General features: G+C 42.5%; 3 protein-coding genes across 4 annotated transcripts in view; 1 reads left to right on the top strand and 2 right to left on the bottom strand.

Moving 5' to 3' along the window:
- The window catches only part of LOC110526671 (insulin-degrading enzyme), a 47,099-nt gene extending 35,993 nt beyond the window's left edge, over positions 1-11,106 (bottom strand). The window contains exons 1-5 of one of the 2 annotated variants that reach the window (XM_036982397.2): positions 10,565-11,106; positions 9,497-9,679; positions 8,338-8,545; positions 6,242-6,411; positions 5,045-5,167 (exon numbers count right to left, since the gene is read on the bottom strand). In XM_036982397.2, the coding sequence (XP_036838292.1) occupies positions 5,045-5,167; positions 6,242-6,411; positions 8,338-8,545; positions 9,497-9,656 (661 nt within the window). In that variant the 5' untranslated portion in view covers positions 9,657-9,679; positions 10,565-11,106. Of the gene's footprint in view, positions 1-5,044; positions 5,168-6,241; positions 6,412-8,337; positions 9,226-9,496; positions 9,680-10,564 lie in introns of those variants that run through there. The other variant, XM_090237024.1, reaches the window with a different exon arrangement.
- An 8,594-nt stretch (positions 11,107-19,700) lies between these two features.
- Positions 19,701-40,438, top strand: LOC110532536 (kynurenine 3-monooxygenase). The gene is given in 16 exon segments (XM_090237019.1): positions 19,701-19,836; positions 20,431-20,558; positions 21,120-21,189; positions 21,767-21,864; positions 23,383-23,472; positions 25,216-25,264; positions 28,912-29,006; positions 30,623-30,784; positions 31,219-31,290; positions 34,573-34,694; positions 35,297-35,444; positions 35,734-35,791; positions 36,046-36,128; positions 37,594-37,695; positions 37,854-37,913; positions 40,031-40,438. Coding segments are annotated over 15 exon segments (1,425 nt in total). The 5' UTR covers positions 19,701-19,836; positions 20,431-20,486; the 3' UTR covers positions 40,175-40,438.
- A 6,355-nt stretch (positions 40,439-46,793) lies between these two features.
- LOC110526643 (opsin-3-like) lies at positions 46,794-70,695 on the bottom strand. The gene is made up of 4 exons (XM_021607789.3): positions 70,343-70,695; positions 65,785-66,104; positions 53,393-53,644; positions 46,794-48,234 (listed from the first exon to the last, which is right to left on the bottom strand). Exons 1-4 carry the CDS (start codon positions 70,659-70,661, stop codon positions 47,965-47,967), a joined length of 1,161 nt encoding a protein of 386 aa, XP_021463464.1. The 5' UTR covers positions 70,662-70,695; the 3' UTR covers positions 46,794-47,964.
- Between the last annotated feature and the right edge of the window lie 1,394 nt (positions 70,696-72,089).

Raw genomic sequence — 72,089 nt, 5'->3', positions numbered from 1 at the left:
CGTCACACCCTGACCTGACCAAAATAATACAGAAAACATAGATAACTAAGGTCAGGGCGTGACACCCATGGTGTTTATACTTGCGTACTATTGTTTGTACAGATGAAGGTGGTACCTTCAGGCGTTAGGAAATTGCTCCCAAGGATGAACCAGACTTGTGGAGGCCTAGAGTTGTTTTTCTGAGGTCTTGGGTTGTGTTTCGGAGGACGCATGGCTCTCGACCTTCGTCTCTCCCGAGCCCGTACGGGAGTTGTAGCGATGAGACAAGACAATAACGACTAACAATTGGATACCACGTAATTGGGGAGAAAAAGGGGGTAAAATAAAAAAAATACATCCACAGGTACACCTCCAATTGACTCAAATTGTCAATTAGCCTATCAGAAGTCTATCATTTTCTGGAATTTTCCAAGCTGTTTAAATGCACAGTCAACTTAGTGTATGTAAACTTCTGACCCACTGGAATTGTGATACAGTGAATAAGTGAAATAATCTGTCTGTAAACAATTGTTAGGAAAAATGACTTGTGTCATGCACAAAATAGATGTCCTAACCAACTTGCCAAAACTATAGTTTGTTAACAAGACATTTTTGGATAAGTTGAAAAATGAGTTAATAACTCCAACCTAAGTGCATGTAAACTTCCGACTTCAACTGTATCTGTTATGTAGCATTTAATTGCATGTAGATGAAGCACTGTTTCCATCCTGTAAGTTAGGTTTGGAATCTTGTACAGTAACAAGAGCGGTCAATAATGCTAGCAAAATGTGCCCAGACACTATCAACCGTGTAGCTGTGAAAGCCATTAATGAAGTCATGCCATTGTAAACCCAGCTGCCAAGTGCAAGCCCATTTAATTTCACTATAGAGGACATGGTGTCACTAAATGGACCATTTCAACTGGTAATGGACACACCAGTGACACAGCCTACTGTATCCCCAGTGACTCGTTGGATCATGGCTCGTCTGTGGCTCACAGAATTGGAAAGGTGAACAAGGGTTATTCGGGATTTTTTTACTGGGGCTGGTGGGGACACAGTATTAAAGGGGAAATAACTGCAACTGTGAAAGTAGACGTCTTATATCAATTATTCTCTTTGGTCCTGATCCCTGCTTAGACTGAAATGTACTGTATTACATTCGAAGGCAGGGTTTCCCAAACTCATTTTGTTTTTTGGCCTAGCACTACACAGCTGATTCAAATCACCAAGCTTTGATTATTTGAATCAGATGTGTAGTGCTTGGGGGAAAAAACAAAAAGTACACCCAGGGGAACCAAAGATTTTTGTTTGGAAGAAGTAGGCAGTGGTCTGATGCCGAACAATAAAGGAAATTCACATGAGCTCCACAACGCCTACTCCACCCATGCTCTACCAAGGTTTTCCAGCACACCGCTTTGACCTACTACAGTAGCTATGTTGGTATTGTACTTGAAACAATGTGTAGGCAGGTTGCTTAGGATTTAAACCTTCTCAAACAACATAATTCATATTCTTAGAGGTGTTTCCACAATAATGTGATTTGTACAGCATACAAGTTAAAGTATTGGATTCCTCACGCAAATGCCACACTAGTCCCATTCTACTACCTTTTTCAAGCTGTTTTTAAATTATATAAAAGCAAGCTTTGCTTTTATACTTATAAGACCATCATGATTGATTGAGGCGTTTTGTCTTGTTGTAATGTGGTGCCTGCCTGTACTTAAATATTTTTAGCAATACATGTCATTGAGAAAAAACTATTTCATAACATATTTTTTGGGTCAGTAGGTGCCCAACATAATAACAGGTGGTGGTGTGTTGGACAGTCACACATATATAGGAGGTATATAGAGCCTGTCTCCCTCCATTCCTCATTTCTGTAATCGTTAGCTTACCTGTATAATATTGACATAAGCTCAGAAACACGTTTTGCAAGCATGATCCTGTTTTATAATTGCTGTGCTGATCAATGGGCAGTTCATTACCTCACTCAAATGAATATGTAGCTTAAGTTGTGTGTATTTCTAATTATTTTTGCAATAAAGGTGACGCTACAATACACATTTACAATTGGCCTATATCTAAAAACACATACACTGTTCAAAAAAATAAAGGGAACACTTCTCTGAAAAATGACCTCCAGCAGGCCACAAATGTGCATGTGTCTGCTCAAACGGTCAGAAACAGACTCCATGAGGGTGGTATTAGGGCCCGACGTCCACAGGTGGGGGTTGTGCTTTACAGCCCAACAGCGTGCAGGACGTTGTTCATTTGCCAGAGAATACCAAGATTGGCAAATTCGCCACTGGCCCTGTGCTCTTCACAGATGAAAGCAGGTTCACACTGAGCACGTGACAGACGTGACAGAGTCTGGAGACGCCGTGGAGAACGTTCTGCTGCCTGCAACATCCTCCAGCATGACCGGTTTGGCGGTGGGTCAGTCATGGTGTGGGATGGATCCCTCAGGAGACCATCCGCCACCTCATCAGGAGCATGCCCAGGCGTTGTAGGGAGGTCATACAGGCACGTGGAGGCCACACACACTACTGAGCCTCATTTTGACTTGTTTTAAGGACATTACATCAAAGTTGGATCAGCCTGTAGTGTGGTTTTCCACTTTAATTTTGAGTGTGACTCCAAATCCAGACCTCCATGGGTTGATAAATTTGATTTCCATTGATAATTTGTTTGATTTTGTTGTCAGCACATTCAACTATGTAAAGAAAAAAGTATTTAATCAGAATATTTCATTAATTCAGATCTAGGATGTGTTATTTTAGTGTTCCCTTTATTTTTTTGAGCAGTGTATACACATACATAAACATTATTTTAATAGCAGGACACTGTAAAGTCCATTATTCCTCTAAAGAATATAAATTAGGCTGTTTGAGAAGGTTTGAATGCTTTCCAGTTTCAGACCAATGCCTACCTCTCACCAGAAGATACAACATTTCCACATACAAAAAGTGTCCTACAAATTTAATTTTCACTTAAAAATATGTTTTTTTAAATGGATGTGTTTTGTCACAATTTATTGTCCAGGGCCTGGTTTCCCAAAATCATCTTAAGGCTAAGTTCATCGTTAGAACCTTCATAGGCGCTTCGTTAAATTCCAGAGCCGTTTCCCAAAAACAATTGTTACTAAAGTTGCACTTGAAAAAAAAAAAGGATTTACCGACTGCCTCAGACCACTCGTAGAACAGCTAACTCCGGTCCAGCATATAAGTGGTTCAGATTTGGTCTGGTCCGGAATGAGAAGTGAAACATTCTTCCTGAGTTGTTAATTTTCTTCAAATGTAAAGACACAACCTAGAGTCGAGCCAATGACTTAAGTAGATTAACATGTTATTTCTACATCCTTCTGAAAGAGACATTTTCATTTGACAAAAACAACTTCATATCGAAGGAGTGCTTTTGATTTGACGGCGGCACATGCACAGTTCGCTGCGAGAAGACCGTAAGATCCGATGAGGTATTTCTGCGCATGAGCTTAGCTAGCCAACGTCACCATGACATTGCCTACAAGCATGATCTGGGATTTCCATTGGAGAAGCAGTTTCTGCCCATCAATCACTCCAGTGTTTAATTGGTATATTGTAATTACTTCGCCACCATGGCCTATTTATTGCCTTACCTCCCTTATCTTACCTCATTTGCACACACTGTATATAGATTTGTTCTACTGTATTATTGACTGTTTGTTTATTCCATGTGTAACTCTGTGTTGTGTGTCGAACTGCTTTGCTTTATGTAACCGATGTGAAATGGCTAGCTAGTTAGCGGTGTGCGCGCTAATAGCATTTCAATCGGTGACATCACTCGCACAGACCTTGAAGTAGTTGTTCCCCTTGCTCTGCAAGGGCCGCGGCTTTTGTGGAGCGATGGGCAACGATGCTTCGAGGGTTGCCGTTGTCGATGTGTGCAGAGGGTCCCTGGTTTGAGCCCAGGTAGGGCGAGGAGAGGGACGGAAGCTATACTGTTACATTTATTCTTGGCCAGGTCGCAGTTGTAAATGAGAACAACTAGCCTACCTGGTTAATTAAAGGTGAAATAAAATAAATAATATTCGTACAATACTGCCTTTGCTATAGTCTCATTTTAATCTGACATCTAGAATTTGAGCTAGGTAGGCGCTATAGCCCCCACAATATTAAGTGATATAAGACCCATACTTTTAGTTGGAAGTTTTAGTTCAAACAGCTGAGCAAACAGATAACTGCAGGACTTGGCTGAGTGTTTTAGGGGCTCAGTCCCAGACAGTTACAGGAGAGGAGTGTTTAGAAAAGCACTTCCTAGCCTTTAGTGTGACCTAAGAGAGGATGTGAGAGCTTTTAGCTCTGTATAGCTGACAGGTTATTTCCTCCATATAAACCAGCTTAAGATCTCTGATCCAAGCAGCAACTCTCTGATTGGATACTTTTTCCACCACTGACAATTGTAATACTTGAGTAAAAGTAAAGATACCCTAATAGAAAAGGACTCAAGTAAAAGTGAAAGTCATCCAGTAAAATCCTACTTGAGTAAGTCTAAAAGTATTTGGTTTTAAATATACTTAAGTATCAAAAAGTAAATATAATTTCAAAAATAAACTTAAGTATCGAAAGTAAAAGTGTAAATCATTTCAAATTCCTTATATTAAGCAAACCAGACGGCACCATTTTCTATTTACGGATAGCTAGGTGTACGCCCCAACACGCAAACATAATTTACAAATGAAGCATGTGTTTAGTGAGTCCGCCAGATCAGAGGTAGTAGGGATGACTAGGGATATTCTCTTGATAAATGTGTGAATTGAACAATTTCCCTGTCCTGCTAAGCATTCAAAATGTAACGAGTACTTTTGGGTGTCAGGGGAAAAGTATGGAGTAAAAAGTACATAATTTTCTTTAGGAATGTAGTGAAGTAAAAGTTGTCAAAAATATAAATAGTAAAGTACAGATACCCCCCCAAAAAAACTTAAGTAGTACTTTCAAGTATTTTTACCAAAGTACTTTGTTACATATGTGGACGTTGGCGCGTACACGAACACACCGGCTAACACAATACACACAACACACCCTTACCTCTTCCGAGCACACACAGTCCCATGAGATTGGAGGAGTAGTAGGTGGAATGGAACTTCAGGAGCTCCTGGCGGATGTTGATCCCATCCTTGGATGGCCTGGTCTCCAGAGTCAACTTGTTACCTGAACAATCAACCAGATATAATTCTTAAACAGCTAGTCAATGCATCTATTAATGTTTTTGTAATATATGTACAATGCAGGGAGTGCTTGATCTAACTGGACAAAAGACTAGGGTCTTTATCGTCATATGATGTGTTGAAGAAAAAAAGAAAAAAGTGTCAGTGGCAAAAATGAGGACATCAAAGCATCAACTCAATTTGTAAAATGCCAGAATATCATCAAAGAGGACTTTATGAAACAGTCCACAGTGGGAGGGAGAATACATCCACTTATAAGGAAAACAAGCTTGTTCTAAGAAAACCAATGGGTGAACGAAATGAATCCCAACAGTGATGAAATTTCAATTTTGAGTAAGGCCCTCAGTGACAGACTGACCACTTTTCTGTCCTCTATGGGCTAGCACTTTACTAATTAGCCTACACAACCACAGCCCAAATCTAGCACTTCATCTGTGGCAGGCTAGCTGGTGGGCATTTCCCTATGCTAAAACAAATAACAGAGCCACACAACATCTAGAACATCTGGAGAGATTGAAACTGTGAAAGGGACCCTTCACCACTTCATGGTCAAAATATTAATAATCTCCAGCACCAGTGTATACATGTGAAAATGTATGTGTTGAAGTGTCCCTTTAGGCATTTCTAAGAAATTGATGTTTTTGTGAATGTCATGGCTGTGTTTGTCTCCGACATTCGCTTATTATTGAGTGTTTTGGCCCGAGCTGGTCCATTATAAGCTGAAAATAAAGCTTATATAACTCAACACTGCCACCAGCTGGCTCTTCTTGCCTGGGAGCAACTCTAAGTCTAATCATATGAGAACACAATCAGAGAGAGAAAGAGTCAGAGAGGAATTTAGTTGTTTTAAACAGGACTGCCGGGTCATGTTCATAATGGGAAAACTGTACCTAAATGTTTTGCAACGGAAGAGGAAGTCCTGGTAGTTCCTCCATTTTCAGTCCTGTTTCAGTTTGTTGTATTCCATTTTGTGCCTAACGAACATGACCGTGGGTTGATACTAGCTGGGTTGGGTTGACCCCTGTCTATAGTATGTAAGGTGGCGTGAGGTTTTTACCGGTCCCAAATTTGCTGAACGGGTGGTTGGGGTTGCCAGTGGCCTTCTCCAGCTGGAACAGCCTCCAGGCATCATTCATCAGGTTCTTCTCATGCTCGGAGTCCACAGCGTTCACCTCACGGTCCTTACAGCTCTCGTCAAACAACGGGCACAGGAAGAACTGAGCAAACCTAGATACATACAGGACAAGACATTAATTTAACAAGTTAACATGTATACTAAGCAAAAACAGCAGAATAGGCTATTTAGATTAGAACACTGGGGTCATTGGATTAATTTCTTTTGAAAATGAACTTGATTGTTCTGGTGAAGGCCTTCAGGTGATGACTGTGCAAAAGGTGTATTAGGTGTGTGCGTGCGCTATTTATGGTTCCAGACCAGAAGTGTATGACTACAGTAAAATGTGGAAAATCCCACTGTCTGAATTCAGATGTATACTTTTCGTCTGCAGACTCAATAGACAGCAGTGACATTTGGCAGACCTGTATGCAAAGCTATTTGAATGCCACTGAGCAAGATCAACTGCCATGCAGAGCAGAATGACTGCAATTAAGTGAATTGGCCAAAGTAAATGCCATCCACAGCTAGGCTTTGCACAGCCTGCAGCTACAGATCGTCAACATACGTAGCTGGATGAAGCAGAAATCTGAGATGTCACACAAGCAAGTTGTCCAATTATATATTCAAATGGCATTCTCTACCTGTAAAAACTATTATGGTAGCCCCATACACCCATTTTCAACAACCATCCTTCATTTGTAGCACTATTCTCTGAAGGTTCATGATATGGATTGAAAAATGGCTTCCAAAACCCAGATCACAGACTCCAGTGTTCCATTACGTTCATGAGCGTTTGAAAAGAGAAAGCCTAATAAATAATGAAATGAATTGCTGTCCAGATGGTTTTCATGCATTACCAGCAGCACTATGGCACTATTAGGATGAGAAACTGAGGCTTGAACAGGTGCTTCCTAGGCAATATTATTACAAAGTGGGTAAGCTTAACCCAAATCTACAGCTAGAGGATACACTAGTACTCTATCCAAAACACATAATTTAGGTAACACAGTTGTCTTTATGGACTGAGGAAAGGCGCGTGTTCTAAAAAGGGCCTCATCATTCAAGACGGGGACCTGAAGCTTCCCCATCCAATGGTTTGTATTCTAAAAGTAACCCTTCAACTTACCCACGCCTAGTTAAGATGAGAGCTAAAGAAACCAATTCCACCCTTGAGGTCTCAGGTACAGGTAGGGGTGAAATTGACACAAACTGGTAACTGGAGACTCGTGTCCTGGTGGCTCTCTGGGATTAACGCCTGAGCTGTGTTCAGTACGTTTATTTTACGTTCTGGAACGTTCAATTGAACAGAAACGGTGCTGCACTGAACAACCAATTGAAAAACTGGGAGGGGGTTGGGTTGTAGAACGCTGACAGCATTACCTCGGCCATTTAAATACGTTGTCACTCGTTGCTACAGCCACACCACACCCACCAAACACTTGCAAACATACCTCAAAGTCGGTTCAAGAACATACAAGAACGTTATTGGGGAAACGTGTTGTTCGGTACAAACCGTTGCGTAACATTGCACAAGTTCAGGCAAACTGAACGCACCTCAGGTAGACCCAGGGGATGGATCCCATATTAATATTTAGAGAACACCCACTTAGTCTACACACATCATGTGGCTCTATAGAACCTGAGTAGTTCATTATTCAACATCGAAAAACAACAGACGGCTCAGTTGAGTATGTAAAGAAAACTTATTTTATACCACTTCTCTGCCAACTAGAGGCCAGTCCAGTTTGGGAGGGATTTTACAGCAACATAAATTGGATAGTCATAAGGAAAAACATAATATTTCACACAGACAGCCTAATCGGGTTACAGTGGCACATCCAAGCTGTCAAAATGGGAGAGTCATGGGAGAATTTCTATGCCATAACCTGGGTCATATTCAAAAAGCACCTAACGGAAGAAAGGAAACAAAAGGGGAAGGGCTAGCTGAACTTGTCCAATAAGAAATGCTTGTTGTCCAATAAGTAAAGTCCATGTTGCAAAAAGTCCATGTCTACATTGTGCCCTAATGAACCCACCTGTCTAGTGCTCCCTCCAGGTGCTCATGGGATACGTCAAAGTAGTAGTTGGTGTGCTCGCCACTGGTGAAGGCATTGGAGCTGCCAGCATGCTCACTGAGAAACTGGCTGTACTCATTCTCCTTGGGGTACTTCTCTGTGCCCAAGAACAGCATGTGTTCGCAGAAGTGGGCAATGCCTGATATGTTCCCTGGGTCCGACAAAGAACCTGAGGTTGCAGACATGTGTCGAACAGATAATTAGTATGTTTATTTGCTTCCACACACTGCTGCGCATAAAATAAAACAACTTAAATTGATGTTAAGCTGCTGGCAGCCATAACACTGGAGAGATGCTGTTTTTAACCACAAAGACACTAAAGGATTCAAGCTTTCAGGCTGGCATAGTTCAAATCCTGTTAAAGAGATTCTGTGGTACTTTTGTATACTTTTTAACCAGTAGTTCTGAAAGTAGCACACACGAGCCAAAAGTGGTCCGTGAAAATTGTGTACTGTGTCACATATGTGCACATCATTGCACTCTCTCTGCTGTGACCACTTAGCCATTGGGCCCGGCCTGCAACCTCATTGGCTAACGCTGGGCAGGCCTCTTGCTAGCTGTCACTCAAATGCGAAGGGCTGAAGCTCGTTGGCGAGAACTTGAATTGGTAGGGAGCTGGCCCACGTTGCAGGAAATTTAGGGCACAGCTTCAAGAAAAGTCGCTTTCAAACTAGGGATTTCGTGGCTAATTGAGGTAAAACAGTAATTCTGCACGTATGAACTACACATTGACAAATCCAGCTCAAAGCAGGAGGTTTAAAAAAATAGTACCGGAGCATGTTTTTAAATTAAGGGAGAAAAACAGAGGTAGAAAGAGAGTGCTATAAAAGGATACTCTTCAATGTGGACCTGTGGGAAATAAACTAGGAGTGAAAAAGAGAAATGGAAGCATAAGATTTTACACAAATACCAGAGACAATGTTAACAGGGGTTGAAACAAATAAATAAAGACACAGAAAGAGAGAACATTTAAGGAGAGATTGGGTTTGCTATGGGAGCAGTAGAGAGGGGTGGAGACACCAGTAGAAAAATAATGAAAGAGGGAGACCAGGGGTCCTGGTGTTAAGAATATGGCTGGGAGACTGCCTGAAGGCTAGGCTAGAGGTGTGGAATACTGTACCTATGTTAACGTCCAGCCCTGCTGAGGACTTGTCTGTGGTGGGGTCACTGATGAGCACGGCCTTCAGGCCATTGGTGAACTCTAGACCCCTGTAGACCCGTTTGTCCTCTGGAGAGCGGAGGATCTCACTGACCACCCTCTTCATGGCAGGGTCTGTCATTCTGAGGGGCAGAGACGGCAAGCCTGTACAGCACAGCACAGCACATCTTGTTATTATTCTACCCACTATTTAGAATTTGACTAGACAAGCAATCTACAGGCAGGGGGATATTTAGATCCCAAATTGGCAGTGCCTCAATCAAGAATCAAGGTGGAGAATTGACTGCCCTTCATTGGCTGAGCAGGCGCCAGCATTCAGTCAACAGCGGACAGATAGTACTGTGCACACGAGCGCGTCGGAGATTTTTACAAATACATTGAAAATAAACAATGATTTCAACAGGCAGATATGCAGAATTGAATAGGTTGACCTGAAAATAAGTTTTAAATATCTGGGTGTATCAACCAGTCCACTATGAAAACAACAGCAAACACATGGATTAACGTTACTAACCACACTCCTCAATAAATTAACAATTTACCGTTAAACAGCTCTGTACACCAAGTAAACAACTCATATGAGTTATAATAGCTAGCTACTGGTTTACTACAAGCTAAGATACCTTGTTCAAAGCACGAGTGTAATTTTCCTTGGCTGGTTTGAGTTTGCACTGGAATAGCCGGGTGACGCCAGCAGAGATTAATCTCATTAACAGGCTAACATGATTCCTAGGCTAGCTAGCTAGAATTTGTGCGTATCTGGCACACCTAGGCGAGGTAGCTAGACTGGCTGGTTATAAATATATATTTCCTTGGTTAGCTAGCTATTAAAGATAATTTGCTACCTTGTGTTACGGAGCTAGCTATAAATGCTATCCTGCTAATGCTTAGTCAGCCCGCGCTAGCTAGGTAGCAAAGCTAGCTACTGCTGTCATTGTGTGGCTAAGTAACGTTACGTTTAGCTGGTTAATTATTTGCTAATTTCATGAGAGATTTTAAAGTGGATAGTATCTGACATTTAACACTCACTTAAAATGTTGATTAAAGTACAAACTATTCCCCGCAACCAGAAGCTGTCTCGTTAATAACTGGGCCGGTCGACTAAAACATTGCGGCATACATTCTTCAGATAACAAAATCATCGAGAACTTCTTCTTCGATAGGTTTTAACGGAGGTTGGCATCCAATAAATGTTTCATTACTGCCACCTACTAGACTGGAGTACTTTGCTTGAAAAATAACCCATAAATAAACAAATACACTACCATAATCTAACACAACACTCACAAAAAAATAAAAAAAATAACAGCACCCTACTCCACTATTTAAATCTATTTAGTCCTACCTCAGGTCAATAACCTGAAAGGAAGGGACATTGCCACTTAAGACAATGTAACCCTTCTGATGTCAAGTCTCCCACACACAAATACCTCTCTGCAGCTGCCACCACAACCTACATTTTCTGCTACTTACATTACTTCCCTGCAGTACAGTTTATAACCATTGCTATAAATGCTAAAACTCCAATCTTACTAAAACATATATATCTTGTTGGCCTATCCCTCTGTACTGGTACAGATCTGCTACTCACACCACTCCTCTCAGGATCCCTCCCCCTTGACCCATCTTCCTCTACTTTCTTCACTAACTCAACACATGAGAACTTCTGCACTACTCTAACCCTGGAAACCTCAACCTGCCTCTCTCGCACAGGACATTTCTGATCCCCAGCCACTTGGGCACCCCAACAATTAACACATACCACAACTTTCCCCAATGCTACACATTCCTTTGTCTCATGCCCTTCTGCACACTTCTCACATCTAGGAACCTCACTCATACACACTGCTGCAACATGCCTATAAACTTGACACCTGCAACAATGTAATGTATTCGGCACAAAGCTCATACAGGATAACTTATATATCCTAATATCACTTTGTCACGTTTCTACGCATGAGCTTTGCTAGCTAACATCGGTATGATATTGCCTACAGGTGTAATCAGGGATTTCTATTGGAGAAGCAGTTTTAGTGTCTTTCTACCAAAGATTTGTACAACTAAACCAAGATAGACCACAGCCTGTCGTTGCCAATGGGAACAAATGAGTCATAGTGTGCAGAACAAGCAAGGTGTTGGGCAGAGCCAAGCACGAGCTAGCGAGATCCTATTGGCGTGTTCTAGTATGCGTCTGCATATTTCCGTTAGAGAACACCTCCTCTGTGAAGTGCGTGTGTGCAATAACTCAATTCACCTTTGCACTCCTTCTAAGCAATGCAAATTTCAAAACGTTTGCAAAGGGTAAAGTCTACAAAACTTAATCCACTCGGTTCATAACAGATTTTAGTTTTGGGAAGAGAAAACGGTTTTGAGATCAAATGTTTCATTGATGAGAAAAGTTGCAGAATGTTGACCAAAATCCATCTAATTCCATCTTCTCCCACTGCCGGGCAGTGGGCTTCATCGCCAAGTGGATGCTTCACATTTATAAATCTGGTGAAATATCTGTTTCATTGTTCTATCTGTGTTCCTACTGTACTGTCTTTGCCGTCACGGCACCATGTTGTTTTGACAAATGCCATCGACGCCAGAGATTAACGTAATCGGTAATGAATTGTGTCATTTATTTAATATCAGTGGTATTTACTAAAATGCAACACTATTAATTTAAAGGTCAACACATACAACATGTGGACAAGTATGGTTTTCATGGATGTGTCATGTTTAGATCAGAAAGTCGATTAATCAGCCTGTTTGGATGAATCCACTTCTTTCCAAATGTGCCCATCTACCATCACTTCATCGCACATATATGACACTAAAACAAATAATAAATATTACATATACCGGTATACAGTGGTAGTTAGAGTAAAGACTCTCCATTCAGTGGAGCAGTTGTGCTTGTATACAAAGAGACTAGCTAAGTCATTCCCAATGCAGTTATTGATGAATTTTCAATATCCTTAGCACACTGAACTGTCACTTTAGAATTTGGAACATAATGGGGGCGTGCTCGGTCCTACTTTTCCTGTAGTCCACAATAATCTCCTAAATCTTGGTTACGTTAAGGGATAGGTTGTTATTCTGGCACCACCCGGCTAGGTCTCTGACTTCCTCCCTATAGGCTGTCTCATCGTTGTCGGTGATCAGGCCTACCACTGTTGTGTCGTCTGCAAACTTAATGATGGTGCCTGGCCATGCAGTCGTGGGTGAACAGAGAGTACAGGAGGGGACTGAGCACGCACCCCTGGAGGGCTCCAGATGTGTTGCTACCTACCCTCACCATCTGGGGGCGGCCCATCAGAAAGTCCAGGATCCAGTTGCAGATGGAGGTGTTTATATATAAGATGGCAAAATAAAGAGCAAAATTGGTTACTGGTTATATTATGATTTGTGCCCTGGTCCTATAAGAGCTCTTTGTCACTTCCCATGAGCCAGGTTGTGACAAAAACTCATACTCATTATGTTTAATAAATGTATTGTATAGTGTTTGTGTGGCAGGCTTACAATGATGGTAAAAAACAATATTTGAGAGTGCGCTTACCCTGGTGCTAGAGGGGGTACGCAGCTGGAGGTTGAATGTTTGAAAGGGTACGGGACTATAAAAAGTTTGGGAACCACTGTTTGTAAAGATCTGGGCCATTCAGGCCGGGTCTGATTGCCCTCTGGTTCATTGAACTTTTTAGGCCCGAAAAGTTCTGAGAAGAATACAATTTTACAGGGCAGAAGACCTATTTTGAGATGAGCACACCAAATTTAGCATTGAGGTTGATTTAGGTACCCTGAAAAGATTTAGATATAGAGCCCCACAGATTTAAAATATAATAAAATATGATTAATCATATTACGTAGACGCTGGGAGTCGAGAAGCAGGTGCAGGTGGTTTGTTTAATATAACAAATAACATGGAACGACACTGTCATGGAAATTCTTACACGATGACACTCAAAGACAATCTTAAATAAATCATTGTTCATTGTCAGCGCGCTCGAGAGGTTCCTGTAACGGTTCTCTAGTGGTGAAGGAGAGGCGGACCAAAATGCAGCGTGGTTTCTTTGATTCATGTTTAATAACAAAAGATAAACACGAACACTACAAAACAATAAACATGGAAAACCAAAAACAGCCCTATCTGGTGCAAAACACAGAGACAGGAACAATCACCCACCTACACACAGTGAAACCCACCTGCCTCTGATTGAGAACCATTCTAGGCCGAAACACAGAAATACCCAAATCATAGAAAAACAAACATAGACTGCCCACCAACTCACGCCCTGACCATACTAAATAATGACAAAACAAAGGAAATAAAGGTCAGAACGTGACAGTTCCAACCAACTCAATGCACCATAGTACACATGTCAATCAGGAGCTCTGCTTGAGCAGACCCAGTAGTTGCCTTATATATGGCTATACACAGGCAAGTTATATTTGCATGATTTAGCATAATTCATTAATCCTTACTGTTTTGTTTTATTCATGTCACCGACCAATACAGTTTCATAGCATGTGACAGATCAACACCTCGCAGGGCTTCTTCTCTTTGAGCTGAGACCTTGAAACTGAGATATCTTTTGTTCGTTTTCAAAACAAGGTCTGGGCGTACTGCCAAATTGCAGCTACTGATAGTGAGGATTTGTACGGCCAGCCACTTGCACGAACACAGAAATTGGTTTATAGAACAGCAAATGAATAGAACAAAGAAATTAGTCATAAAAAACCACAAATATAAAAATTCAATTTCAATACAACATAGGAGTAGCGTCTAGACATGACAAACAGAAACAATACTGCCTGGGGAAAGAACCTAAGGGAGTGCCAGATAAAGGGGAGGTAATGAGTGAGGTAATGGAGTCCAGGTGTGCTTAATGATGAAGCTCAGGTGCGTGTAATGATGAATGCCAGGTGCACGTAATGATGGTCCCCAGCATTACACACTCCTGCCACCATCATTACGCAGACCTACCTTCCAGCGTCACGCTTATCAGCGATTATTGGACTCAATCACCTGTCATTACCTCCCCTATATCTGTCTGTTCCCCCTACTCTGTTCCCCGCGTCAGCATTGATTGTGTTATGTCTTTGTATACCCGCTGACGCTGTTCCTGTCTTGTTCCATGTCTGTTCCAATTAAATGTTTGACTCCCGTACCTGCTTCTCTTCTCCAGCATCGGTCCTGACAAATAGTCAATGAACAGCATTCTCACATAGGTGTTCCTTTTGTCCAAGTGGGAAAGGGTAGTGTGGAATAATAGGGAATGCGTCATCTGTGGATCTATTGGGGCGGCATGCGAATTGGAGTGGGTCAACTGTGTCTGGGATGATGATGTTGATGTGAGCCATGACCAGCCTTTCAAAGCATTTCATGGCTACAGATGTGAGTGCTACGGGACACTACTCATTTACACAGGTTACCTTGGCTTTCTTGGGCACAGGGACTATGGTGGTCTGCTTGAAGCATGTAGGTATTACAGCTCATGACTGGGTTTCCCTTTGTAATCCTTGATAGTTTGAAAGCCCTGCCACATCCGACAAACGTCAGAGCAGATGTAGTAGGATTCAATCTTAGTCCTGTACTGACGTTTTGCCTGTTTTGTGTTTCGCCTGAGCGCAGAGCGGGATTTATTATAAGTGTCTGGGTTAGTGTACCGCTCTTTGAAAGCGGCAGCTAGATTTGGTCCCTGGGGGCATTGGTAGCCACCTTACTAAATGGCCGCAGACTGTACCACATTAGTAAATAGCTTATCAAAATACTTGAAATAGTCTATTTCAAGTAAGCAATTTTAAGTAAATACAAAAGCTATTTAAAGGATTTGGGGCTATGTGAATATGTACATAAAGATATATGAATGAGTGATGGTACAGAACGGCATAGGCAAGATGGAGTAGATGGTATCGAGTGCAGTATATACATATGAGATGAGTAATGTTGGGTATGTAAACAAAGTGGCATAGTTTAGTGGCTAGTGATACATGTATTACATAAAGATGCAGTATAAAAAAATATATAGAGTACAGTATATACAGTGGGGCAAAAAAGTATTTAGTCAGCCACCAATTGTGCAAGTTCTCCCACTTAAAGATGAGAGAGCCCTGTAATTTTCATCATAGGTACACTTCAACTATGACAGACAAAATGAGAAAAAAAATTCCAGAAAATCACATTGTAGGATTTTTAATGAATTTACTCGCTCCTAATAGATGGTGTAAAATGCATGACTGAATAACATAGCTAACAGAATTGAGGTTGTTAACAACCAGTAGTATCACTGGTTATACTTTTCCTAGTAGGCCATAAGAGAAATATCCTGTACAGAGGAGTAAATCCTACCAGTAATTGACCATTTTGATCTTTCACTCTTGATCTCTTTCTCGGATATCGCTTTGCAGTAACCATATATCTATATATTTTTTGATCCATTTCCATTTTTTAAAATCCATTTGTCTTGGTAGCTATCACACAGCAATCTAAATATACATTTTAGTTACAAAATAAGTTATTACCATTGGCATATGATATATATGACACTGGTTTCACAAGCATTTCCCAGATGCAGACATATTACATTTGGATTGACAAGCAGCTCAACCAGGTCACTATTCACTTTAGCACAATTTATAGTTTATACTGTATATTTTTATTGTGTATGTATTTCCAACATCACTATTTTTATGACTTTTTATGACTTATTTGTGAACATTTTTGATGAAGTGTACTGTACTTTTGAGGAGAGCTTGCGAGTAAGATTTTCACTGTACCATTTACATCCTGTGCACGTGCAAAAAAACTCTGATTAGAAGGTGCTTGTGTATGTTAGATTTGAGTCTCATAATTCTTTAATGTTTGAAATTGCTTTCTATCTATGATCCTGGCCAGATATCCGCCAAGCCAAAATAGTCAAAGGAAGAAGCATCAATCTAGTTCTGTCTCACAGGGGTCTCCAGGCTTTGAAGCACGTGGGAATGGAAGACACAGTATGTTGTCCTGGTTTGTCCGTCGTTGGCTACCACTGTGGGAAATCAAATGTTTTGCCTATGGCTATGGAACCCTGACCTGTTCACCGGATGTGCTACCTTGTCCTGGACCTGCTGTTTTCGTCTCTCAAAGTGATCCAAATCATAACGCTGCTGGTTTGCTTAATGACCAAACACCCTCTTTCATATAAAGGTTATTCTTGTTATACGATACAGGCGCATCACACACCCACTCTGGGGGGATAACGTTTTCTGTAACGTTACGTAGCTGTAGGGGTGGAGTAGAGCGCAGTTCCCTGTCTCTCTCCACTCAGAAATGACATCCAGGTTTGACTCAGGGGCTGTTTGCTTTCATCTTTAAATAAATCGCCACATAGTAACCATGCCCCCCCCCCCCCCCCCTCTCACCCACCAAATCTCTCCAAAGCAGACAGAGGACACACTGTACTGGCAGCTTTTACCCTCGTTAATAAGTCTCTCTCTCTCTCTCTGCTCTCTCTCTCTCTCTCTCTCTCTCTCTCTCTCTCTCTCTCTCTCTCCACTGTACCTGCTGTCTTGACCTCTGAATGCTCAGCTATGAAAAGCCAACTGACATTTACTCCTGAGGTGATGACCTGTTGCACCCTATACAACCACTGTGATTATTATTTGACCCTGCTGGTCATCTATGAACATTTGAACATCTTGAAGCATGTTCTGGCTTAATGACCAGTTACTCTAATAATCTCCATCCGGCCAGAAGAGGACTCAGCCTGGTACCTTCCTCCAGGTTTCTTCCTAGGGTCCTGCCTTTTCCTAGCCACTGTGGGCCCTCCGAGGGCCCTCACCTCCTCCCTGTAGGCCGTCTCGTCGTTGTTGGTAATCAAGCCTACCACTGTGGTGTTGTCCGAAAACTTGATGATTGAGTTGGAGACGTGCATGGCCACACAGTCGTGGGTGATCAGGGAGTACAGGAGAGGGCTCAGAACGCACCCTTGTGGGGCCCCAGTGTTGAGGATCAGCGGGGTGGAGATGTTGTTACCTACCCTCACCACCTGGGGGGCGGCCCGTCAGGAAGTCCAGTACCCAGTTGCACAGGGCGGGGTCGAGACGCAGGGTCTCAAGCTTGATGACGAGTTTGGAGGGTACTAGGTGTTAAATGCTGAGCTGTAGTCGATGAACAGCATTCTCACACAGGTATTCCTCTTGTCCAGATGGGTTAGGGCAGTGTGCAGTGTGGTTGCGATTGCGTCGTTGTGGACCTATTTGGGCAGTAAGCAAATTGGAGTGGGTCTAGGGTGTCAGGTAGGGTGGAGGTGATATGGTCCTTGACTAGTCTCTCAAAGCACTTCCTGATGACGGAAGTGAGTGCTACGGGGCGGTAGTCGTTTAGCTCAGTTACCTTAGCTTTCTTGGGAACAGGAACAATGGTGGCCCTCTTGAAGCATGTGGGAACAGCAGACTAGGATAAGGATTGATTGAATATGTCCGTAAACACACCAGCCAGCTGGTCTGCGCATGCTCTGAGGACACGGCTGGGGATGCCGTCTGGGCCTGCAGCCTTGCGAGGGTTAACACGTTTAAATGTTTTACTCACGTCGGCTGCAGTGAAGGAGAGTCCGCAGGTTTTGATAGCGGGCCGTGTCAGTGGCACTGTATTGTCCCCAAAACGAGCAAAGAAGTTATTTAGTCTGCCTGGGAGCAAGACATCCTGGTCCGCGGCGGAGCTGGTTTTCATTTTGTAATCCATGATTGACTGTAGACCCTGCCACATACCTCTTGTGTCTGAGCCATTGAATTGCGACTCTACTTTGTCTCTATACTGACGCTTAGCTTGTTTGATTGCCTTGCGGAGGGAATAGCTACACTGTTTGTATTCGTCATGTTTCCGGTCACCTTGCCCTGGTTAAAAGCAGTGGTTCGCGCTTTCAGTTTCACGCGAATGCTGCCATCAATCCACTGTTTCTAGTTTGGGAATGTTTTAATCGTTGCTGTGGGTATAACATCATCAATGCACTTTCTAATGAACTCGCTCACCGAATCAGCGTATTCGTCATTGTTGTTGTTGGAACATATCCCAATCCACGTGATCGAAGCAGTCTTGAAGCGTGGAATCAGATTGGTCGGACCAGCGTTGAATAGACCTGAGTGCGGGAGCTTCTTGTTTTAGTCTCTGTCTGTAGGCTGGAAGCAAAAAAATGGAGTCGTGGTCAGCTTTTCCGAAAGGAGGGCGGGGGAGGGCCTTATATGCGTCGCGGAAGTTAGAATAACAATGATCCAGGGTTTTACCAGCCCTGGTTGCGCAATCGATGTGCTGATAGAATTTTCAGATTAGCCTTGTTAAAATCCCCAGCTACAATGAATGCAGCCTCAGGATATGTGGTTTCCAGTTTACATAGAGTCAAATAAAGTTTGTTCAGGGCCATCGATGTGTCTTCTTGGGGGGGAATATAGGTAGCCTAGTGGTTAGAGCGTTGGACAGGTAACCGGAAGGTTGCAAGTTCAAATCCCCGAGCTGACAAGGTAGAAATCTGTCGTTCTGCCCCTGAACAGGCAGTTAACCCACTGTTCCTAGGCCGTCATTGAAAATAAGAATTTGTTCTTAACTGACTTGCCTAGTAAAATAAAGGTTAAGTAAATATACAGCTGTGATTATAATCGAAGAGAATTCCCTTGGTAGATAATGTGGTCGACATTTGATTGTGAGGAATTCTAAGTCAGGTGAACAGAAGGACTTGATTTCCTGTATGTTGTTATGATCACACCACGTCTCGTTAATCATAAGGCATACCCCCCCGCCCCTCTTCTATTTGTCACATACACATGGTCAACATATGTTAATGCGAGTGTAGCGAAATGTTTGTGCTTCTAGTTCAGACAGTGCAGTAATATCTAACAAGTAGTCTAGCAATTTCCCTTACCTAATAGACACAAATCTAAAGGGGTGAATGAGAATATGTACACATAAATATATGGATGAGCGATGGCCGAGCGGCAATAGATGGTATAAAATACAGTAAATACATATGATATGGGTAATGTAAGATATGTATACATTATTAAAGTGGCATTATTTAAAGTGGTATTGTTTAAAGAGACTAGTGATCTATTTATTAAAGTGGTCAGTGATTGGGTCTCAATTTAGGCAGCAGCCTCTCTGAGTTAATGATTGCTGTTTAGCAGTCTTATGGCCTTGAGATAGAAGCTGTTTAGCAGTCTCTCGGTCCCAGCTTTGATGAACCTTGCCTTCTGGATGGTAGTGGTGTGAACAGGCAGGTTGTCCAACATTCAGGCCCCTGAGGACTGGAGTTGCCCATCCCTGCTCTAAGGGTCCCTGAGGAGAGGTTTGAAAACCACTAACCTATTGTAATTTATCTTTTTTTTTTAAATGTTATCCTGAAGTAAAAAAAATATTGTTCTTATGTTTGCTTGAAATGTGTGGGTGGGGGCTTTATGCTTACATGGCCAGTCGAGGGAACAAGAGACCCATGTTGATCGATCCCGGCGGTACAGTATGAGCAATTTAAAGTAAACCAGCATCCAATTGTTGAATTTCAGAGTAAATGTGTAATTTCCTCCAATGTCCGTAGGCATCGGTATGGACCTGTTCTTTTGTTGCACAACTTTGATTAGCGATTCTGGAGCACAGTCATTTTTTTTTTTTAATTAAGTGATTTTATATGACAACATAATCCCCTATCAGATCATTCACACAGCCGTTAGTCAAATGTATGTAATCCGGCAGCTCTTGTTATCTTGCTGTTTCTCTGTTTATGGGAAATTCCTCAACTCTGAACTATCTCTGTGTTTTGTTTGCATCGTGAGGAAAAGAGAAGCCACAACGAGTTCCGGGGTCGCTCCTCCCTCAAAACCCTGACTGTCCCCGATAAAAAAAATAATGTTTTAATTTCATCGGCTAATGCACAAATTAATTTCAGAACACTAAAAGACAAAACGGACTCTGCAAGACTCCAGCACAACGACGTAAACTACAATGGATTATTCAACCAATGACAGCAAATCAACCAGCAAGAAAAAAGTGGTGGCTGTGGTGGGAGGTGGTTTGGTAAGAAGTAAACGTTTAAGTGGATAATGTAAATGTCAATCAAAAGGGTCTGTCAGTCTGCTGATATATGCTGTTATGAAAAGCTTAGCACAACATAAACTATGTATCTATTTCTAAAAAAAAAATATTTATTTATATTTCGTGATACTCATTGAGGACCGTTCATTTCTTGGGGTTATAGGACAACTTTTGGCTTTGTCAATTTGCTACACTGCAGATTCGCTCCTAATAGATGGTGTAAAATGCATGACTGAATAACATAGCTAACAGAATTGAGGTTGTTAACAACCAGTATTATCACTGGTTATACTTTTCCTAGTAGGCCATTAGAGAAACATCCTGTACAGAGGAGTAAATCCTACCAGTAATTGACCATTTTGATCTTTCACTCTTGATCTCTTTCTCGGATATCGCTTTGCAGTAACCATATATCTATATTTTTTTTAAATCCATTTCCATTTTTATCACAAGCGGTAACCATTTAAATAGATGCTGCCTCCACCATGAACTAATGCAAAAATATGTAAGCCTTTAACAGACTCATTCAACTCTTTCTCTCAGGTCGGCAACTTGAATGCCTGCTACTTTGCAAAAAGAGGTTTTCAAGTAGAGGTCTTTGAATCTCGAGAAGGTAAACACTTGATTATGCCACATATTAAGCACTATCTCTGATTTTGAATAGCTACAAAGCAGTCTGCATTTATTTCGGGAAGTATGCACTGCATGCAGTCATTAGTCACTACAATATTCCAAACAACAAAGCACAATGGCTTTGTCTTGGTAGCTATCACACAGCAATCTAAACATACATTTTAGTTACAAAATAAGTTATTACCATTGGCATATGATATATATGACACTGGTTTCACAAGCATTTCCCAGATGCAGACATATTACATTTGGATTGACAAGCAGCTCAACCAGGTCACTATTCACTTTAGCACAATTTATAGTTTATACTGTATATTTTTATTGTGTATGTATTTCCAACATCACTATTTTTATGACTTTTTATGACTTATTTGTGAACATTTTTGATGAAGTGTACTGTACTTTTGAGGAGAGCTTGCGAGTAAGATTTTCACTGTACCATTTACATCCTGTGCACGTGCAAATAAACTCTGATTAGAAGGTGCTTGTGTATGTTAGATTTGAGTCTCATAATTCTTTAATGTTTGAAATTGCTTTCTATCTATGATCCTGACCAGATATCCGCCAAGCCAAAATAGTCAAAGGAAGAAGCATCAATCTAGTTCTGTCTCACAGGGGTCGCCAGGCTTTGAAGCACGTGGGAATGGAAGACACGGTATGTTGTCCTGGTTTGTCCGTCGTTGGCTACCACTGTGGGAAATCAAATGTTTTGCCTATGGAACCCTGACCTGTTCACCGGATGTGCTACCTTGTCCTGGACCTGCTGTTTTCGTCGTCTCTCTCTCTCTCTCTCTCTCTCTCTCTCTCTCTCTCTCTCTCTCTCTCTCTCTCTCTCTCTCTCTCTCTCTCTCTCTCTCTCTCGTTGCAAAAACAAAGTGATCCAAGTATAAAAGTTATTCTTGTTATACGATACAGGTGCATCACACACCCACTCTGGGGGGGATAACGTTTTCTGTAATGTTACGCAGTTCCCTGTCTCTCTCCACTCACAAATGACATCCAGGTTTGACTCAGGGGCTGTTTGCTTTCAGCTTTAAATAAATCGCCACATAGTAACCATGCCCCCCCCCCCCCCCTCCCCACCCTCAAAATCTCTCCAAAGCAGACAGAGGACACACTGTACTGGCAGCTTTTACCCTCGTTAATAAGTCTCTCTCTCGCTCTCTCTCTCTCTCTCCACTGTACCTGCTGTCTTGACCTCTGAATGCTCAGCTATGAAAAGCCAACTGACATTTACTCCTGAGGTGATGACCTGTTGCACCCTATACAACCACTGCGATTATTATTTGACCCTGCTGGTCATCTATGAACATTTGAACATCTTGAAGAATGATCTGGCTTTAATGACCAGTTACTCTAATAATCTCCATCCGGCCAGAAGAGGACTGGCCACCCCTCAGCCTGGTACCTTCCTCCAGGTTTCTTCCTAGGCTCCTGCCTTTTCCTAGCCACCGTGCTTCTACATCTGCATTGGTTGCTGTTTAGAGTTTTAGGCTGCGTTTTAGGCTGTTTCTGTGTAAGCACTTTGTGACATCTGCTGATCTGACCGTATAAGAGATGAAAACGGAAGCAGGCAACCGCTCTTTGATTTTATTTTGATGCGTTCATAATTATGAAATATTTGAAGTGCCTGTACCCAAGCCCCATGGGTACTTACAATTCTCTAAAGTGTTATATTCTGGCAACTGAAGTAAGCTATTATATTATTTTAGTGGGCACGCATTTAGCACACCTAGGGTGTTATGTATGGCTCAGCAGGCACTGCGTCAGAAGGTTGTTTTACACTTCAATTACTTTTCAGCATGACAGGGTCAGGTTTGCTTCGCCAACTTTTTAAATAAAACTTCAAGGCCAGTCATGATGAGGGACAGAATGAACTTAGGTAGCCCATATTTAGAGCAAAGAATATTCACTCTTCTGAACTATGGCCGAACAGATAGATGTGTTTTGAACATTTTGCCAATCGTTGTTAGAGAACTTAGCGATGTATTCCTTTTTCGCTAGGTTTGTCTTCACCACGTTATTGTTGTCGATACACCAATAATGTGCATTTTGTATTTGTGTTTTGATGCGTGTATTTTCTGTCAAATCTGTCATTCAGGACCTCAGCTGTAAAAACGACCTTGGTCCCTGTTCACGAGGAAAATCTGACCCGTTTTGATTTCTTCTCCAGATTATCTCCAAAGGAATTCCCATGCATTCCAGAATGATCCACGCTTTGAACGGGACACAGTCTCCCATTCCTTATGGCAAGAAAGGCCAGGTAATTCTGCTGCTGCACTGCCTACACACATCACACTGCAAATCCCATTAGATAGATGATTAATACATTTGACAAGCAAGACAAAGGATGGCCATTATCTTGTAAAGCAGCAGTCTGTCAGCGTTTTGTATTACTGATGTATAATTACAGTACCTTAAATGCAGACTTGATGAGAGGCTTCATTTGTCACTCCCACTCTCTCTTAGTTATCACTTTGTCGCTGTAGCATAAGGCTCGTTATTGAATTGTGGCATGGCATTTTGGGAAAAAAAGGCAATGGAAGCAAATCCCACTCCAATTTTTTTTGCTCTAGGATGCCCACAAGCCTCAGAAGACTTGTCTGAATGTCCCCTGGTACCAGTTGAAAAGATTAATGGAAGCATATATGGATACAGTTTAGTGCCAAAAATAAGGGGTTAAATAGATGAAAGAAATAAATAACAAATGTTTCCTGATCTTTCTTACATCTCTCAGATAGAGGACAGACACTTCAGAACAAACTTCCTTTACATTTTTTTTTTTTGGGGGGTGGGGGACTATCTGTTGTTCCATGTAGTGAATGTGTTATTCAATGTGTTTGTAGGGGCTAATAGCAATAAGGACAAAAATAAGGTTTCATCAAATAATTGTTTTATATATATGTTATACTTCAAAATTAAAAATCAAACAGCAAAATTATCCTTGGTATAACCTTCTTAAAACAATTCCATATACCCCATAATGTCCCTCCAATGTCCACGGCACCCCCCTTGACCTCAGAAGCCCACCGTGACCAGTACAGACATGGGTTCAAATACTATGTACTCTTTAGAATACTTTGAGCATTTGCTTTAGCCTGCCCGGAGTGCCAGGTGGGTGGCGTTAGCAAATTTGGGGGGAATTTCAACAAGCAAGCTTAATGAAGCACAGCTAAAGTATTTAAAATGATGGTATTTGACCCCAGGTCTGGTCCAGTGTTGTTGAAATGTCCCAACACTGTCACACGTTTAGTTCTGTATCCATGATAGATGACATGAGCTGTAATTCCGCCCCATAGTATAAATGTTATGCGCAGGTTAGGACAGGTACTCTGCAATGTGCAGAGGGAGGAAATCCCTATTGTGTACACATAGCTGTGATGTGTCTGATGTTGTCTAGGGTTTTATCCTCTGTCTTCTTCTGCCTTTTAAAGAGGAAAAACTATGATCAGTAATCCCTCTCTCATTAAGAGAAGTGGTGAAGACAGGATGTCGGGGGGCAATGCAGATGAGAGAAGTGAGAAACAAAAGAGAAAAGGCACAGTCAGACATAGAACAAAGGGATGGAAAATAATAATGGGAGGCCAACTAGGTAGAGAATGGTGGTGGGTGGAGGGGGGGGGGGGGAATGAGAGGGATTTTATCCTGCCCAGTTGTTCAAGTAGTAAGGACAAGATGAAAAAGGGCACTTCCGATAGATGTTCCACTAAATCAATTATCCCATGCACGCAACACTTCAAAAGGTGATTTCAATCAAAGGCTTACTCATGCCATGATCTCAGTTCTTCTTACTAGACAATAGTCAAACTCCCAGATCCTGCTCACATTTCCGTCACTGACTGTTTTTAGACTCCCCGAATATCGCCTCCAAAATGTATTTGAAATGTCTTGTTGACTGAAGTATGCACTCTTTTTGTATTAATAGTGGTAGTGTCAGTGTAAACGTGTCACATTATTCTGTGTAGGCCTAGTTTAGAGTTACAGTAACATCCTGATCTCCTTTCAGTACATCCTGTCTATCGACAGAGCCAACCTCAACAAAGAACTGTTGTCAGGTAGGAGAATGAAATTCCTTATTCCCATGAGTCCTGGAGAGCATGTCAGAGCCTCAATATTGCATGTACTTATTGAAAATCTGTGTTCTTATCCACTCATCTTGAATGGGAAATAGGTTCATCTTGTATTGTATACCTGTATGTCCATCTGCCATTTCGAAGATAGATGATTAAGATGAAGAAAAGTTGATCTTATCTTATGTACTTGTAAAAAGTATTGTCTAAAAACTCTTTGTAAAGTTTTAAGTTAAATATAGACATTGTGTCTTTCCACTAACAGTGCCTTCAGAATGTATTTTTTACCCCTTGACCTTTTCCACATTTTGTTGTGGTTCAGCCGGAATTTAAAATGGATCAGGTTGAGATTTTGTGTCACTAGCCTACACACAGTACTAAAATGTTGTTGACATGCGCACACAAAAAGCTCTATACTCACTGTTTTAGTAGACTAGTGCATGTCGTATAACAGGCTTATGTCGTCGATCCTTGCTCTCCCGAACAAAAAGTTAACATGTGAAAGTCACATAACAGCAGTCGACTGTGTTTACTGACAGTCATCAATATATGTACAAGCCTGTAGCAATGGTTTTGTCATGTTTTTTATATACTTCTTTATTATTTTTTATTTTTTTGTAATTTTTTTAATTGGGAGGGGAGGTAGATCAGCTTTAATATTACAGATAGATTGTGGCTTCCATCAATGTAATTGTCTGCATCATTTCCAATCCCCCATTCTTTTAAATAAATGTTCCTTAATTATGTTCCCCTAACCCCACCACCCCTCCCCTAATTGGAGTAAACTAATGGACAACAACACTTACTATATACATTTTACGGACACAGTATATTTTTTACAATGGTTATCTTTTGTTTGTTTTTAGTCCCATCCTTCAGCTACCCTCAACACCTCCCATTTATCTCTGAAGAACATCCAGTTTTCTATATCTATTTGCCATTTATTTTTCAACTGTGCTGTGATGGTTCAAAAACATTTTGAACCTTTCTATTCTCATCATTTCTACAGATTGTAATTTAAAAATACACATTATTGCTAAGAGTATTATTATATTATTGATCAATTGACTATGACTTTTTAAATCACCCAGCAGTGCTATTTGTAGATTTAGCTCCAGGTAAATGTTCCAATTTTTCAGCCATTCCTGAACCTGAACCTGAGACCAAAAACAAGCTACATATGTGTACAGTACCAAAACAAATGATCTAATGATTCTGTCTCTTAGCAGCAAAATCTGCAGAGCAGGGATGGTTGTATCCCCCCATATACAGTATTGGTTGCAAGAATTTTGTATAATTTTGTATAATCATTTAAATAGTTAAAATGGCGCTGGAACAGAAGGCAGACATTTTACGTGCCCACAACCGATTGTGTTTTTTTTTGTTTGTTTATCTGTGTTGTTTGTAACTTGTTTTTTTTACTATTTTTGTACATAATGTTGCCGCTACCATCTCTACCATCTCTCCAAAAATAACTTCTAGACATCAGGACTGCGATTACTCACCACGGACTAGCAGAATCCCTTTCCTTCTTTCACGACTCTGACGAGCCCGAGGCGGAGGATGTACGGCTCCCTCGGGAACAGGCCCCGACCCCAGTGATCTGCGTGAAGAGGAGGCGGCGAAAGAGAGGCCGGAGGGCGGGCTGCCTTCTGAGGAGTAGGAGGCGATCAAGTAAACCCCCACTTCCTCAATTCTGAACGCAAACATGCAATCTTTGGACAATAAAATGGACGAGTTATTGGGAAGATTAAACTACTAACGGGGCATTAAAAACTGTAACATCTTATGCTTAATGGAGTCATGGCTGAACGACGACAATATCAACATGGAGCTGGCTGGTTATACAATGTACAGGCAGGATAGAACAGCGGCGTCTGGTAAGACAAGGGGCGGCGGTGAATGTATTTTGTAAACAACAGCTGGTGCACGATATCTAAGGAAGTCTCAAGCCATTGCTCGCCAGAGGTAGAGTTTCTCATGATAAGCTGCAGACCACATTACCTACCGAGAGAGTTTTAAGCTAAGGATCCTGGGACTAAACACCTCCCTCTGCAACTGGATCCTGAACTTCCTGATGGGCCGCCCCCAGGTGGTAAGGATAGGTAACAACACATCCACCACGCTGATCCTCAACACAGCAACCCCTCAGGGGTGTGTGCTCAGCCCCCTCCTGTACTTCCTGTTCACTCTTGACTGCATGGCAATGCACGACTACAACACCATCATTAAATTTGCAGATGACACAACAGTGGTAGGCCTGATCACTGACAACAACGAGACAGCCTATAGGGAGGAGGTCAGAGACCTGGCCGTGTGGTGCCAGGACAACAACCTCTCCCTCAACATGATCAAGACAAAGGAGATGGTTGTGGACTACAGGAAAAAGAGGACCAAGCACGCCCCCATTCTCTTCGACGGAGATGTAGTGGAACAGGTTGAGAGCTTCAAGTTCCTTGGTGTCCACATCACCAACAAACTATTGTGGTCCAAGCACACCATGACAGTCATGAAGCGGGCACGACAAAACCTATTCACCCTCAGGAGACTGAAAAGATTTGGCATGGGTCCTCAGATTCTTAAAAGATTCTACAGCTGCACCATCGAGAGCATCCTGACTGGTTGCATCACTGCCTGGTATGGCAGCTGCTCGGCCTCCGACCGCAAGGCACTACAGAGGGTAGTGCGAACGGCCCAGTACATCCCTGGGGCCAAGCTTCCTGCCATCCAGGACCTCTATACTCGGGGATGTCAGAGGAATGCCCTGGAAATTGTCAAAGACTCCAGCCACCCTAGTCATAGACTGTTCTCTCTGCTACCACACGATACGACTCCTGATCATCTAGTCAAATGGCTACCCAGACTATTCACATTGCCCCCCCCCCCCTCCCCTCACCACTGCCAATCTCTGTTGTCATCTATGCATAGTTACTTTAATTAACTCTACCTACATGTACATACTACCTCAACTAACCGGTGTCCCTGCACATTGACTCTGTACCGGCACCCCCCTGTATATATTGTTGTTTTTTTACTGCTCCTCTTTAATTACTTGTTACATCTCTTATTCTTATCTGTATTTTTTGAAACTGCACTGTCAGTTAGGGGCTCGTAAGTAAGCATTTCAATGTAAGGTCTATGTTATGTAGACCTTACACCGATCGGCGCATGTGACTAATAAAATTTGATTTGATTTGAAATAGAAAAACTTTATTTAAATGATTTGTTTTGAATCCAATGTCGTTTTGTGTATCAGGTCATAAACCCCGTACCATGGAATTGGTACATCAAATCTCCTCCCAACTATTTTGCAATCTATATGGCACAGCTGTACATTTTTTGTTGTCTTTAAATGAAACTAGTATACTTTATTTATCACAATTTTCTTTAACCAATGTTGGTATTTAATGCAGGGCCAACAGTCCCTTACTTTCTCCCCCTTCTAATTCTCTTCACTTTTTACGTTAATGCTACAATTAGTTAGTTGTAATTTTGAGTAGAGGAGATATTTTAATGCATTTTTGTTAGCTGTTGCCCAATGTTTGCAGTGCCATGTAAGTCAACGGCAGAGAATTGTCTTGTCATGACCGTGATATAAGATCTTTTTGTAATTCTTTGTTTTGTAACTGCAGCAGCAGAGACGTATCCCAACATAAATCTGAACTTTGCCCACAAACTACTCAACTGGAGCACTGAAACAGGGGCGATGACCTTTGTCAGGTAAATAGTTCATATTCTCTCACACACACACACACACACACACACACACACACACACACACACACACACACACACACACACACACACACACACACACACACACACACACACACACACACACACATATTTCTTTCTCTCTTCTCTCTCTCACTCCCTCCTCTAAAGTCATTTTGGGCTGACTTGTAAAATGGAGAACTAAGTGCTGTCTAAAATTGACTTGTTCTTGCTTTATTATTTACAGTTGGTCTCTGTGTTCCTGCATTTTATTTTATGTGGCCTTGTGTGTGTGTTAAACAGCATACAATGCCTTCAGAGTATTCACGCCCCTTGACTTTTTCCACATTTTGCTGTGTTACTCCCTGAATTTAATATTGATTAAATGTAGATTTGTTTGTCACTAGCCTACACACAATACCCCACAATATCAAAGGGGAATTATGTTTTTTGAAAATGTTACAAACTGAATTAAACATGGAAGCTGAAATGTCTCGAACCCCTTTTTTATGGCAAGCCTAAATAAGTTCAGGCGTAAACATTTGCTTAAAAAGTCATATAATAAGTTGCATGGACCACTCTGTGTGCATTAATAGTTTTTAACATGATTTTTGAATGACAACCTAATCGCTGTACCCCACACATACAATTATCTGTAAGGTCCCTCAGTTGAGCAGTGAATTTCAAACACAGATTCAGCCACAAATACCAGGGAGTTTTTTTTTTGCCTAGCAAAGAGGGCACCTATTGGTAGATGGGTAACAAAATAAGCAGACATTGTATATCCCTTTGAGCATGGTGAAGTTATGAATTACACTTTGGATGATGTGTCAATACACCCAGTCACTACAAAGATTCAGGTCCTTCCTAACTCAGTTGCCGGAGAGGAAGGAAACCGCTAATGAATTTCACCATGAGGACAATGGTGACTTTAGAACAGTTATTGGCTGTGATAGGAGAAAACTGAGGACGTATCAACGATATTGTAGTTACTCCACAAAACTAATCTAATTGACTGAGTGAACAGAAGGAAGCAGGTACATAATGAATAGAAACAGATAAAAAGGAACAAAATGGAGCTTAGCATAGGGAAAATCCTAGAGGAAAACCTGGTTCAGTCTGCTTTCCACCAGACACTGGGAGATGAATTTACCTTTCAGCAGGACAATAACCTGAAACAGGTTATTGTCTACACTGGAGTTGCTTACCAAGAAGACAGTGAATGTTTTCCTGAGTGGCCGAGTTACAGTTTTGACTTAAATCTACCAGAAAATAATAATGGGCAAATGTTGCGCAAACCAGGTGTGTAAATCTCTTAGAGACATACCCAGAAAGACTCACAGCTGAAATCGCTGCCAAAGGTGCTTCTATAAAGTATTGACTCAGAGGTATGAATACTTATGTAAATGAGATTTCTGTATTTAATTTTCAATACATTTGCAAAAAAATCTAAAAACAGGTTTCACTTTGTCATTATGGGTTATTATTAACTTCGGTAGTAGGAGGTTAGTGCACAAGTCCTATTTATAATTCATTACAAACTGACAACTTTATTTACACTGACATTTTTACATGATCACATTTGATGACACATTTTTGTTAACCATAAATAAGGCTCATCATGAATAGCATCTATTTGTGGAAGAGATCCAGGCAGACTTGATTGTGGGATGTGATGGAGCGTTCTCTGCCATCCGGAAACAGTTCCTCCGTCAGAGCCGTTTCAACTACAGTCAGACCTACATCCCTCATGGGTACCTGGAGATCACCATGCCCCCCATCAATGGAGAGGTTGGTCCTCTGATGCTCAGAACATGGCACAGGATCAGACCTGGGGCAATGTTCAAAACAGAGTCTCGGAGTAGCAGGGCTAGGATCAGTTTTGCCTTTTAGATAATAATGAATAAGGTTATATGGAATGAGCTCTCCCGGTGCAATGGAACTAAAGGTATAGTCCCAAAAGTGCATAGCCCACACATTCACCACTGGCTAAATAAAACGCTCAATGTATTTGAAAGAAAGCAAATACTATTTAAACCCAGATCTGCACTGGATGTTTTTATAGTTCATTGTATCACCATAGTGTTTCATAAGGCGTTGGGTAACATCTCATTTTGTATGTTGATCACCTTTTGGTTGATGCAAAGCTGCTGTGTCTATTGTATATGATGTGTTTATGTCTTTATACTGTAATAATGCCCTAATTTAATTTACTTTGCCCCCAGTTTGCCATGAAGCCTGATTATCTGCACATATGGCCACGCAACACGTTCATGATGATTGCTCTGCCCAACTTGGTGAGTGTAAATTAGAGACTGTATGTTTACCCCGTATGTCCATACTATATTTATCCTTTCAGCTTCATTATCAGCTGCTAAACTTGATAATAGAGCGTAGGCAAGTTTAAACACGTTGGAGAGATGCATTTGTGAAGTGTGTACAGTATGAGAAAATGTCTCTAAAATAGTCTGTAACTAATGGCTCTAACTAATGTAAAAGACAATATGGACTCATTAGAATATGTCAAAATAGTGTCGTTTAAACATTAGAGTGCATTCGGAAAGTATTCAGACCCCTTCCATTTTTCCACATTTTGCTACAGCCTTAGTCTAAAATGGAAAAAAATAATAATAATTCCTCATCAATCTACACAAAAACAGGGTTTTAGAAACTTACAAATACCTTACTTACATAAGTATTCAGACCCTTTGCTATGAGACTCGAAATTGAGCTCAGGTGCATCCTGTTTCCATTGATCATCCTTGAGATGTTTCTACAACTTGGAGTCCACCTGTGGTAAATTCAATTGATTGGACATGATTTGGAAAGGACTGTCTATATAAGGTCCCACAGTTGACAGTGCATGTCAGACCAAAAACCAAGCCGTGAGGTCAAAGGAATTGTCTGTAGAGCTCCGAGATAGGATTGTATCAGGTCACAGATCTGGGGAAGGGTACCAAAACATTTCTGCAGCATTGAAGGTCCCCAAGAACACAGTGGCCTCCACCTCCTAGAGCTGGCTACCTGGGCAAACTAAGCAATCGGGGGAGAAGGGCCTTGATGGTCACTCTGACAGAGCTCCAGAGTTCTTCTAGGGAGATGGAAGAACCTTCCAGAAGGACAACCATCTATGCAGCACTCCACCAATCAGTACTTTATGGTAGAGTGACCAGACGGAAGCCACTCCTCAATAAAAGGCACATGACAGCCCGCTTGGAGTTTGCCAAAAGGCACCTAAAGGACTCTCAGACCATGAGAAACAAGATCCTCGGGTCTGATGAAACTATTTGTCCTGATTGCCAAGCGTCACGTCTGGAAGAAAGCAGGCACCAATCATCACCTGGCCAATACCCTCCCTACAGTGAAGCATGGTGGTGGCAGCATCATGCTGTGGGGATGACTAGTTGGGATTGAAGGAAAGAGGAACTATGCAAAGTATAAAGAGATCCTTGATGAAAACCTGCTGCAGACAGCTCAAGATCTCAGACTAGGGCGAAGGTTCACCTTCCAACAGGACAACAACCCTAACCACACAGCCAAGACAACGCAGGAGTGGCTTTGGGACAAGTCTCTGAATGTCCTTGAGTGGCCCAGCCAGACCCCGGACTTAAACCTGATTGAACATCTCTGGAGAGACCTGAAAATAGCTATGCAGCGACGCTCCCCATCCAACCTGACAGAGCTTGAGAGGATCTGCAGAGAAGAATGGGAGAAACTCCCCAAATACAGGTGTGCCAAGCTTGTAGCGTCATACCCAAGAAGACTCAAGGCTGTAATCACTGCCAAAGGTGCTGAGTAAAGGGGCTGAATACTTATGTAAATGTGATATTTCAGTTATCATTTTTTTTTTACCTGTTTTTGCTTTCTACTTATGGGGTATTGTGCGTAGAATAAATATTATTTTTTTCTTAATCAATCAATTTTAGAATAAGGTTTTAACGTGACAACATGTGGAAAAAGTGAAGGGGTCTGAATACTTTCCAAATGCACTGTATATCGCACCTAAGCTGTACTTGTATATGTCACAATAATGACATAGTGTATTTATACAGTATGTCATGTTGCAAAAGAGACACCGTTAGGAAGTCACAGTATAAACAGGGTTATTTGACCCTTGACCTCAGAACATAGGTCTCTTGGTCCAGCGCCCAATGTTCACTTTACCAAAAATAAATTATTTAGTCACAAAACCTTTTTCACCATCTTCACAAATACCCTGGGTCCCACAGGTCCAGCCCTACTTTTTAACAGATGTGAACATTCAAAAGAAATGTCAGCAAAGCAGATAGTCAGTAATCCCATCTCTCAGCCTCCACAACTGCTACTATTAATACCATTATGATAGTTCTGCCTGACTGATTCAGAGAAAGCTGTTCTGTTTTGTGGCCAGGTTAAAGCACTTAATTCAAGGGTACATTAGTACTGTTACTCAGTACAGCCCCAGTGTGCATTGGGAGGACGGTGAAAAATGCCCTGCTGCCGGGGAAACTCCACGGTAACGACACTCTTAGGACGCATGGGATAGGCTGGCCTGATGCTGATGGATAGCCAGGGCTGACCCGGCAGCTGCTAACACACCCACCATCATCATCTCTTTACTCCACATCCATCAGTCCAAGTGGATTATCCATTTTGGCCAGCGCAGATCACATGACCATGCTGGTGTGGACGTTGATGCATATTAACGGACTAAGTAATGGATTTGCCAATAAGCAACATCCATCAACTAGATGCATGGCATGTTAGCCACTCAGGGAGTTAACGGAAGTCATCAGGTCTCAGACAAGGTTACTGAGAGCATGGTTAACTGAATCCTGATTAATAAGAAAGTGCTCTCATTTCACACAATCAGGTTTTTTACTGCATAGTGTAAAAAATAAAAAAACACGGCCTCCCAAGTGGCGGCGTCCCTACAGACCCGGGTTCGATCCCAGCTGTGACCGAGAGACCCATGAGGTGGCGCACAATTGGCCCAGTGTCGTCGGGGTTAGGGGAGGGTTTGGCCGGCCGGCATGTCCTTGTCACATCGCGCTCAAGCAACTTCTGTAGCAGGCCGGGCGCATGCATGCTGACACAGTCGGCAGTTGTGCGGTGTTTCCTCCGACACAGCCAGCGGCTGGCTTCTGGGTTAAGCGAGCAGTGTGTCAAGAGCCAGTGAGGCTGGGCAGGATTGTGTTTTGGAGGACGCATGGCTCTCGAGTTTGTACGGGAGTTGCAGCAATGGGACAAGACTGTAACTACCAATTTGGATATCACGAAAAAGGGGTAAAAACAAAAAAAACTTTCTGTATTTAAATTGAAACTACTAAAACTAGATATAGAGTATGTAGAAAAGATAGTGATCGATATATTTTTCAATAATAAATATTTGACAATTACCAATCACTAAAATAATGAATTCAGGAGTATTGATTTTGTTTAAATGTTTGAGCATAAGAACACAGCATTAGCCATGGCAAAATGCATAGAATTGCAGGAAGTTAACTTTAACCCCCCCCCGCCACTCCCACAACCGAAACCCCATTTTTGATCCAGATGTTCAGGCTTACTGCGTTAATCTCCATATTGTTTGTTCTTAGGACAAGACTTTCAACTGCACACTCTTCATGCCATTTGAGGAGTTTGAGAAAGTTACCACGGGCGACAAGGTCATCGAGTTTTTCCAGAAATACTTTCCCGATGCCATCCCACTAATAGGAGCGTAAGTGACTTTCTCTTCCCTGTCCCTCCATCCTGCTGTCCATCCTTACCTCCCTTCATCCCTCCCTCTCCCTATCAATTTCCTGCATCAGGACAGCTCAAACAGCCGCTGTCTCTCGAGCGTGTAATTACTGACCCAACGTCACGTGACCTGGGGAGCTGAGTTTTCAATTTGAACTGAACAGCAAGCTGCAGTTGATAGTGAGATAGGACATGGACGGGGTGGGGGAAACAGCGGAGGTGTGTAACTCTAGGTATTTTCAGGGTTGATTTGAAATGAGGCAGGAGAAACCGCTGAATTGCTGTTTACTTTTAGAATCCCCCACACACAGTCTAAATTCACAGTTGAATTTGCTTATTTATTTTCAATTAGAGAATGCTACGCCTACAGTAAAACACCCCTAGCTCAGTGTGTTGTTTGAAGTCCTAGCTGCACTCCTCTGCCAATGCAAGCCTGAAGAATATGATTATATTCTCCTCTTATGAGATACAGTGGTTGAAAAGAGAGCATGGATGAGGTATTACAGTGCAGCTGTATGTGAGAAATCAGCACGTACCACACTATGCATATCAATGTCATAGTGGTCATTCTGTGTCTCACAGGGAGGCCCTTAAGAGGGATTTTTTCCGTCTGCCAGCCCAGGCCATGGTGTCCGTGAAGTGCTCCTCATATCACTTTGGTGACAAGTGCGTCCTTATGGGCGATGCAGCCCACGCTATGGTGCCATTCTACGGTCAGGGGATGAACGCAGTAAGTAGAAATACATGTAGTATATACAGAGTGGGACAGTGAGAGGGGGAGGAGGATGGAAGATATGAGACCTCCGTGGTCTCTTGTGGATCAGCTAAGAGTATGGTGCTAGCAATGCCAAGGTCATAGGTTAATTGTATGCCACTCAACCACATACATACTCTATGCTATTGATGCATTCACTGTAATTCGCATTTGGATCAAAACAACTGCTCAGTGCCATTTAATTGTTAATATAAGATATGTTGACTCAATGTTATTTGAAACATGTTGTTAACTCATCGTTCAGGGCTTTGAAGACTGCCTTGTTTTAAACGAAATCATGGACCAGCTCAACGAAGACTTCAGTGAGTAAACACACATAATATTACAGACTGCAAGGCAAATACGCTTTGAAAGTGAGAGCACCAGAGCATCAGCATCCACGTTCCCCCTTGACGCCTGCTAAATGAGTTTGTTTTGTTAGTGGCGCAGAATATCCATGTTTCATTTCATGCACATGTGCGCGTCTGAGGGTGTTTGGAAAAGGTAGACACATTTTCATTCTAACCAATTACATATAATCTGTTCATTCGATGCTATTTCTCATTTTTTATTTCAGGTGCTGTTCTGCCTGAGTACACCAGAGTCCGAGTCCCAGACGGCCAAGCTATTGCAGACCTGGCCATGTACAACTACGTTGAAGTAATGTAGTACCCATTTAGATATTAGTACTTAAAAGAAAAATCAATCACCAGGGTCTGAGGCTATTCATTAGGGCATGCTACGGAAAAACTGTTTAAAATGTTGTGCTCTGGAAAACAGAAATGAAGTCCAAGTAGTTCCTCTTTGTATTAGTCTGTCTTCTTTCATTTGGTGCCTAATGAATACGACCCAATTTTGCCATACACAACTACAGTGATCAAACTGTACGCCCAGATTTCAGCGACACTGGATCTATAGAACTATATGATGAAAAGTTCCATATAGGTAATGAAACACTTAGTTTAGAAAAGGGATGGTGATGACCTTCCAATTGAATGAAAGCACAAATATGTATACACCATTTAGCAGACACTTTTATCCAAAGTAACAGCATTCATTTTCTTACATACGGGTGGTCCCAATAATCAAACCCACTATCCTGGCATTGTAAGCACCGTGCTCTACCAACTGAACTACAGCGGGAAAATGTGAGCTGAATATCATATCACTTTTAACATTATAGACTATCTACTTACCTTGGCCTCTGTCTGCCTCAATCAATAGCTTAACGGCCGTTCTCATTGATTCAACATCATTTCACAATTATGGCTTTTACAAATGGATAAATATATATAATCTCCAGCATTTAATGAAGCGCCACTGAATGAATTTGTGGCACCAAGAAGACATGATAACACAAACACACTAAGACAGGGTGGTAGGTAGCCTAGTGGTTAGAGCTTTGAGCCAGTAACCCGAAAGGTTGCTGGATCGAATCCCTGAGCTGACAGATTTTTACCTTGTCTGATTCAGACACTTTTCAGTTGAATGCATTCAGTTGTACAACTAACTACTGTAGGTATCCCCCGTTCCCAAAGGCTCTCTGACACAATTAGCGCAACTTATTACTGTCATTTCAATTTCATAGCTCTTGTCTTCCAAAATATGCAGAGAGAATATGCACAGGCCGAGCACCTGTACTTGGGTTGGGTTGATTGAGTCCAGAGTAATTGACAGGAAGCCAGCTCTCTCTAACCATCCATCCTTTTAATTCATTTATCTGTGCCCAAAGACAGTAATTGGTCTTAGTATTACTCTCCACGTGCATACGGTCACATTGGCGCTGTAGCCATTCTTCCCAGAGATCACACACGTGAAAACACACACCCACAACGCCTTGGCAAGAGTCCTTCAGAATCATAAGAACACCTGACTACAGAGCAAAAGGTAGCCGTCGCTCTATGGACATACTTGTGAAAATTGGCACCTATTGGTCTTTAATGAGCTTGTTTGTTTGTGGGGGTGAAATGTTGAAGGCTAAAAAAAGCAGAAGGTGTATGATACTGCAGGTAATGCATGTGAATGTCACTGCAACGACATGCATTACAGGAGAAATAATGGGCTTTTCATTACGATGAGCACAGATGGTTCGATTTGCTAACAGATGTATTTTGCATCCTTCTAGATGCGGGAACACGTCAATTCCAAATGGTTCCTGTTCCGAAAATACGTTGACAATTTCCTTCACATTATCATGCCAAGGACAATAATTCCCTTATACACCATGGCAAGTGTTTCCTAGTACATTTAAGTCCAGTTGGATAATACATGAAATTGAATTCATTTTAATATGATTTTAAGTGTGCATTACTGCGAAGCATTCTAAAACTCTGTTTCTGTGTGTTTCTGTATACATCTCTGTCTCTCACCATACACTGTTCCCAGGTTACATTTACCAGGACAAGGTACCATAAGGTGGTAAAACACTGGCACTGGCAAGACAAAGTAAGAAAGGACATTGTACACGTTCATTCTACACTGTTCAAGGGTCTTTAAGTGCATACATTTTCTTTTAGACAGTTTATGCTGTCTTTCTCTGCCTATCTGGCCTTGCTGACATTTTGAAAGGGCAAGTATGCGTTAACCTACTGCTGCTTGAGTATTGCTTTCAACAAATGTTTTCAAAAGCAAGATAAGAAAAAGGGAATTGATTCTAACCTGAGTGACCTAGCAAAGTTATAATGTAGAACACTAGTCTTGTTGCAACCAAAAAGAAGATGGTGCATATCCAGGCTGTGTCACATCCAGCCTTGATTGGGTCCTTCATAGGGCGGCACGCAATTGCCCCAGCGTCGTCTGGGTTTGGCCGGGCTAGGTCGTCATTGTAAATAAGAATTTGTTCTTAACTGACTTGCCTAGTTAAATAAAGGTTAAATAAAAAATATATTTAAAAAATAGTTCCCTGTCTGACAAACAGATATGGTCGGTGGCTATTATGATTTGTAGGGGCTGAGGTTGCTAGTCGAGCCTGTTGTCCCTGGCACTGATTCACGTTGTCTGACCTGCCATCTTTGACGTCTGTCGTAACAAATGGATGTGGGATAATGTCAAAGTTTCTTCAAAACGTCACTCGAGTACAGACAAAACGGCACGTGTAGGCGAAGGGACAGAGGAGAAGGGGGAGAAAATTGTTGCTATAGCCAACATTCTTTGAAAATAACATCACAGTGGTAAAATTGTACCTTGAAAATGGATGGATGGGATTTTTGGATGAATGTTGGAATTAAGTGGAAAATTAACGTTTTTTTATTTTATTTAACCAGGAAGGGCTCATTTAGATTTAAAATCTCTTTTTCAAGAGCGTCCTGGCCAAGATAGACAGCACCAAGTCATTACAAAAATTACAGACAAACAACATGAAAAACTACAAGTAATCTAGTAAAAACCATAGAATTCACAAGAGTATAACAAAATCAAAAACAGCAAATTAAAAACATTGACAGGTCAGGGAATCAGTCTCAAGATCATTCATCAGTGATTTAAAAATACCAATCGGGACAAGTTCTTCCAGTTGAAAAGTATTTTGTACAGCGTTCCAAGACGATGGCACAGAGTACATAAAAGCCATTTTACCAAATTCAGTTCGGACATTTGGAACAGTTAGTAGGATAAAGTCCTGCGAACGAAGAGAGTACCCACCACATTTCTGAACAATAAAATGCCAAAATAAAAAGGTAGTAAACCCAAAATGGCTTTGTAAATAAAAGTATACCAGTGCCTGAGCCTACGAGTGACTAGAGAAGGCCAGCCAACCCTGGTATTCAAAGTGCAGTGGTGCGTAAGGGTTTTGCAGTTTAAAATAAATCTCAAAGTGCCATGGTAAAGGGTGTCAATGGATGTCAAACACCGAGCGGAAGCATTCATGTATAAAATATCCCCATAGTCTAGTAAAGGCATAAATGTAGCTGATACTAGCCTCCTTCTGGCTTCAAAAGAAAAACAGGCCTTATTCCTAAAATAAAATCCCAATTTCAGGTTCAATTGTTTTGTAAGTTGTTGAATATGCAATTTAAAAGAGAGGCCGTCATCAATTAAAATTCCAAGATATTTATATGAGGTTACAACCTCAATCTCCTTGCCCTGACAGGTAGTAATATGTGAAAGGTTCAGAGGTCTATTTCTTGCTTGAGAAAACACCATTAGTTTAGTTTTGTCAGTATTGAGGATAAGCTTCAATTGACACAAGGTATGTTGAACAGTATAAAAAGCAGTTTGCAAGTTCTAGAAAGCTTTTTTAAGAGACGAGGCACAACAGTAAATAACAGTATCAGCATAAAAATTAAGTTGGGCATTTTGGACATTTGTCTAAATCATGTATTTAAATAGTGAATAAGAGAGGACTGAGTACAGAGCCTTGGGGCACACCATTAAAGACAGACAATTTAACAGACATAAGCCCATCAAATTGAGTGCACTGAGTTCTATCAGACAGATAGTTCGCAAACCATGCAACTGCATGCTCTGAAAGACCTACACTCGACAATCTCTGCCTTAGTATAGCATGATCAACTGTATCAAAAGCCTTAGAGAGATCAATAAAAAGTTGATTATCTTCCCCTCAGGTGATCAACCAAGGCCTGTTGTTCTGTGCTGCAGTGTCTGTCGCGGGGGGCTCCTACCTGCTTGTCAGATACCCCCCTAGCATGCCAAATATCCCCATCGAGCAGCTGTGGTCCAGGCTGCAGGCCCTCAAGAGTCCCTTCTGAGGGGTTGTGGGTCATACCACTCTGAGCTACAAACAGCAGAGATCAAATCAACTGACCTCAAAACAGATGGGATAAAGACAGAGTTCTGCAACCCAATTACCAATAAGATTTTGATCATGTACTCAATAAAGATTTGATTTACTGTAATTGAAGGCCTGTGAGGAACATTGTGTTAATGTAGACTGAACAAAAATATGTAAAGTGTTGGTCCCATGCTTTATGAGCTAAAATAAAAGAGCTCAGAAATGTTCCATACGCACAAAAGGCTTATTTTTTAAACATTTTTTTTGCACAAATTTGTTTAAATCCCTGTTAGTGAGCATTTCTCATTTGCCAAGATAATCAATCCACCTGACAGGTGTGGCATATCAAGAAGCTGATTAAACAGCATGATCATTACACAGGTGCCCCTTGTGCTGGGGACAATAAAAGGCCACTATAATGTTCAGTTTTGTCACACAACACAATGCCACAGTTGTCTCAAGTTGAGGGAGCGTGCAATTGGCATGCTGACTGCAGAAATGTCCACCAGAGCTGGTGCCAGAGAATTGAATGTTCATTTCTCTACCATAAGCTGCATCCAATGTCATTTTAGAGAATTTGGCAGTACATCCAACCGGCCTCACCTCAGACCACGTGTAACCAGGCAAGCCCAGGACCTCCACATCTGGCTTCTTCATTTGGGGGATCGTCTGAGACCAGCCACCCGGACAGCTGATGAAAATGTGGGTTTGCATAACCAAAGGATTTATGCACAAACTGTCAGAAACCGTCTCAGGGAAGCTCATCTGTGTGCTTATTGTCCTGACCGGGGTCGTAATCAACTTCAGTGGGCAAATGCTCACCTTCAATGGCCACTGGCACGCTGGAGAAATGTGCTCTTCACGGATTAATCCAGAATCCCAGTCGTGTGGGCGAGCAGTTCGCTGATGTCAACGTTGTGAACGCCCCATGGTGGCGGTATGGTTATTGTATAGGTAGGCATAAGCTATCGACAATGAGCACAATTGCATTATATCAATGGCAACTTGAATGCCATGACGAGATCCCGAGGCCATTTATCCGCTGCTGTCATCTCTTGTTTAAGCATGATAATGCAAGGCCCATGTCGCAAGGATCTGTACACAATTCATGGAAGCTGAAAATGTTCCAGTTATTCAATCACCTGCATACTCACCAGACAGACTAATGAATTCACATCAATAGACCGATTTCCTTATATGAATTGTAACTCGGTAAAATCGTTGAAATTGTTGCATGTTGCATTTATATTTTTCATGTCAGTCATGGTACAGTAACTAATCTAGATAATCCAGATAATTTAGGGCATATTGTCCCAGTTCTATGTCAGGTCAATGTGACATGCTTGCCAGAAAATAACATATGTTGGATTTGTGTGGACGTGTTATTAAATGAATCATACATAAATAAAGTTATTATCCTCATGATCAGTACGTTAAAACCACAGTAATGTTTTTTGATTGAAGTTGCAAATGCAAGGAAATGCATATAAGCAGACGGCAAAAAGAAGTCACTATGAGAAAGCGTCAATACAGGACTAAGATCGAGTCGTACTACACCGGCTCAGATGTGGCAGGGCTTGCAAACTATTACAGACTAGAAAGGGAAGCACAGCCACGAGCTGCCCAGTGACACAAACCTTCCAGACAAGCTAAATTACTTCAATGCTCGCTTCGAGGCAAGTAACACTGAGGCATGCATGAAAGCACCAGCTGTACCGGACGACTGTGATCACGCTCTCCGTAGCCGACTGAGTAAGACCTTTAAACAGGTCAACATTCACAAGGCCAAAGGGCCAGACGGATTACCAGGACATGTACTCCGAGCATGCGCTGACCAACTGGCAAATGTCTTCACTGACATTTTTAACCAGTACCTGACTGAGTCTGTAATACCAACATGTTTCAAGCAGACCACCATAGCCCCTGTTCCCAAGAACACTAAGGTAACCTGCCTAACTCAAATCAAATTTTATTTGTCACATACACATGGTTAGCAGATGTTAATGCGAGTGTAGCGAAATGCTTGTGCTTCTAGTTCCAACAATGCAGTAATAACCAACGAGTAATCTAACCTAACAATTCCACAACTACTACCTTATACACACAAGTGTAAAGGGATAAAGAATATGTGGATAAAGATATATGAATGAGTGATGGAACAGAACGGCATAGTCAAGATGCAGTAGATGGTATCGAGTACAGCATATACATATGAGATGAGTAATGTAGGGTATGTAAACATAAAAGTGGCATAGTTTAAAGTGGCTAGTGATACATGTATTACATAAAGATGGCAAGATGCAGTAGATGATATAGAGTACACTATATACGTATGAGATGAGTAATGTAGGGAATGTAAACATTATATTAAGTGGCATTGTTTAAAGTGGCTAGTGATGCATTTTTTACATACATTTCCATCCATTTCCATTCTTGAAGTGAGCTGGAGTTGAGTCAGTATGTTTGCAGCAGCCACTCAATGTTAGTGGTGGCTGTAACCTCTTGAAGCTAGGGGGCACTATTTTTATGTTTGGAAAAATAACGTTCCCAAAATAAACGGCCTATTTCTCAGGACCAGATGCTAGAATATGCATATAATTGGCAGATTAGAAGTGAGTTTTTGCGCAAATGAGTAAAACCGCCATTGTTCCTCCCGCTGTTATTGAAAAACCTACACACTCGGTTGATATATTGTCAAATATATATTTTAAAAGCTGTGCCACCATAGACTCTGGGTTCGCGCCCAGGCTCTGTCGTAACCGGCCGCGACCGGGAGGTCCGTAGGGCGACGCACAATTGGCCTAGCGTTTTCCGGGTTAGGGAGGGCTTGGCAAGGTAGGGATGTCCTAGTCTCATCGCGCACCAGCGACTCCTGTGGCGGGCTGGGCGCAGTGCGCGCTAACCAAGGTTGCCAGTGTTGTAGTTATTGTTACATATAGAGACAGATATGACACTATTGAGCAAAGACAGGTGTACATTAGACCACAAACAGAAAGTGGACAGGAAACCAAAGATTAAACAGACATAAGTGTAATGGCCGAAGCCATGCGTGCTTTACTGTGCATAAGGGCTTAGGGCAAAGAGGAGGAGGTGACACTTAAATACATGATCTATTATGGATAGAGCAGGATGCCATTATAAAGATTAGATAGAGAGGAACAAACATAAGTGCTTAGGGTAAAGGCCATAAGTGCTTAGGGTAAAGGACATAAGTGCTTAGGTTAAAGGCCATAAGTGCTTAGGGTAAGATAGACATATATTAATTTTAGGACACGAGAGGGTCCTGCCACCATTGTAATCTAATCAAGAGCGGATACAGGCGTTATTAGGCATGAACATGGAGGAAGCCTGGACTGAAAGATAATGGTGGCCGATGACCTGAGGGAAGTAACTCCATTAACATATGGAATGGACTCATATACTGTGTGTGTATAAATACAGAGCCAGTGCTCTGGGAAGGTGTGTGTTCCGCGGACCATCTAGGCTTCTGATATGTTTGTATTAAAAGCCTATATTGAATTCACAGGTTCTTGTAAGTGTTATATTTTGTAACGATCCTCCACGACACCAGGTGCACGGGGTTTCCTCCCACACATTGGTGCGGCTGGCTTCCGGGTTGGATGCGCGCTGTGTTAAGAAGCAGTGCGGCTTGGTTGGGTTGTGTATCGGAGGACGCACGATCGTACTTTTTGGAGAGATGTCCTCTGGTCTGAGGAAACAAAAATAGAACTGTTTGGCCATAATGACCATTGTCATGTTTGGAGGAAAAAGGGGACGCTTGCAAGCCGAAGAACACCATCCCAACCGTGAAGCACAGGGGTGGCAGCATCATGTTGTCGGGGTGCTTTGGTGCAGGAGGGACTAGTGCACTTCACAAAATAGATGGCATCATGAGGCGGGAAAATGATGTGGATATATTGAAGCAACATCTCAAGACATCAGTCAGGAAGTTAAAGCTTGGTCGCAAATGGGTCTTCCAAATGGACACTGACCCCAAACACACTTCCACAGTTGTGGCAAAATTGCTTAAGGAAAACAAAGTCAATGTATTGGAGTGGCCATCACAAAGCTCTGACCTCAATCCTATAGAAAATTTGTGGGCAGAACTGAAAAAGCGTGTGTATGAGCAAGGAGGTCTACAAACCTGACTCAGTTACACCAGCTCTGTCAGATGGAATGGGCCAAGATTCAGCCAACTTATTGTGGGAAGCTTGTGGAAGGCTACCCAAAACATTTGACCCAAGTTAAACTATGTAAAGGCAATGCTACCAAATACTAATTGAGTGTATGTAAACTTCTGACCTACTGGGAATGTGATGAATGAAATAAAAGTTGAAATAAATAATTCTCTATACTATTATTCTGACATTTCACATTCTTAAAATAAAGTGGTGATCCTAACTGACCTAAGACAGGGAATTTTTACTAAGATTAAATGTAAGGAATTGTGAAAAACTGAGTTTAAATGTATTTGGCTAAGGCGTATGCAAAATTCCGACTTCAACTGTACAGTGTATATATATAATTACCGGTGAAAAGTTTTAGAACACCTACTCATTCAAGGGTTATTCTTTCTTTTTTAAAATTATTTTCTACATTGTAATGTCACTTCCTGATCTGTTTCACCTGTCTTTGTGATTGTCTCTACCCACCTTCAGGTGTCTGCTTTTCCCCCCATTAGTCCCGGGTGTATTTATCCCTGTGTTTCCTGTCTCTCTGTGCCAATTCGTCTTGTTTTGCCAAGTCAACCAGCATTTCTCCTAGCTCCTATTTTTACAACTCAGTGTTTTCCTAGCCCTCCTGGTTTTGACCCTTGCCTGCCCTGACGCCGAATCCGCCTGCCTGACCGCTCTGCCTGTTCTGACCTCGAGCTTGCCTATCCCCTCGTACTGTTTGGACTGGTTTATGAACTCCCGCCTGTCCCCGACCTTCCTTTTGCCTGACCCTTTTGATACAATAAATATCGGAGGTCAACCATCTGCCTCATGGGTCTGCATTTGTGTCTCGCCTTGTGCCATTATAGTACAAAGTGACCATGACAGACCCAGCAGACTGGGACCAGCTCCATCACGCTGTCTCCCTGCAGGGAGCCACCATTGGGAGGCATGAAGAGCTGCTTCGGGACCTTTTGGAAGGGCTTGGTTCCCTGACGGAACGCCACAACCAGGGTTCAAGGTTATAATGGAGCAAATCAGTGAGTTAGCTCATAGGCAGCCCACCACCTCTGAGACCTCTGAACCACCCAGGAACCGCTCAACTACTAGTGGATTTGTTCAACCTATCCTAGCTCCTCGAGAACCCCACTTACCACCTCCGTAGCATTAATCAGACGATCCTGGTACCTGCAGGGCATTCCTTTCCCAGTGCTCCCTCATTTTCGAACTCCAGCCCTCTTCGTTCCTGTCGGACCGATCGAATATAGCGTATTTAATCACGCTAATGTCCGGAAGGGCGCACTCCTGTGCAACGGCTGTGTGGGAGCTGCAATCCCCTGTGTGCCATAGCCTGGAGGGATTCATCCCGGAAGTGAGGAAGGTTTTCGATTCTCTGATGACCGGGAGGGAGGCGGCTCAAACTACTGCAGGTTCATCATAACTCCCGTAGTGTGGCAGACTACGCAGTAGATTTTCGCAGTAGATTTTTCCAGTTCCTGGATTCCGAAGGCTCTGTTTGACACCTTTCTCCACGGACTGTCGGAGGGGATAAAGGACGAGCTCGCAGCTCGGGAAATACCACGGGACATCGATTCCCTCATCGCCCTCATTCTCTCTGTCCCAATGGATGCAAGGGCAATGGACAGCCGCTCTATTGGAAGAGTCACCCACAGCACTGTGCCCATTCAGATACGGGTATCAGGAAAACACTAGTGAGACCATACAGTCCCCCCCCCCCATGTTCCAATGTATTTGGCATTTTCTTGGCTCCAGAAATACAATCCTGTTATTGACTGGACCATGAGCAATTAAATTGTAAATTGGACAGTGCAGTGCCTGTAAATTGGACAGTGCAGTTAGATTAACAAGAATTTAAGCTTTCTGCAAATATCAGATATGTCTCTGTCCTGGGAAACTATCTTGTTACTTACAACCTCATGCTAATCGCATTAGCTTACATTAGCTCAACCGTCCCGTGGAAGGCACACTGATCCTGAAGAATTAACTGACTTGCTTAGTTAAATAAATAAACATTTGTGGACTCAACCAGTTTTTGCCCAGTGGGTGAGGTCTTGGACACTGACTGTAGGCCTCACGTAGCCTATTATAATTCTAACTAATATTAATGTTTTCCTCAGTAGAATTATTGACTAAATGTTGATTTTGCCACTGGAACAGCATCTTGAGAAAATGCGAATGCGCGCTTAGGGACAGTGTGTAGTCTAACGTGCAATTTATTTCAGGGACATACTGTAAAGGATGAAAGTATTTCATTTTCAACCACATAAAATATGCATGCAAAAATCGGTCAAACTGTCATTTGGAAATGTTGCATGGAAAATCACCCTGGTCCCTTGCTCTATGAGAGAAGCGGAAATGAAAGAGAAACTTTGCAGACATCAACTATATTGTTGATGATGCATTGATCGGTTTATGACATTATTCTGGTGAGCAAAGGCTTTATTTAGTATTCTAGACGAGCGTCAAGTAATGACAGAAGACAACCTGCATATATCTAATTACAGACAAATTCCCTAACAAATAGCCTAACAAATGTCGGAAGTTATAAACTATTTTTTACCGCACGTCAAAAAAAATGGTTCTGCCGTCCCTGGGTAACATGCACAGGAAGCCTACATTAACCTTTTGAAGTAATTGTTTGACAATCAGATGAAAACATAATGACTGGTTGTGTTTATGCCACATTAAAAGGTAGGCTAATACATTTGAAAAGTTAAACAACAAAATCGGGACTATTAGGCCCATAGAGATCCTATTCAATTAATAGGGATTATATATGCAATTCTATGATTAGGCCCATAGAGATCCTATTAAATTAATAGGGATTATAAATGCAATTCTATGAATAGGCCCATAGAAACCCTATTAAATTAATAGGGATTATATATGCAATTCTATGAATAGGCCCATAGAAACCCTATTAAATTAATAGGGATTATATATGCAATTCTATGAATAGGCCCATAAAAAAAAGAATGAAGTGTGTGCACACATACAGGAGGTCCTCGCACCGGGAAGAAATGAAATCCACTTTCACCCCAGAATATAGAATATATTTAATGAATCTGGACGTGACAAAGGTAGAGAGAGTGTTGTGCAGAATATGCTGCTGCAATATTGTAAGGCTTTACCCTGTAAGTTCATTAAGCACAATAGTGCTGCCAACCAGGGAAATAGTAATAATCAACATCATTTTCTCCATTAACACTGCTGGCTTCCGTTATGACACAGGAGGTACTGTTTAAAAACACTCAGCTCAGCATGAGACTATGTCAAAGGCTGTTCAAGACAAGAGAAATAGGTCACAAACTCACAGCTACATCATTCGGTTACAGGGAAGGGATTGTTCCTTCTGATGCACAGTGAAAGAGGGTTGGGAATAAGTCTCTACAGTTTATAGTGATGGATCTTGAAAAGGCTAAAAAGAAAAACAATAGTCTTGTGTCAGAAGGGTGATTTGGAACTTCTGGGTTCTGTGTTTCATGAGAGGAAGTTCTGAGGTTTACAGAGGAACATGTGATATGAAGTGATTAGTCAGTTCCCATGGTCACATGGGTGTAGCATGATGTACTACAGTACCCATAATGCTCTGTCACAGCGGCCGCACCTGGATGCCCTCTGACGACATACCGCCGCTCTTGGACATGTTGTCCAGGTGGTTCACGTCATTGCTGGCAATGATGAAGACAATGGAGGAGGAGCTGAAGGTCACCCTCTTCTTTGGTCGTTCCCCGCCTCTTCGGTGGGACATGACGATTGGGCGAATAGGCCGCTCGATGCTCCGGGCCAGGGGACGGTCCTTGATGCTGCTCTGAATCCACGAGAGCTGGGAGCACAGCAGCTGCAACAAGCAGCGCCGGAACTGCCAGAGGGACAGGAGGAGGAGGAGAAGAGAGAGAGAGAGGAACTCAGTCAGGGTCTCAATTTAATGTTGAGACTTAGAAAAGTAGAATATACAGGGTGTCATTTCGAAATGTGGTTGTGCACTAGCAGTTTTCCTCGTTACGTCAGACACTGACAGTCACTCAATTAGCCTATGTTAGCTAAACATTTTTAGATTGCTAGGTACGTTAGTCTTGCGGCTGTACTTATCTGCTCATAATTCCATGGCATTATTTGATATTATTTTATAGTATGAAGAATACAATTGAATAAAGCTGAATAAAATAGTCTCCAAAAGATTTGAGGGAGTGCGCACATGCAGCTATTCTGTGCTGAGCTGTTATCAAAGAAATAGGTACACCTATGTGCTTAATTTAGAGTTATTAATGTAACTTCAGTTGCTCTACAAATGTTGGGCTCTATGTTTTAGATTTGTAATACATTGTAAGGCTGCATGATGAGATTCTAATGATGATTTGAAAAACATTACTTGAATTGCATGAGGTCTGCCTTGTTTTTTGAGCAGGCTGTACACTCCAATAGTCTCTCATTCACAATTTGACAAGCACTTGATAATGCCTCGGATTTCACGGCAGCATCCCTTTGTGGCCGTAATGCACCCTTAAAAAAATCAATGCCTTTTGCGGCCCGGAGTGCTGCGTTGTGCCCTTCACCCTGAGTGTTCTGTGCAATCGGAAGCCCTCTCACTCACATGGCTCTCGGTCACGTGATCGGATCTCTCTCACAGGCTACAAATGAAGACCGACACATCGGGGACACAACCGCGAGCGTCCTTCTTCATAAGGTTAGGCCCCTTTTTTCTCCACTTCCTGTCTGAATAACGTACCCAAAGTAAACTGCCTGTTACTCAGGCCCTGAAGCCAGGATTTGCATATAATTGGTACCATTGGAAAGAAAACACTTTGAAGTTTGTAGAAATGTTAATATAATGTAGGAGAGTATAACACAATAGATATAGTAGGAGAAAATCTAACCAGAATTTTTTTTTTTGAGAGCCTATACCCTGACATTGGAAAGCACAGGGAAATAATTACATCCAGCTCCCAGTATGCAATTTATATTCAATGTTCAAGATTTCAGGCTTGTTTCTTCTAAAACGAGTAAGAATAATGAGTTTTACTACTTGGAAATTTGTGTATGCGCACACGATGAAGAGGACACGCACCAGCTAATATTGTTTTCCTATTGAACATACTTCTTTCCGTATGAAATATTATACACTGCTCAAAAAAATAAAGGGAACACTAAAATAACACATCCTAGATCTGAATAAATGAAATATTCTTATTAAATACTATTTTCTTTACATAGTTGAATGTGCTGACAACAAAATCACACAAAAATTATCAATGGAAATCAAATTTATCAACCCATGGAGGTCTGGATTTGGAGTCACACTCAAAATTAAAGTGGAAAACCACACTACAGGCTGATCCAACTTTGATGTAAAACAAGTCAAAATGAGGCTCAGTAGTGTGTGTGGCCTCCACGTGCCTATATGACCTCCCTACAACGCCTGGGCATGCTCCTGATGAGGTGGCGGATGGTCTCCTGAGGGATCTTCTCCCAGACTTGGACTAAAGCATCCGCCAACTTCTGGGCAGTCTATGTTGCAACGTTGCGTTGGTGGATGGATGATGTCCCAGATGTGCTCAATTGGATTCAGGTCTGGGGAACGGGCGGGCCAGTCCATAGCATCAATGCCTTCTTCTTGCAGGAACTGCTGACACACTCCAGCCACATGAGGTCTAGCATTGTCTTGCATTAGGAGGAACCCAGGGCCAACCGCACCAGCACATGGTCTCACAAGGGGTCTGAGGATCTCATCTCGGTACCTAATGGCAGTCAGGCTACCTCTGGCGAGCACATGGAGGGCTGTGCGGCCCCCCAAAGAAATGCCACCCCACACCATGACTGACCCACCGCCCAACCGGTCATGCTGGAGGATGTTGCAGGCAGCAGAACATTCTCCACGGCGTCTCCAGACTCTCACGTCTGTCACGTGCTCAGTGTGAACCTGCTTTCATCTGTGAAGAGCACAGGGCGCCAGTGGCGAATTTGCCAATCTTGGTGTTCTCTGGCAAATGCCAAACGTCCTGCACGGTGTTGGGCTGTAAGCACAACCCCCACCTGTGGACGTCGGCCCTCATACCACCCTCATGGAGTCTGTTTCTGACCGTTTGAGCAGACACATGCACATTTGTGGCCAAAACATCAGCCAGGAAGCATAGGAACTGAGAAGTGGTCTGTGGTCCCCACCTGCAGAACCACTCCTTTATTAGGGGTGTCTTGCTAATTGCCTATAATTTCCACCTGTTGTCTATTCCATTTGCACAACCGCATGTGAAATTTGTCAGTGTTGCTTCCTAAGTGGACAGTTTGATTTCACAGAAGTGTGATTGACTTGGAGTTACATTGTGTTGTTTAAGTGTTCCCTTTATTTTTTTGAGCAGTGGAGTCTAGTTACATATTAGGGTATCTGAGGATTCAATAGAAATGTATTTGGTCTTGTTGAAACGAAGTTCAGGGGTAGGTTTTTGGATTCCTATCTTGGCATGTTGAACGAGTGGATTACTCAAATCGATGGCGCCAACTAAACATACTTTTTGGGATATAAAGAAGTATTTTATCTAACAAAACGACACTACATGTTAATAGCTGGGACCCTTTGGATGACAAATCAGAGGAATATTTTCAAAAAGTGAATATTTAATCGCTATTTGTGAAGTTATGAAACCTGTGCCGGTGGAAAAATATTTTGATGTGGGGCGCTGTCCTCAAACTTCCGGATGGCATGCTATCACTGTAAAGTCTACTGTAAATCGGACAGTAGAGTTAGATTAACAAGAATTTAAGCATTCCACCGATATAAGACACTTGTATGTACATAAAAGTTTAATATCCATAATTTTGCTGATTATTTATTTGAATTGCGCACCGTCCAGTTTCACCGGAAGTTTCCCACTAGCGGGACGACTAGCCAAAAGAGGATTTATCCAATTTCAAGGTGCATATTGGAAGAACTGTCCACATTTACTTTTTGGTCAGCCAGCAGGATGAGTAGGCCTAACAAACAGCAAAAGCACTAGCCTATGTCAATCTATAATCCCCCATAGAGCAAAAGTCGACCTATTCCATTCTGTACAACAAATAAATATTCCAAACATAGTCTGGGACAGATGTGGGATGCGATAGATCAAATGAATACAACCACTAGCATCCCAAAAAACATTTTATGCAATGTGGCTGATGCAACAGAACAGAACGTTTATCTTAAAATGTTGATACTATTTCTTCACATTATAAGTGCAGCAATGCGCTCATGGTTGTAGGCTATTAGTGGAAAACACCATGATCAAAAGTGACCACAAATGCAATTATGCATGTAATGCTTTAATTATAAAGCTGCATTTTTATGGTGAAAATTATCTTCCAAAGTTGAAACTCACGCACGTTAGGCTCTACACCCTTAGTAAAGCAGATTAATGTTCTTAATTTTAAGAAGTTATTTGGCCACTTACGTTGTGATAAACATTATTAACACATATAGGCCTATAGGCTAGGTGTGCGACTATGATTCGAACAAGTCTCAAAGAAAAGGCATTGTTTCTTACGCTGGGCATCAATCACAAGTGATAATATACAGTGGGGCAAAAAAGTATTTAGTCAGCCACCAATTGTGCAAGTTCTTCCACTTAAGAAGATGAGAGAGGCCTGTAATATTTTATCATAGGTACACTTCAACTATGACAGACAAAATTAGAAAAAAAATCCAGAAAATCACATTGTAGGATTTTTTATGAATTTATTTGCAAATTATGGTGGAAAATAAGTATTTGGTCAATAACAAAAGTGGATTTTTTCTCATTTTTCTGTCATAGTTGAAGTGTACCTATGATGAAAATTACAGGCCTCTCTCATCTTTTTAAGTGGGAGAACTTGCACAATTGGTGGCTGACTAAATACTTTTTTGCCCCACTGTATAAGTCACCCATCAGACTATTCTTGATTTAATCTTGTCTTTACATATACTAAATAATATATGTATGACATTTGCTTTGATTTAGAATGGACCATTATCATGCACCTGTATCGAAACATGGGCAGCGGGAAAAAATACATGGAGGACGCTTATCCCTGTGGTTTATTTTCATGCCAGTCAGGTAGGCTATTCTCCTGTTGTAAATATAAGCAATGTGCTTAATATTAGGAAAGTTGAGAAATAAATATAGTAGGCCTAGCCTATAGAAAGCTAATAGAATCCTCCTCTTTTTATTAGCGGCCATCACTCTTTTTATTAGCGGCCATCATGAGAGCTCATGGGCTCTCATGAAGTATTTGATTAGATTTTCGAATACATTTGCATTGATGTCAGAGTGATTAGATGGACAATAGAGTGCTGAGTACCAGGCAGTTAACAAGTTTGGTAGGCTACTAATGTCCAACAGCATCATCAGAGCTTGGAGAAGCCTAATTACCCTGACTAAACAGTCATGTGGAATTTGACTGCCTTCATGACTCGTCACCGCCGGTGTGGTGGTAATAGGGTCACAGCAACAGCCTTAGTCTAGCCAACTATCTAAACCTTGAATGCCGAATTACTGACTGGCACGCAGGGAACGTGCCCCATTGATGTTGTTAGTCACTGTCGCCCAGATATCATATGAACATAGCATAAATCATGGCATGATTTATTAAAACTGCAAAGTTCTCTCTGACCCAAGGCAAAATGTATAGAATTGCAGGAAATTTGCTTTAAATCAGCTAAATGTTATCTCTGCCCATGTCAAAATGAGTAGAATTGCATGAAATGTGTTTTAAAACTACACTGTCTCTCCACCCCATGGCATAATGTGTTTTATTTGTTTTAATTGGCTTTAAAACTTAAACAATTTCTGTACGCCTCATGGCAAAATGTGTAGAATTGCAGGAAAATTACTTTAAAACTGTAACATATCTCTCCACTGTCAAGAGGGGGGCAGCTTAAATGTTTTGCCCACTAGGTGGGGGCGCGCCTAACCAAATCAATGAGGTCTGTGATTTTCCTTTATATTTGGAAAAGGGCTCGTTTCAAAGCATTTCCTCTATCAGCATAGGTGTGTCAGGGGTCCCCTCACCTTCCTGCTCATGAACATGTAGATGAGAGGATTATAGGCCGTGCTGGATTTGGCAAAGAAGGAGGGGATGATAGCGATGGCGGGGGTGACCATGCTCTTCCTGCCAAAGGCCTCCATCATGGACACCACGGCGTAGGGTGTCCAGCACACCAGGAAACAGGAGATCATCAGCAAGAACATGACAGCCACCTTCTTCTCATAGCGCAGGATCTTAATGATCTGCACTGTCTGAAGGTCCTGGATGGAGCGGAGCTGTTAGGGAATGACAAAAGGAAAGAATCTCATCACTTACCAACATGGTCTCTTTAGAATATGTCAACAAATTGGGACATCCTGTATAACCATTGCAGTTATATGTCCCTTCCACTGACCTATTAGTTATAAACAGAGTATACAAAACATTAAGAACACCTGCTCTTTCCATGACATAGACCAGTGATCACCAACCAGTGGTTAAGATCACTTTCACAGTCAAAAAGCAAGCCGAGATCTACCGCTCAGATTTTTTTATTAAAACAATGTATTTCACCAGGTAGGCCAGTTGAGAACAAGTTCTCATTTACAACTGCTGTCACAGTCGTGATAATGGATGGACCAATCTGCAGCGTGTGTTGAGTTCCACATCTTTATTTGCAGTGCCGCTTTCAACAAATAAATACACTAACAACAAAAATGTGACAACAGCGGTGCAACATACACAAAACAATATCCCACAATGCAGGTGGGAACAGGGACACCTTAAGTATGATCCCCAATTAGAGACAACGATAATCAGCTGCCTCTAATTGGGAACCACACCAAAACACCCACATAGAAATAAAACGCCTAGAACACCCCCGAGTCACGCCCTGACCTAGAATCCCATCGAGAACCCATAGGGCTCTCTATGGTCAGGGCGTGACAACTGCGACCTGGCCAAGATAAAGCAAAGCAGTGAGAGACAAACAACAACACAGAGTTACACATGGAATAAACAAACGTACAGTCAATAACACATTAGAAACAAATCTACACACAGTGTGCGAATGAGGTAAGATTAGGGGTATGACTTAAAACATGACTTAAACATTGTAACATGAACCTAATAAAAACAGATCTGTGGGAATGATGTACCACCCTATATCCCACTGCTGACTTGTCACTGAAGCTAAGCAGGGTTGGTCCTGGATGGGAGACCAGATGCTGCTGGAAGTGGTGTTGGAGGGCCAGTATGAGGCACTCTATCATCAGGTCTAAAAAAAATATCCCAATCCCCCAAGGCAGTGATTGGGGACATTGCCCTGTGTAGGGTGCTGTCTTTTGGATGGGATGTTAAATAGGTGACCAGGCTCTCTGTGGTCACTAAAGATCCCATGGCACTTATCATAAGAGTAGGGGTGTAAACCCCGGTGTCCTGGCTAAATTCCAAATCTGGCCCTCATACCATCATGGCCACCTAATCATACCCAGGTTCCAATTGGCTCATTCATTCCCCTTCCTCTCCCCTGTAACTATCCCCCAGGTTGTTGCTGAGAATGTGTTCTCAGTCAACTTACCAGGTAAAATAAGGGTAAAAAGGTGTTTGGGTAGTAGGCCATTATCACAGAATATTGGCTACATCCCTCTCCTGCCAATATTGTTATTCTCAGATCATACTATATTTAAAAACTTGAGCTTTGATAACAAAATAAATCCGTTGGTGTAGCACTTGCGAGGCACTGCGGACCATAAATTGAAATCATTGAAAATGTTATTTTTACTGGACTGATGGTATCTGCATATGATGGTCATGGTGCTTTCAAGACAACTGGGAAATCAGAAAATAACCAAAGTTAAATCATGACCTCAGTGATCTTGAGGTCGGAAAGTCTAGAAAGATGCTTGAGTTTCCAACTTGGAATTCTGAGTTGGATAAACATTCAAAACGATTTTTTTTAACAAGTTCCCAGTTGTCTTGAAAGCACTTAAGTCGGAAGCTGGAGATTTTCGAGTTCCCAGTTATTTTGAAAAGGCATTAGTCTCAGCGGAGGGAGAGAGCAACAGAGGGTCCGCCTCTCACGGTCCCTGCTCTCCCCTTCCTTTCTACCAGTGAGACTGACCAGAGAGAGGGGACTCCGTCTTCCACCTGATGGTGAAACTCGAGTCGCACCATATCTGCCTCAGTCATGCACAAATTCATGTTGTTCCTATGACTAGAGAATGTGAAATATTCCTTGATATTAAAGTAGACAAGACGACCTGCTAATAATAATAAGAACGCAGGCCTATCGATACACCTGGCTCCTCATTCATTGCAGCTGCAGCACAAGTGGAAGTGAGGAAAAACATGTTTTATGTTATGTAATAGTGTTGAATAAGAACAGTGTTGACAGTGCTGAATAAAAACTTCAACATGAACTCACTCATAAAAACAGCAGCTCTTTGCTGTATTCGTTGACAGTCTCTCTGTGGTCATGGGCTTTAAAAGTGATTAAATCTTAAGTAGCATAGTGTCAAACGGTGCTGTGGCAGGGGTCGTGAAAGCTCTGTACGAATGGTGATTTGACAGAGCAGAGCAGACAGGGAGAGCAGAGATTACTGAGTCACCACTAACAGTCTGAATGCCACCAATAAGACCATATATTGTGCTCCCTACAGAGACCTGTGCGTAATCCTTTCTGCCCGCTCCTGTCGGCAATGGAAACACAAACACAAACAACATCTTCAACCACCTACCCACAATCACAAAGCACCACGCCCTCCCAGTATCCTGAAGAGCAAATTTCCATCCCCTATTTTGTTTTATTTCTAATTAAATCCCTGAAATTTCATTTGGAGGCTACTTCCTCATTTTGACATTGTTTGGTTGAGTTTGCTTTGTTTGTCACGCGTCCTTGTTGATTGTAAGAATCAACCTACCTTTAATTTATGCCTTTTATTTAAATGAATCATGCAGATGTATCTGTTGATTTAGCCTGTCATTGTTTATATTTTCCGGTCAGCTTTTTAGTTTGCCAATTGCTTTCAATTTGATGTAGGTATTGGAAGTCAGCCTTGTTGTTACTTAATAGCTTTTATTTATTTTTGTCTTTGTTGTGTATACTGTACTGTTTTACCTGTATGTAGGCCTAGGCACACACAAAAACGTTTAATCTGAACTGAATATCTGAGTCTCAGGTGGGCATAACAGAACATTGACCTTCGGTTATGCATCAGCATGGGCATAGAGAATCTGTGCAGTAATAGACAGACCAGACAGGGAGAGCAGAGATTCCTGAGTCACTGCTTATGGTCTGAATGGCAATGGTCAGAAAATGTCTAAACGGATTGAAACTGCTCTATCGAAAAAAGTATTTGGTCTTGGTAGACCAATTAAATGAGTCAGTCAGTCAGTCAATCACTCCTTACTACCCTATATAATTGTTAATCAATTATGGACCACGAACTGACTTGGCCCCACTTCCTGACATTGATAGTCATGGAAACTTTGATTAGGGCATAATTTATGAAGAGTTCTCACATAACAGTCTTTTAAAGCTCGCCAAAGTTTTTCTCTTGAGAAAGATACAATACTCCAGAGCGTGCAAATTTAGAAACCTCTCTTTGATGGTCTTACGAAGCCCAGTAGTAATCAGCATTCCCTAAGACTGCAGTTCACTGAGGTTTCCCTGTAATGTTGAGTCAGAGGTTTATACTGAGTTTCTCAAGGGTTCTTAGAGCACCATCAACAAACATGGGCAGGGGAAGGGCCGATCTTCAGTGGTTGAGGGAAGCTTTGATGTCTTGGAGACCTGGGGCTGTTTATTTGTTTTATTTCACCTTTATTTAACCAGGTAGGCTAGTTGAGAACAAGTTCTCATTTACAACTGCGACCTGGGCCAAGATAAAGCAAAGCAGTGCGACACAAACAACAACACAGAGTTTCACATGGAATAAACAAGCGTACATTCAATAACGCAATAGAAAAAGAAAGTATATATACAGTGTGTGCAAATGGCATGAGGAGGTAGACAATAAATAGGCCATAGTAGCGAAGAAAATACAATTTATCAAATTAACACTGTAGTGATAAATGAGCAGATGATGTGCAAGTAGAGATACTGGTGTGCAAAAGAGCAGAAAAGTAAATAAAAACAATATGGGGATGAGGTAGGTAGATTGGCTGGGCTATTTACAGATGGACTACGTACAGCTGCAGCGATCGGTGCTGTGCAGAAAGTAATGGCTTACTTCCTTAAATGTTGTAAATACTTAAAGAAGCAAAGACAGGCTCAGTGGAGGCAGCGGTGCCAAGCCGTTGCTCAGATACCGCTAAACATCCGGGTGAATTGACTACACCCACATTCATTTATTTTACTTTAGAGTAAACTGTAGAAGACTGTAGAATACTATACTCCACACTGTAGTATCCCTCTATCATGTGTAGTACTAACTATATAATGTTGTAATATACTGTAGAATACTGTTCTATATTAAATACCAGAGTATTATCTGCAAAAAAAGCACTGTAGTAAATACTACAGTAATGTCCACAAAAACACTACAGTCTGCAAAACACTACACTTTTTTAAGTACAGTATTTAATTTGCATATACCCTGCCCATTCCCCTCCCCCATGTGGCAATTTGTGCCACCCATGAGTGAGAAATATGCATTCCAAGTACAGACCATATATTGTGTGTAATCCTCTCTGCCCACTCCTGTTGGAAGATGGAAACACGATCAACATCCTCAACCAACTACCCACAATCGCAAAGCACCACACTCTCCAAGTGACCTGAAGAGCAAGTTTCCATCCCCTATTTTTTTTTCTTTTTTTCTAATAAAGATATTAAATCCCACTCCCAACTCAAACCCTTATCCTTAACCGGGTCCGTATCTGATTCCCAACCCTACCCCCTAAACCTTACCCTATACCGGGTTCTTATCCCCTACCCACCATCCCCCCTCCTCTTTTTATTTGTCTTCTTTATTTTTCTTCTTTACATTTAATTATCCAATGAAGCTTGTTTTCATTAAAATCAAGTAGCAGAAGACAAAAAGACAACTCCAACATCCCCTCCCCCTTACCAAACCTCGACTGGATAGACACACTGAGAAGAGCGGTAGAAAAGGGCAGGAAGCCCTGAGGTCTCCGTACAAGTCTACTAGTCTCTTTATTTACTTTACTACAGGTTATAGAAAAGAGCTGAAGCCCTGAGCTCTCCCTACAAGCCTACAAGTCTCTTTACTTACTTTACTACAGGTTATAGAAAAGAGTAGAAGCCCTGAGGTCTCCCTACAAGCCTACAAGTCTCTAATACTTACTTTACTAAAGGTTATAGAAAAGAGCAGAAGCCTTGAGCTCTCCCTACAAGCCTACAAGTCTCTTTACTTACTTTACTACAGGTTATAGAAAAGAGCAGAAGCACTGAGCTCTCCCTACAAGCCTACAAGTCTCTTAACTTACTTTACTACAGGTTATAGAAAAGAGCAGAAGCTCTGAGCTCTCCGTTCAGACCTCAGTCTTACCTACAGGTTATGGAAAAATTTGCTCTTTTAGTATTTCTCCAGTAGATTTCCGGAAGCAGAAAGCCTCCACTTCTACAGTGCCTTGCGAAAGTATTCGGGCCCCTTGAACTTTGCGACCTTTTGCCACATTTCAGGCTTCAAACATAAAGATATAAAACTGTATTTTTTTGTGAAGAATCAACAACAAGTGGGACACAATCATGAAGTGGAACGACATTTATTGGATATTTCAAACTTTTTTAACAAATCAAAAACTGAAAAATTGGGCGTGCAAAATTATTCAGCCCCCTTAAGTTAATACTTTGTAGCGCCACCTTTTGCTGCGATTACAGCTGTAAGTCGCTTGGGGTATGTCTCTATCAGTTTTGCACATCGAGAGACTGAAATTTTTTCCCATTCCTCCTTGCAAAACAGCTCGAGCTCAGTGAGGTTGGATGGAGAGCATTTGTGAACAGCAGTTTTCAGTTCTTTCCACAGATTCTCGATTGGATTCAGGTCTGGACTTTGACTTGGCCATTCTAACACCTGGATATGTTTATTTTTGAACCATTCCATTGTAGATTTTGCTTTATGTTTTGGATCATTGTCTTGTTGGAAGACAAATCTCCGTCCCAGTCTCAGGTCTTTTGCAGACTCCATCAGGTTTTCTTCCAGAATGGTCCTGTATTTGGCTCCATCCATCTTCCCATCAATTTTAACCATCTTCCCTGTCCCTGCTGAAGAAAAGCAGGCCCAAACCATGATGCTGCCACCACCATGTTTGACAGTGGGGATGGTGTGTTCAGCTGTGTTGCTTTTACGCCAAACATAACGTTTTGCATTGTTGCCAAAAAGTTCAATTTTGGTTTCATCTGACCAGAGCACCTTCTTCCACATGTTTGGTGTGTCTCCCAGGTGGCTTGTGGCAAACTTTAACCGACACTTTTTATGGATATCTTTAAGAAATGGCTTTCTTCTTGCCACTCTTCCATAAAGGCCAGATTTGTGCAATATACGACTGATTGTTGTCCTATGGACAGAGTCTCCCACCTCAGCTGTAGATCTCTGCAGTTCATCCAGAGTGATCATGGGCCTCTTGGCTGCATCTCTGATCAGTCTTCTCTTTGTATGAGCTGAAAGTTTAGAGGGACGGCCAGGTCTTGGTAGATTTGCAGTGGTCTGATACTCCTTCCATTTCAATATTATCGCTTGCACAGTGCTCCTTGGGATGTTTAAAGCTTGGGAAATATTTTTGTATCCAAATCCGGCTTTAAACTTCTTCACAACAGTATCTTGGACCTGCCTGGTGTGTTCCTTGTTCTTCATGATGCTCTCTGCACTTTTAACGGACCTCTGAGACTATCACAGTGCAGGTGCATTTATACGGAGACTTGATTACACACAGGTGGATTGTATTTATCATCATTAGTCATTTAGGTCAACATTGGATCATTCAGAGATCCTCACTGAACTTCTGGAGTGTAACGGTCTTCTAGGTGTGAAGGAGAGTCGGACCAAAATGCGGCGTGTAGATTGCGATCCATGTTTATTGTGACTATAGCAACATGAATCCAAATACAAACAGTGCAAAATAATAAACGTAATGAAAACCGAAACAGCCTAAACTGGTGCAAACTAACACTAAGGACAATCACCCAACAAACACACAGTGAAACCCAGGCTACCTAAATATGGTTCCCAATCAGAGACAATGACTAACACCTGCCTCTGATTGAGAACCATATCAGGCCGGACATAGAAATAGACAAACAAGACATCCAACATAGAATGCCCACCCAGTTCACGTCCTGACCAACACTAAAACAAGGAAAACACACACGAACTATGGTCAGAACGTGACAGTACCCCCCCTCCAAGGTGCGGACTCCGGACGCACAACTTAAACCTATGGGGGAGGGTGTGGGTGGGCATCTGTCCGCGGTGGCGGCTCTGGCGCTGGACGTGGACCCCACTCCATAACAGTTTTAGTCCACCTCCTTAGCGTCCCTAGATAGGTGACCCTTCTTAATGACAGCTCGGGACAGAGGGTCAGCTCGAGACAGAGGGGCAGCTCGGGACAGAAGTAGCTCGGGACTGATGGGTAGCACAGCACTGAGAGGAAGCTCAGGCAGGTAGTTAGATCCGGCAGATCCTGGCCGGCTGGCGGTTCTGGCAGATCCTGGCCGACTGGCAGATCTGGAAGAGTCTGGCCGACTGGCAGATCTGGAAGAGTCTGGTCGACTGGCAGATCTGGAAGAGTCTGGTCGACTGGCAGATCTGGAAGAGTCTGGTCGACTGGCAGATCTGGAAGAGTCTGGTCGACTGGCAGATCTGGAAGAGTCTGGTCGACTGGCAGATCTGGAAGAGTCTGGTCGACTGGCAGATCTGGAAGAGTCTGGTCGACTGGCAGATCTGGCTGCTCCATGCTGACTGGCAGCACTGGCTGCTCCATGCTGACTGGCGGCCCTGGCTGCTCCATGCTGACTGGCGGCCCTGGCTGCTCCATGCTGACTGGCGGCCCTGGCTGCTCCATGCTGACTGGCGGCCCTGGCTGCTCCATGCTAACTGGCAGCTCTGGCGGCTCCTTGCAGACTAGCAGCTCTGGCGGCTCCTTGCAGACTAGCAGCTTTGGCGGCATCCTGCAGACAGGCAGCTCTGGCGGCTCCTTGCAGACTGGTAGCTCCTTGCAGACTGGCAGCTCTGGCGGCCCCTGGTTGACTGGCGGCGCTGGCGCTGGGCTGACTGACGGCACTGGCGGCCCCTGGCTGACTGGCGGCACTGGCGGCCCCTGGCTGACTGGCGGCACTGGCGGCCCCTGGCTGACTGGCGGCACTGGCGGCCCCTGGCTGACTGGCGGCACTGGCGGCCCCTGGCTGACTGGCGGCACTGGCGGCCCCTGGCAGACGGGCGGCACTGGCGGCTCCTGGCAGACGGGCGGCGCTGGCGGCGCTGGGCAGACGGGCGGCGCTGGCGGCACTGGGCAGACGGGCGGCACTGGCGGCGCTGGGCAGACGGGCGGCACTGGCGGCGCTGGGCAGACGGGCGGCACTGGCGGCGCTGGGCAGACGGGCGGCACTGGCGGCGCTGGGCAGACGGGCGGCACTGGCGGCGTTGGGCAGACGGGAAGCTCCGATGGCGCCGGGCAGACGGGAAGCTCCGGCAGAGGCGCCGGGCAGACGGGAAGCTCCGGCAGAGGCGCCGGACAGGCGGGAGGCTCCGGCAGAGGCGCCGGACAGGCGGGAGGCTCCGGCAGAGGCGCCGGACAGGCGGGAGGCTCCGGCAGAGGCGCCGGACAGGCGGGAGGCTCCGGCAGAGGCGCCGGACAGGCGGGAGGCTCCGGCAGAGGCGCCGGACAGGCGGGAGGCTCCGGCAGAGGCGCCGGACAGGCGGGAGGCTCCGGCAGAGGCGCCGGACAGGCGGGAGGCTCCGGCAGAGGCGCCGGACAGGCGGGAGGCTCCGGCAGCGCTGGAGAGGAGGAAGGCTCTGGACGGATGGGCCGGAGAGACAGCCTGGTACGGGGAGCTGCCACCGGAGGGCTGGGGTGTGGAGGTGGTGACGGATAGACCGGGCCGTGCAGGCGCACTGGAGCTCTTGAGCACCGAGCCTGTCCAACCTTACCCGGTTGAATGGTCCCGGTCGCCCTGCCAGTGCGGCGAGGTGGAATAGCCCGCACTGGGCTATGCAGGCGAACCGGGGACACCGTGCGCAAGGCTGGTGCCATGTAAGCCGGCCCAAGGAGACGCACTGGAGACCAGATGCGTAGAGCCGGCTTCATGGCACTTGGCTCGATGCCCACTCTAGCCCGGCCGATACGCGGAGCTGGAATGTACCGCACCGGGCTGTGCACCCGCACTGGGGACACCGTGCGCTCCACAGCATAACACGGTGCCTGCCCGGTCTCTCTAGCCCCCCGGTAACCACAGGAAGTTGGCTCAGGTCTCCTACCTGGCGTAGCCATACTCCCTGTTAGCCCCCCCCCAAGAAATTTTTGGGGCTGACTCCCGGGCTTCCATCCACGACGCCGCGCTGCCTCCTCGTACCAGCGCCTCTCCGCTTTCGCCGCCTCCCGTTCTTCCTTGGGACGGCGATATTCTCCTGGCTGAGCCCAAGGTCCTTTACCGTCTAATTCGTCCTCCCATGACGCTCTCTCCCACTGCGGCTGCTGCTGCTCCTGCTGCCTCTGTTCCTTCTTCGGCTGCACCTTGGTGCGGCTATACTCCCCTGGTTTAGCCCAGGGTCCTCTCCCGTCGAGGATTTCCTCCCATGTCCAGAAATCCTTACAACGTAACTCCTCTTTTTGCTGCTGCTGCTGCCTGTTGACACGCCGCTTGGTCCGTTGGTGGTGGGTGATTCTGTAACGGTCTTCTAGGTGTGAAGGAGAGTCGGACCAAAATGCGGCGTGTAGATTGCGATCCATGTTTATTGTGACTATAGCAACATGAATCCAAATACAAACAGTGCAAAATAATAAACGTAATGAAAACCGAAACAGCCTAAACTGGTGCAAACTAACACTAAGGACAATCACCCAACAAACACACAGTGAAACCCAGGCTACCTAAATATGGTTCCCAATCAGAGACAATGACTAACACCTGCCTCTGATTGAGAACCATATCAGGCCGGACATAGAAATAGACAAACAAGACATCCAACATAGAATGCCCACCCAGTTCACGTCCTGACCAACACTAAAACAAGGAAAACACACACGAACGATGGTCAGAACGTGACATGGAGAGAGTTTGCTGCACTGAAAGTAAAGGGGCTGAATAATTTTGCACGCCCAATTTTTCAGTTTTTGATTTGTTAAAAAAGTTTGAAATATCCAATAAATGTCGTTCCACTTCATGATTGTGTCCCACTTGTTGTTGATTCTTCACAAAACAATACCATTTTATATCTTTATGTTTGAAGCCTGAAATGTGGCAAAAGGTCGCAAAGTTCAAGGGGGCCGAATACTTTCGCAAGGCACTGTATGTCAAAGATAATAAAGCAAAAACAATTGAATAAACACTACAGTAATGTCACAAAAACAATACAAAAATACTACATAATACTACAGTCCACAAAAAAACGACAGAAAATACTACAGTATACGACAATCTACAAAAACACTACATGAATTACTATAGTATATACTATAGTTATGTTACTACAGTATTTATACTACAGTTAACTGTAAATACTACAGTATACTACAGTAAATACTACAGTATACTACAGTAAATACTATAGTAAGTACTAGTGTTTTTGCTGACTTTAGTCCGCAAAAACACTACAGTGAATAGTACAGTAAAGTCTGTAAAAACACAACAGTGTATACTATAGTATTTTATCAGATTAGTTTATGCACACACAAGCACGCACGCACGCAAACGCATGCACGCACACACACACACACACACACACACACACACACACACACACACACACACACACACACAAGCATGTGCGCAAAAACGCACACAGCCCCCCACACCATACTGTACTCTCCATAGTAACCGTGCAGTCCACTGCTGAGTGAACCCACTACTTTAACCGCTATAATCCTCATAGGTAACCCTCTATGCAGGGTCGTAAAGTGGTACATCAGGATGATTTGAAGCACTTAAGAGTGAGGAAGGAGGAAGGAAGAATGGAGGAAATTTAGATACATTTAGAGATAAAAGGTAAAAGGAAAAAGATCAAGTGGTGGTCATTCCGTGTGATAATGGAACAAAAATGTCCATGAAAGTTTGTACTTCGCAGAGAAAATGCAGATGGGCATTTATTGTCATGAATCTTGCCCTGGAGGCAGCACTGCCACAAAGTAATAACATCTGATTTTAAACCTAACTCTAACCTTAACCCTAACCTTAACCACACTGCTATCTCTACTGCTTAAATCTAAACTTATATTAAGACCAAAAATGTCATTTTTGTTTTCATGATTTTTTTTACGATATAGCAAATTTTAAGTTCTGCCTCCATGGCAAGAGACATGACAATAATTATCAACCTGCATAGAAAATGTCCTTAGGAGGAAAGGTTTTTCTTTATCCTGTATTAGGCATTCGCATCTATGATTAGTTTGGTTCAGTTCAGTTCACTTTATCAGCCTTACTCTGGACTTGGTCGGATTTTTTCAATTTTATTTATTTATTTACTCTTGAGCTCTTTAAAGGCCCAGTGCAGTCAAAAACGTGATTTCCTGTGTTTTATATATATTTCCACACTATGAGGTTAATAATACTGTGAAATTGTGGAAATGATGATAATGCCCTTTTAGCGTAAGTGCTGTTTGAAAATACTTTTGGCCTGCGTGTTGACATCACCAGGTGGTAAATTAGTTAAAGGTCCATTGCAGCCATTTTGATCTCCTTATCAAATCATTTCTGGGTACCAATTAAGTACTTTCCTGTGATTGTTTTCAATTAAAGTGGTAAAAAAAAAAAACGTCTTAGCAAATAGCAATTTCTCAAGCAAAAATGTTGCTAAGACTATCTGGGAGTGGTCTGAGTGGGGAGGGGAAAACTGAAAACTGGCTGTTATTGGCAGAGGTTTGGAACTATCTTTCAGTCAAAAACAAGTTTTCCCTTGTTATATCTATATGTATTTCCACACTATGAGGTAGTAATAATACTGTGAAATTGTGGAAATGATGATAATGCCCTTTTAGCATAAGTTTGAAAAGACCGCCTACAATTTCAGCCTGTTTTAGTGGGATGGAGTTTTGGCCTGCCTTGTGACATCACCAGGTGGTAAATTAGTTAATAGACCAACAAAACGTTCACAAGGTACATAATTGTTACCCAGAAATGATTTGATATTGAGATAAAAATGGCTGCATTGGACCTTTACGCTAAAAGACGATCGACATAAAACCACACTGACGTAAACATGAAGCAACAGAAGAAAATGGGAGGGAGAGACGAGCGAGACTGTCTCGCCCTTCTTCTTACCATTCGCACCGTGTAGAGAATGTTCATATAGCAGTAAATCATAATGCCCACAGGGACAAAGAAGCAGGCCAGGAGAAAGAGGAGAATGAAGGAGGCATCGATAGGGTCCTTGGATGTCCAGTCCAGGGAGCAGCCTAACTGGTGGATTTCCAGGGTGTAACGGTTCCAACCCAGGAGAGGGGCCCCTGTCCAGGCCAGGGAGTAGAGCCAGATGTGGGTGATGCACCTCCAGGCCCAGGGGAAGTCCACCACCTGAGCATAGACCACCCGGATGTAGCGCTCGTAGGCCAGAGCTGAGAGACTCATGATGGACACGATGCCTGGAAGGGAGGGAGATGGGTGATGATGCTGAGTAATGACTACCGAATCTGGGTTATGCAATATCTATATGTAGGCCCTGATTAGTACAGCAATTGGTTATTACACTGTTATTACAGTTATTACTCAGTCCTCATCAGTATCTTCCCAACATATAATAGATCATCTTAAATATCCTCTTAGCAATCAATCATGATAATAGAGAGGTGTCCTGTGGTTTGTGCATTTGATTCTGTCAACACACACGACCACATCATTTTTTGATCAAATCACACATTCTACCTTCAACAATTTCCATAAAACACATTTGGTCACATTCAATTTCTCCATTGCACAGCAATGACTTTTGCCAGACATTTGGCCCAATCAACACCAAGTGTTGCGGCACAGACGTGTCGCAATTTAAAGGGGAGCTGTTCAAGCACAGAGTGTCACCGCACACCATAACACAACCAATACATAACATGTCTGTACAGATCGAACTGACAGGACCACACTGCATGAGTACAATGGTTGTAACAGGTGCAGGATGTCCTGAGCTCGTCATCCAAATTTAGACTGTTGAAGAATGTGAGAGTTGTTTCACATGCTGTGGTAGATTAACGTGCTATCAATACTCTGTGCCATTCATCTCTTTCTGAGGGGCTTTTTTAGTGTGTCTGTGTGCTAATCATCATTCATTGTTATATTAACCAGCATCTTCTTCAGTGTCTCTTCAAACTTGTACTATAGTGAGCTGCAATGCGTCCATCGAAGTCAAATTACCACCCCATCCATCCTACGAGAGTGAACCGTTTATTTTTGGAGGCAACAAATAACACGATAAATAAAAAAATAAAAATAGTTTACAATTTTGAAGACATTGGACAGCTGAGAAAAGTCCCCCATATAATTATATTGGACAATATTGCACTTAGCCTACAGTAGGTTACATGTGCCTGAGAGAGAGAGATACTGGGAAAGAGAGAGGGAGAGAGCGCAGAGGACGTGAAGGTTGCACTAACCACCTCATTAGCAGACCTCTTCATTAATAAGTGATGATTCCTATAATAAATAGGGAAGAGACAGTTATGTGATTGCACAATTATTTATCTCGCTCGCCCTAAGCCCTCAGTGACGATAATTATATAGCTGAAATGGGTCAGAAAAAAAGAACCTGAACTTTATGGGTAGCCATTTAAACATCTATTTATTGCATTTTTGATATCAAAAATATATATATTTTTTTTATATCAACCTGTTTATTGTCGATATCAATAATCCTCCGTAGGATCCAACGGAGAAACAACTCAAAAGTAGGAAAGCGTTCTTAATGTTTCGTACACTCAGCGTAATAAGATCAGTAATGTGGTGGCAACATCATGTTATGGGTGTGCTTGTTACCACCAGGGCCTAAAGGATCAAAATAAATATGAAAGGAGAAAATGACAGGCAACATTTTTTAGGAAAACCTGCCATAGTCTTCTGAAAACCTAAACCTGCGATAGCTTTTTTTTCTGCAGAACAATTACACACCAGAGTGGCTTTCCAAGAGGTGTTGAGAGCATTCAAATTTACTAAGCTTGAATCATTTTGACAAAAAACATGGATATGTTGCCGCCAAACCCAAATTCGTCCATCGGACGATGGCCAGATGGTGAGGCGTGATTTATCAGTCCAGAAAACATTTCATGAAGCTCCCGACAAACAGTTATTCTGCTGATGTTGCTTCCAGAGGCAGCTTGGAACTCGGACGTGAGTGTTACAGCTGAGGACAGACAATTTTTATGTGCAGCACCCGGCAGTCCGGTTCGGTGAGCTTGTGTGGCCTACCACTTTGCGGCTGAACCGTTGTTGCTCCTAGACGTTTCCACTTCACAATAACAGCAGTTACAGTTACTGCCAATTTCGTCTATGTAGATTACATGGCTGTGTGCTCGATTATATACACCTATCAGCAACGGGTGTGGCTGAAACAGCCGAATCCACTAATTTCAAGGGGTGTCCACATACTTTTGTATATATAGTGTATTTAACATGCACTAAAGGCGCAATCAGCAATTTAAATCAACTCCTGGAATTGATACAAACATTCTTTACCTACTGTACTTCTGTCATAGTCTACCCATGAAACGGATATACAGTTGAAGTCAGACGTTTACATACAGTTAGGTTGGAGTCATTAAAACTCGTTTTTCAACTACTCCACAAATTTCTTGTTAACAAACTATAGTTTTGGCAAGTCGGTTAGGACATCTACTTTGTGCATGACACAAGTCATTTTTCCAACAATTGTTAACAGAGTATTTCACTGAATCACAATTCCAGTGGGTCAGAAGTGGGTCAGAAGTTTACCTACACTAAGTTGACTGTGCTTTTAAACAGCTTGGAAAATTACAGAGAATTATGTCATGGCTTTAGAAGCTTCTGATAGGCTATTTGGCATCATTTGAGTCAATTGGAGGTGTACCTATGGATGGATTTCAAGGCCTACCTTCAAACTCTGTGGCTCCTTGCTTGACATCATGGGAAAATCAAAAGAAATCAACCAAGACCCCAGAAAATAAATTGTAGACCTCCACAAGTCTGGTTCATCTTTGGGAGCAATTTCCAAACGCCTGAAGGTACCACGTTCATCTGTACAAACAATAGTATGCAAGTATAAACACCATGGGACCACGCAGCCGTCATACTGCTCAGGAAGGAGACACGTTCTGTCTCCTAGAGATGAATGTACTTTGATGCGAAAAGTGCGAATCAAACACAGAACAACAGCAAAGGACCTTGTGAAGATGCTGGAGGAAACAGGTACAAAAGTATCTATATCCACAATAAAACGAGTCCTATAGCGTCATAACCCGAAAGGCCGCTCAGCAAGGAAGAAGCCACTGGTCAAAAACCGCCATAAAAAGGCCAGACTACGGTTTGCAACAGCGCATGGGGACAAAGATTGTACTTTTTGGAGAAATGTCCTCTGGTCTGATGAAACAAAATAGAACTGTTTGGCCATAAGGACCATCGTTATGTTTGGAGGAAAAAGGGGGAGGCTTGCAAGCTGAAGAAAAACATCCCATCCATGACGCACGGGGGTGGCAGCATTATGTTGTGGGGGTGCTTTGCTGCAGGACGGACTAGTACACTTCACAAAATAGATGGCATCATGAGGCAGGAAAATTACGTGGATATATTGAAGCAACATCTCAAGACATCAGTCAGGAAGTTAAAGCTTGGTTGCAAATAGGTCCTTCAAATGGACAATGACCCCAAGCATACTTCCAAAGTTGTGGCAAAATGGCTTAAGGACAACAAAGTCAAGGTATTGGAGTGGCCATCACAAAGCCCTGACCTCAATCCTATAGAACATTTGTGGGCAGAACTGAAAAAGTGTGTATGAGCAAGGAGGCCTTACAAACCTGACTCAGTTACACCAGCTCTGTTAGGAGGAATGGGTCAAAATTCACCCAACTTATTGTGGGAAGCTTGTGGAAGGCTACCTGAAACCTTTGACCCAAGTTAAACAATTTTATGGGAATGCTACCAAATACTAATTGAGTGTATGTAACCTTCTGACCCACTGGGAATGTGATGAAATTAAAAAAAACTGAAATAAATCATTCTCTACTATTATTCTGACATTTCACATTCTTAAAATAAAGTGGTGATCCTAACTGACCTAAAACAGTGAATTTTTACTCGGATTAAATGTCAGGAATTGCGAGTTTAAATGTATTTGGCTAAGGTGTATGGAAACTTCCGACTTCAACTGTATGTACAATGATTACAGTGTAGAAAACTAGCCACTTGTCAAAATCATCCATATTTTCCAGTGTGTAAAAGGGGAGGCAGACACAGATCGGGATAGAATTACACGGGTATTTCCCGAGGTGTCCTTGACACGAACCAGCTTGATCCCCAGAGCGGCAACGGCATTCATGAACATCCACAACCTTAGAAATACTGGTTTCATAAATAGGGAGAAAGTGGGCTAAACAGTTCTTCCTTAGAATAAGATGGGTAGTAAATGTCCCGTGCAACATACGAAATATACTATAAGGATCACAGAGTTCTGAAAATGTAATACACCAAAATACTAATCTGAAATCCACAAACATGGAAACACAAATTAAATTAAAAGGCTGCCACAAAAAAAAACATATTGGATTCGGCCTATTTAAATAAATTAAAATATTTTAAAATTGTATTTTAGATTAATGTGTGAATCTAGGTGAGACACCCAAAGCACAGAAGCTCAGATACTGACCAAATAAGCTGTTGCTGAATCCGTCCCAGACGCATGTTGCCGAGTTCCAGTCCCATCCGCCTTTGATGCACGAAACAAACGTAAAGTTAATTCCAAGGACAGAGACCAACAAGTCACTTATACTTATGTTTACTATTAACAAATTTGTAGGCGTCCGGAGTCTCTTGAATCTGTAGTACAGCATGATGACAATAATATTGTTGCAAAATCCGAAGACTCCAATTGTTCCGATAGCAAAGGCAAGGAGTTTGTAAGTACCAACCGCAAATATATATTCTTCTGTATTCCTTCCAGTTCTAGTGAAATTCGCAGTATTCATTGCTTGAATAACATTGTGCTGCGGTCGTTGACCTGTCTAGTGTGGTGAGGAGGGAAGATCTGCGCCGCAGTTGGATTATTGACGCGGATCTAAACGAGTTAAACCTGCGACATCTCTTTGGAGAAATTAGGGCAATTCTCCTGAGGATGGTTGGCTATCTCAAATGTATTTCTCGAGCAGTTAGATCTCCCGCAGTCGTCATCCATCACGTTAATTAGTTGACAGCCACTGTAGACCTACTGTACTCCCTGACTGGTAAAGTTGGCTTACCCGTAATGACGCACACCGTACACACAGTGCATGAGACTACTGTGTGTTGCCAAATTGTTTCATAAAACTTTGCCTTTTCGTTTCACAAACATGTTGGTAAGTGCATGAGGTTTGCTTGAATAGTCTAGAACTCCCTGATGGGAATTTCAGAAATGAAATTGAGCGTCATCATAACAGCAAACCACAAGATGCACATTCATTATCTTCAGTCAAGCGAAATTTAAGGGCTGTAGAAATGCCACGGCCAGCGGATGTCCTACTAAATGCAAGTTCAGGAGGTTATCAATAATATATATTTTTTTCAGATATGTTGGATGGAAGCCAGTCCATTCATATTATTAGGCTAGAAACTTGAAGGTGGCTTGCTTTTCAGTCTTGCTGTGCTTTCAGACACGTCGAAAAATTTACTCTCACCCTTGTGACCCACAGCTTCTTTTCAACAAAAAAAACTAGGCGTTCTAAAGACTGTTATGGTACCTGCTTTTAGGTACACTAATTTATTTCACCTTTATTTAACCAGGCAGGCCAGTTGAGAACAAGTTCTCATTTACAACTGCGACCAGGCCAAGATAAAGCAAAGCAGTTCGACAAAAACAACCACACAGTTACACATAAACAAACGTAGAGTCAACAACAGAACATAGAAGAAAAATCGAAAAATCTATGTACAGTGTGTGCAAATGTGAAGAGTAGGGAGGTAGGCAATAAAAAGGCCCTAGAGGCAAAACAAATAATTACAATTTAGCATTAATACTGGAGTGATAGATGTGCAGATGATGATGTGCAAGTAGAGATACTGGGGTGCAAAATAGCAAGAGGCTAAGTAATAATACGGGGATGAGGTAGTTGGGTGTGATATTTACAGATTGGCTGTGTACAGGTACAGTGATCAGGAAGCTGCTCAGACAGCTGATGCTTAAAGTTAGAGAGGGAGATTTAAGACTCCACTTGTCCATTTCCTCTCTTTTCGACCTTAATCCTTTGCCGAGTACAGTACTCTCTTTCTCACACGCGCTCCCCCTCGCTCTAAAATGATTGACATCACAGCGTTTCAGTGCTCTCCCACAAGGCTTGACTCCACACAAACGTGTCTGTAGCCCCTCTTCCACACACAGCAGCAGGCTCCTCTTTTGTAATTTATTTCCCAGCGGAAGCATG

This window comes from Oncorhynchus mykiss, chromosome 1 (assembly GCF_057628025.1).
Source record: "Oncorhynchus mykiss isolate SJ-2025 chromosome 1, ASM5762802v1, whole genome shotgun sequence".
Taxonomy (NCBI): domain Eukaryota; kingdom Metazoa; phylum Chordata; class Actinopteri; order Salmoniformes; family Salmonidae; genus Oncorhynchus; species Oncorhynchus mykiss.
Note: the sequence above shows the minus strand (reverse complement) of the source record. Positions and strands in the feature narration are given on the sequence as shown.

Excerpts from the sequence above, each read along its gene's own strand:
- LOC110526643 (XM_021607789.3), bottom strand. The coding sequence starts at position 70,661 with ATGAATACTGCGAATTTCACTAGAACTGGAAGGAATACAGAAGAATAT. Across the intron at positions 53,645-65,784 it reads TTCTCTACACGGTGCGAATG|CTCCGCTCCATCCAGGACCT; the intron begins GTAAGAAGAAGG and ends ATTCCCTAACAG. Across the intron at positions 48,235-53,392 it reads ACATGTTCATGAGCAGGAAG|TTCCGGCGCTGCTTGTTGCA; the intron begins GTGAGGGGACCC and ends TCCCTCTGGCAG.